This window comes from Cnephaeus nilssonii, assembly GCF_951640355.1.
Source record: "Cnephaeus nilssonii genome assembly, chromosome: 8".
Lineage (NCBI taxonomy): Eukaryota > Metazoa > Chordata > Mammalia > Chiroptera > Vespertilionidae > Cnephaeus > Cnephaeus nilssonii.
Window position 1 is genome coordinate 75,243,448 of NC_137079.1, and position 72,089 is coordinate 75,315,536.

Below are 72,089 nucleotides of genomic sequence, written 5' to 3' on the forward strand. Positions count from 1 at the left end.
AGAACTTCAGCTTTTCTCTATCAATAATAGCTCTGTCTTGTGAATCACTTTTCTGAAATTTCTGTTTCTGTCTTCCTTTTAAAAAGAGTCTTCTGGAGTTGTTGTAAGTGGTTTAGTAATAACATTTTTGAAATTTTATTGCACACCTCTGGGTTTGCTATTGTAAGTAATATATATCCCAAGTTTCTTTATAAAGAAGTATTTCCCTCATCATTCACATTTGAAATATATTTTGAGGAATCTGTGTCTTTATTACAGAATAGGCATAAAGTCCCGAAAGAATCTAGACCAATGAAAATAACCAAGTTAAAGATGTTGTATTCCTAATTTATGATTAAATGCAAAAGCCTCATTAAAAAGCAAATCATTTAAAGTTGTTCAGTGGAATAAAATTCAAAACATTCAATCTGGTTAAATTTAACACACCGAAAAATCTTATTTAGTAATATTTAATGGGCTTAGAGAACTCTTAGATAATCTGCTTCTATCACTATCTTAGTGACTTCATTTACACATGCCATTCTCATTGAAAGAAAATCCTTGCTTATTTTAACCAATCTATTTACATGATTTTCTAAAAAAATTATGATTCAAATTTTACTTTATCCAGGATATCTTTACAGATTAACCTGTCTGCATGATGTCCTAGTATTAACTCATATAAATACTGAAGCACACATTAATGTGTTATGCATTTGAACCTCATAATATCCTCTTTATAGTGGTTCTTATTTCACATGTATATACTTTGCCTTTGAATGACATGTCTCTAAGTTTTGTTATATATTTTATAGAGTATATAGTCATAGATATAAAATGGTCATTATATACATACTGGATTATTTAAAGGGCATATATATATAAATATGTGAAAATAATACATGTTTAACAGAGTATATTCCCTCTCCTACCTTTCTGGGGACTTTCTCAGTATTTTCTGTCTCAGTATTTTTTTTGTAACCATGCCCTTTGTAGTAATTATAACAAAGGAAATAGTGAGGAGGTACAAAAGAAGATAGGGCACCAAATATTGTGTGGCTGCGCAAATAGAGGGTTTCCAGATAATCATACTCTACTTTGTCAGAGAAAACAACCACCGAAACATGAATTTTAGCTTTGGCAATATTAAAGTCATCATTAGTAAGTGCACTTTTACTATAGAGGAAATGAGAGTAACCACAATAGAGTCACTAAGGAGAAAATAACCAGTAGGAAATTTGTACTGCTGGGCTTCAGAGACAAATGCTGAGGGGGGAAATGTGCTGCTCATGCAGTACTCCAAACTTACAGATTATTTTATTCCTTTGAAAATCGGAGTGAACTAAGTGGAGAGAACGGGATCTGCAGGATGGGTTCTGCCATCGCCTGCTACAGTAACTCCCTGCTCTCATTCATTTAATAATTCTCTCCTTTGTGGAGAACTTACTGTGCCCTGCACCTTCCTAGGTATCAGGGTTACTACAATATTTTTCTTCCTTTCTGTCTCTTCAAATTTTAATGAAATGAATACGTATTAGTTTTAGAAAGAGAAGTAAACTGTCCATTGAAAAAGAAACAGGGTTTATAGGAGGATGAAGCTAAGATCCTGGATCACCACTGAAATATTATTGAACTTGATGAGATCATATGTTTTAGGCTATACTGGCTTATTTTTCCAGGAAATTTTTTATATGATCCTCATCACATTTCACAATCAATGTCTTCAAATCATGTTTGGACCTTGTAATTAAAGGGCTCTTTCATCTGAGTTACTTATCCCAAGACCTCACATTAACACATTCTTCTCTATACGGGTTTTGATTCCTACATTTCAACACAATGATGCTTTTTTCTCTACTGTGCCCTGGCCACTGTGTCACCAGCCATCCTGGGGAAAGCCTTTCTTTAAAATGTTTTAAAAGCAGACCATTAAGGGTAGTGCCATTTTACCTTCTTCTTCTTTCTTTTTTTTTTCTTTGCAAATTGATCTGTTGTAATTTAAAAGTTAAAAAAAAAACAACCTTTTAAGCAAAAGTTACATACTTAACAGGTATTTCTTTTTCACTCTTATGGAAACTGAGATTTGTCATGAGTGCTTTTCCTATGTCAAACTCACAATGTGTTTACTTTGCCTGATTGACGGCTTCCTGAATGTTTCCTTTATTCTTCCTGGATGTTTATAGTTGCTCCTTCCAAGCAAACTTGTCCAGTGAAACCTTTTCAAATTCCTCTTTTATGCTCCTTTCTGCTCTTGTTCTGTTCTCCTGCTTACAGGGGAACCACAGTTACAAATGAGAGACCACAAATAGGCACGTGTTTCCATTATCAAACATCCACTCAAAGGACATTTCAGTGGTGACCCAGGGATCGTTTCCATACTGTGCCTTTTAAAGGACATTGACCCAATGGTTCCAATGTGCTAAAGGTATTTTTTTCTCTCTCTGTAGTTCATCTATTGTCCCTATTTGATGATTTGTTACCTTCTGTCTTAAGGAACTGCTGCAATTTAAATTAAAAAGACATTCTAATGACTTCTCTTAGGGGGAAAAATAATGAGCCAGTAATTTAAAAATGTTGGAGTTATATTTTGATCTGTTAAGCAAAAGAAAATTGAATTTATTTAAGGAAAAGGAATAGGGGAGGAGTTATCCAATGGGAAGGGCTGCACAGCACCCAGATAAGGGGATATTGGGTCAATGATGGCAGCACCAAGGGGCTGGAGTTTCACTCTTATATGGAGTTGCTGGCTGGAAGCTCTTGTCCTCAGTGGGTCTGGGGGCTGAGTTAGGGGTCTTGGAATGTGGATGGAGTGCAGGTGTGTGATCAGGTGCCTTCAGGACAGTTTCAATTCCTTGTATGGTCTGACTCCCGGTGTCCAGTGAGTTCTTCCTGGTCTTCTGTGCTCCTGTGGTGGGAAGCTTACAAATGGTCAATAAGATTTATATGTAATCCTACGAGTTATATATATACTAGAGGCCCTGTGCATGAAATTCATGCATCGGTGTGGTCCCTAGCCCTGGCCTGCAATTGAAGTGTGAGCATCTGGTGTGGAAGGGCAGGATCCAGCTGACCTCTGGGCCCTGGGCAGCACCTGGGCCCCTAGGCCCCTGCGTGCCCCCCTCCACTTGAGTCATGGTGCTCGAGAGCCCACGCAGAGATGTGGTGAGCACGCTGGGCGCAGTGGGCCGGGGCACAGTGTGGGCCTCTGGGCCGGCCAGCAGCGCTGCGGGAACGCCAGCCGGGCAGCGCACTCTCTCCTGGCTGGCCTCGCAGACTGGCTCCTGTGCAAACCCACGGGGAGCCAGACTGGCCCCTGCGGTCCCAGAGGCTGTGACCCGGCTCACCTGGAAGAGGCCACCAGAGTGCGGGGCAGGTTCCTGGTAGGTGCCGGGCACCTGATCCTGGGGGATTCCCTGGAGCATGAGCCCTGGTGTGCCGGGGAGGGTAACAGGGGGAGTGAGAGAGAGCTCAGCGGACACCCAGCATTTGCACCACACCTCCATCCAGGTCGCCCGTGCCCCCAGGTAGCGGTGAGAGGTCACAGTGCATCTCCGATCCTCAGCCTTGTTTGGCACCTCCCCCTGGTGGTCAGCGCACGTCATAGCAAGTGGTCAAACTCCTGGTTGAACTCCTCACATGACTGCCCCCGGGGACAATTTGCATATCATGCTTATTATATAGGATCATTTTAATGAAAAAAATAACAGGATGCTTTAAAATATGTTTTCCTTAAGAACATTCCAGCACAGATGTTTTCACATGAGTTTTAAAGGCGGAAATGACAGTGCTCTATGAATAAAAATCAAAAATAAATTTTAGAATCAGGAGGCCTACTTGCTTCAAGCCCTTGTTCCCCAGGACTTGGGATTATACGTTGGGCAAACTAATAGCCTGCTGATTTCAACCTCAGTGAGTGACAGGAGACCCATGGTGACAAAAGATCTAAAAATATATCAGGCTTTGGCCATTAAAAGCCTTATCAGCAAGTAACAAAAATCAACAGAGCTTTAGGATTGCCAGTGCAGGGATTTTAAAAGGCTCCTATAAAGGGAATATTACTAACCATCCTGATAATCTGTTGACATACAACGCAGGCTGCCTCTGTCACCACTTTCTGGCTGAGAGCTTTAGGTGATGAAAGGCGAAGTGGTTGGGGATGGGGCATCAGCTCTAATACTGACAGTCCTGGGTCATGTTGAGGCATGTGGTGAACGGATATGGGCTCCACACCTATCTTAAAGTTTAGCCATCACAGCAGGTGATTACATTTTCATGCTTCTGAAAGAGGACTGTATATTCATATTCTCTATAGCATCTTTAGCTAATCATTGATTTTAAAACTGTGAAAACTAATTAGAACCAAAGCATTTTCCTTAGTACAGTGAGTAAATTCATTCTTTTTGTTATTCCACAAATGCCTCTTGGCACACAGAACTTTAAAGAAGCAAGAGTGCATTAAAATATTAAGTTTCTCTCTGTGGATTCTGTTTCCACTGAAGGGATATAAAAATGGTGTGCCAAGGACGTACTTGGGTAGCACTAGTAATTGTTCAGTGTTTCCTGCTTGCATTTCCTGGTCTCCTGATGGATTCTTTACAGTGACACATCTGAGATCTGTTAATGGGTTGATAAATGACCAAAGTTGGAAATTGTCTTCCTGTCCATAGGGGGAGGTAAAAATCAGAGATGGTTTTCTATTTATTCTGCCAAGGCAGGCACATTCCTAATGTCTTCCCGGATATAAAGTAGAGATGAGAATCAACCTATTTAGCTAAAGAAATAGGAAAAAGAATTTGCCATTTGATGCTTAGATAAGATACTTAGCTGGAAATCTGGAAGGAAGAGAAAGAGAGAGGTAGGGACAGTGGGCAAGACAGATGAGAAGAGAATAAAATGGAGCTGGTGATACTGAGAATATGAAATATAAGCCAAAATGAACAATTAGACATCCATCTATATAGCCACTGCCGGATTCAAGTAATCAGCATATTTCCTCAGTAGTAGAGAACTAGTGGATGATCCAGTTAACATAAGCATTTAAAATACCTTTCTAGGCAAGTCAGTCACCAAGATTTTCTAAAGATAGTCATGAATAACAGTAAGGAAATCCTGATCACACAAAGAGCCATTATTGTAGTTTTTTCTTTAGTTGAAGGTATTTATAATGGCTGCACTAATAATTTTTGTCAAGAATTTGATCAGGAGTCTTCAGTCTGATGTATAGTAATGGCTGAGTGAGGAAGAGGCAATGGAATCAAATTAGGAAGTAAAAACACACAAAACTCACAAAGAACGGATAAAATACAAATGAAGATTTCCTAATGGTTCTAAATGAATTGGTGCCCCAAATAATATGATAGTTTCTCTCTATTTCCACATTAGTGTCTCTTTCTTCTTACCGTCCTCTACCTCATTTGTCACACACTTTTATTTTTTTGCAAAATAGAAAGATCAAAGGCAATCTTAAAGGGGAAAAAGCAGTTACACAAAGGCAAACTTCAGCCTGAACAGGGTGCACAGGGTGAGGGGGAGAGGGAGGATAACTTTCCATTGTACTTGTCAAGGTGACATCAGGGCCACAGATGCGCTTCAAGGTTTCAGCAATTGGAAGCTAGCAGAACTTCTCCTCCCCTCAGTATCATCACTCACCTTTCCATATCTGCCTCAAGTTTGAAATTCATGAATACTAATTCATTAATTTTAAACTACCTAAAGATTATGCTGTGCAGAAGCTTTTTATCTTGATATAGTCTCGTTTGTTTATTTTCTCCTTAGTTTCCTTTGGCCTAGGAGCTGTATCCACACACATATTGCTAAGAGAGATGTTTGAGATTTTGCTGCCTATGGTTTCTTCTAAGATTTTTATGGTTTCACGACTTACATTTACCAGATTGGTCTTGATCCATTTTGAGTTTATTCCTGTGCATGGTATAAGTTGGTGGTCTAGTTTCACTTTTTTTTGTATGTACCTGTCCAGTTTTCCCAACACCATTTATCAAAGAGACTGTCTTGATTCCGTTGTATGCTCTTGCCTCCATTGTCAAATATTAATTGAGCATAACAGCTTATATACATAGACCATGGACACAGACAATAGTGTGGCAAAGGCTTGGGAGGGGCAGGTGCAGGAAGGAGGGGATCAATGGGGGAAAAAGACTCAAATTGGACATCTGTAATACTTTAAACAATAAAGATAAATTTAAAAAAATATGGTGCCACTTTGGTTTCCATACATCAGTGATTGTCTCTTTCTACCTAAAAAGAATTACTTGATATTCAATACTTTCAACATTCAAATAAAATAATTTTCTTTTTTCTTAGCTTTCTATACCTTTGTTTTGTATACTTCTTGCCAAGGCTGGTACTGACCTATCTCAGCTGTGTTCTACAGTAGGAAATTGGATATGTGATTATCTGCAGCAGCTCAGTTAGGGGTCTAACAGAGAAAGGTGCTTTTAGGATAGTGGTGGTGAAATGCAGTCCAAAATTGCTAAACATTATGATAAAAATGTAATCACTTTGATAGCATTTATGTGCTTGCTTCCCATACAGCCCTGTTAAGAAAAACTCATTTCATGGCCACAATTATCCTCAACCATGCTATGTCATGACATGCGGTCAGAGTAGAGAACCTTGAAGATATTTTCTAAATCTAATACCAGGGCCGAATCGTTCAAAAGGAAAATAAGGAGAGTTTAGCCAGAAAAATAACTCTATTCTTTTTAAAACCCTCTTTAGTATTATTCAATATATTATCACCTTTGGGGGAAAAATAAACAAACAAAAAAGAAAACCTTTTCTACTGGTATTAAAATGAAGAGTTAGTACATCCTTCAGAATGCTTTGCCTTATGTTAAGAATGTAACAACAATATTCCTAAGATGAAAGCTGTTTTCTTAAAAAAAAAAAAAAAGCGACTTCAGCATTTACTATATCTGAAACATAGCATATATGTCTATTTAACTATGTTAAATGTCTGTGAATGTAAAAATAACTTTCTTTCAGAGTATTGGATAAAAATGCAAAAAAAAAAAACCACAAAAATTACCCCAAAACCCCACCACTTCAGTTTGACTCTGAATAGTAAATGTATCCAACAATCCTTCAAGACTGTATTCATCAAATACCATTCTGAGCACAGACATGAATGACAAATATTCCTGTGATCTTCTGGTGGTGGCACAGGAGTTTTGTGGATCACTCTCAAGTTGTAACACACCACCAACGTTAACCATTCAGTAGAAAACATTCATGAGCAGTCATTTATGAAGTGTTTGAATCTAAGCCCATATCTATTAAGGGAAAAAAAAACCCACAAAAAAAGCAAACACATATTTGAAAAATAATAAACTAATGCATACCAGGCAGGCATTATTATTAATGAGAGCTTCATATGAGCTCAGCAAAATTTTCCATCTACCACTGTTTTATAAATCTATTTTAGCTTATTTAGTGGAGAAATTAAGTACACTGTTATTTGAAAAAACTAATAATGCTGTCTCTGTCTGGGCTTTCCATCAGGTTGATGAGTAATGCCTAACATTTCCAAATGAGACAAAAGGCAAATTTGAGGCTGGACGAGGGTGATTTTTCAGATAATTAATTTTACAAATAATTTTTGCTCTCAAAAATATTGTTGCAATTTATGCAGGCAGCAGTGAAAAGAATATGTGTAGAGAAAGGTGTTAATTATTAATGGTGTGTCTGAAGAGATTTGTTTTCAGTACACAGGGCATTAGGACGCACTCCCATTCATTTTATGCAGAAGATATCCAAAGACATATGAAGAAATCAAATCTATTTGTATAAAAAGTGCTTCATATTAGCTTGAAAGATAAAGAGAACTGTTACCCCCTTCAGTCCAGTAAATGCATTTTGTATGTATTAAAAGACAAAAACATCACAATTTGTATATTCTGCATTTTGCTCCCTGATGGTTTGCCCCAAAGACTTGAGTGATGATCAGGTTTTGTGAAGGTGTTTTGGGTTCACAAAATGCACATTTGAAAACTGTTGGGTACAGGCTCTTGAGAACACCTCCCAGCATTCTAAAGCCCAGCAACTCTTATTGCTCATCTAAATACCAACAATGAGGACAATTTACAATGAGAACTATCCAGAAATAAAGTCAAGGTTTTCAACTTTCTTAAAGATTGCCTGAGGGCATGAGTGGGGGTTGGGGGGGTAATGGGGGATGAGGAAACATATGTAATACCTTAATCAATAAAGAAATTAAAAAAAAAAGATTGCCTACCTTCTGTTTTGTATATAAGTCTGGATCTAGCTGCTAGAAAAATAGAAAATATACCTTTCAAAGCTTAATATTGGTGGCTCACTAAATGCTGTGCCTGCCCTTTATATGTGACTATTTCAAAAGTATGAAAAGCCAATTTCTTTTTAAAAAATAATTCATCCTAAATTTACCACTTGAGAATATGTTATTTTGAGTCAACTGGCATAATAAGTTCATTTGTATTTTATAACAAAGTTTTAAAATGTAAAATTCATCTTTTTCTGCCTGGCTGGCATGGCTTGTGGTTGAGCGTCGGCCTATGAACCAGGTGACAGTTTGATTCCCAGTCAGGCACATGCCCAGATTATGGGCTCTATCCCTAGTGTGGGGCACGCAGGAGGCAGCCAATCCATGATTCTCTCTCATCATTGATGCTTCTATCTCTCTCTCCCTCTCCCTTCCTCTCTGAAATCAATACATTTAAATAAAAAAAATTAAATTCATTTTCTTAATGACTTTCCTTGTTGGTTGAAAATATGATTATGGAAGACATCTCAAGTGTTTACTTAAAAGAAAAAATATATATATGCATTGTGCCTTATGATATCACAGAAATTCAACCATATTCATGGCTCCAAGAGTAATAGAATCATAATTTCTTACCTTCACAGGTCACTGAGTTTTATCATGACTGCAAAAGCAAGAAAATCTTGTCTTCCTCATAAAAGAGCCTATGTATGAATATGCTGTGTTAGAAATTTCCATATTTTCTGCTGTAGTATCCTTCTCATTAGAAGAGCAATAAAGTAATCTCCTTGTCATATATATATATATATATATATATATATATATATATCCATGAATTAAATGACACCTTGACATTTCATATTTCATACTTTTTATGTGTGAAATGAATTTGTGTTGTGTTATTGTGAATGCATAAAACATTAAATATGTATGAAAATATCCATATGCAATTTTTTCTTTTGCAAATCTAAACAGCCTGTTGCTTTTCAATTTTCCTGTTTTATAGTAGAAAATGATTGCAGGCTTTCTTAAAATTACTTGGCCTGTTTCTTCTTTTATGAAATTTTTTTCCTGCAAAGCTATTACGGCTTGAGCCATTAAAAGTTAATTTTTTGATAAATATTTATTTTCCTTGATCTTCTCTGCAACCTGCCAAGTAGTCACTATGATAAAAATGGACATTAATCCAGAATTTTCAACCATCTATTACCTGTTGTCTCTGACTACATATCCATTTATTTATCATCTTTCTAGCCAGATTTTTTGTTTTATAGAGAAAGATGTAGAAGTATTTTGAAGCTAAGTATTTACTCTAAATCTACCTATATATGTGTGTGCAACTTAGAGTCTTGTTAATAACTATATTTTACATATACTTTGAAAGGTGTTTGATGAAATGCAGTTACTTTTTCAGAAAAACATAATGACCACCGTTATTATGGGGCACTTGTAATACAATAAATTGATAGTTTTGGGTAATGAAAGGTTGGGAAAATTTTGATGATTGCTTGTAGCTTTTGGTTTACTCTTACAGTGCAGAATCATTTTCTTCCAGTTCTTTCCCACTAACCAAAATATGGGTTTACACTGGAGTATAAAGGATTTTTGTTGTGTATGAAGAAAAACGGTCAGCTTTCTCAACATTGTATACATAATAATAACAGAAAATGCTTAAATAGCACTATATGCCAGACACTAAATTTTTACTTAAATAAACTTGTTTAGTCCTGACAATAACTCTATGAGGTAAGTAGTATTATTATCCTCATTTCACAGATGTAGAAACTGAGGTAGAGAGAGATTAAGTAAATAGCTTTATGCTTACAGCCTGTAAGCATAGAACATGGATAAGAATTAAGGCAACTGGAGGAGTGTTGGGGAGATGGGTTAAAAAGGTAAAGGTATGTAGAAATGCAAATTGGTAGTTTAGTTACAAAATAGTCAGAGGGATGTAAAGTATAGCATAGGGATTATCTATATCTATAGCCATATATATATATATATATATGTGTATATATATATATATATATATATATATATATATATATATATATACAGCAAATATGCAAAGTGTCCCCTTGGCAGTTCGACCGTGAGACCTGGAATTCCATCACTTGCTATGATGTGTGCTGACCACCAGGAGGTGGCGCGGAACATGGCGGGCAGGGCATTGAGGGAGCAAGGGAAGGAGGAGGTGGGGGAGATGGGGAGGAGAGGAACCTGATCAGCCCTGATCGCTGGCCAGGCCTGAGGACCCTACCCATGCAGAATTTTGTGCACCGGGACTCTAGTAGTCAATAATACTGTAATAACTATATATGGTGTAAAATGGGTATTAGATTTAGCAGGGTGATCACTTCATAAGTTATATAAATGTCTAACCATGAGATTATACACCTAAAACTAATAAACTGAATGAAAACTGTATATGAGGCAGATCAATCCAGAGTCTTATGATTAATCAGTTTTCTAACAGTTAATAAAGTGTTTTGACTTTGATTGTTGTTGCAGCTCTCTTAAGCAAGTACACATATCTTATTTCTTCAGTATGTAGATGAATGTAGACGAGGACTTGGGGGTTCTGAAATATATAATGATGTATTCATCATTACTTACTCAGACTAAGGAATACTGAGTTCCCTAATATACATTGTCAAAAGCAGAGTGTCAGTTGGTTTGGGGGTGTAACATAAAAACACTTTTGCTAAAGAAGGTTTAGTTAATCCCCCCTGCTCCCTTGCGACAGAATAAATAATGTACTCCCTGCCCCTTCATGTGCTTTGAAGAGCTTAAAATTTTAATTTTAGAGATGATAAGCACTATCTTTTCTATGAATCTAAATACTAACTTCACTTAAGGTTAGAGTTGGGAGACTAAGTGATGGCCTGGATGACTATTGAAACCTAGCCTTGTCTTTTTTTAATACTGGGATTCTTTCAACCAATTAGTACATTTTTCCCTTTTCCCTTTTTTCAGCAATGTGAATACAAAGGTGACTTCCTGTTTCTTACATTCTTTCATTTTATTTATATACTAGAGGCCCAGTGCACAAAATTCGTGCACGAGATGGGGTCCCCTCAACCCAGCCTGCACCATCTCCAATCCGGGACCTCTCAGGGGATGTCCGACTGCTGGTTTAGGCCCGATCCCAGGGATCGGGCCTAAACCTGCAGTCAGGCATCCTTCTCACAATCTGGGACTACTGGCTCCTAACTGCTCACCTGCCTGCCTGCTTGATCACCCCAAACTGGCCCCCCTGCCAGCCTGATCACCTCTTACTGAACCCCCTGCCTGTCTGGTCACCCCCCCACTGTCCCCCTGCCTGTCTGGTCACCCCCAACTGCCCCCCTGCCAACCTGGTCACCCCACACAGCCTGTTGTTCAGTTGTTTGGTCGTCCCTGCCAGCCTTGCTGCCCCTCGCAGCCTGCTGTTTGATCATTACTGTGAGGGCGTCCTGACCAATTTGCATATTACCCTTTTATTAGTATAGATTTTAGGATGAAATATTCACTTTAATCTTATAAGTACACTATGAATTCATGACTCTTAAATTCATGAATCCTTAATTACAAAGGATTTTGTTTGTTTGTTTGTTTTTTGCCTGAATTGTACTTGACTTGTCCTTGACAACATGAGTTACAGAGTTAACAGAATACCCTAAGCTGGCCACCTACTGTAATCTTTCAGTGGATTTGTCTTTACTTCTAGACTTACCACTTATCTTTTAAACTCTAATATAAATCTCAGAAATTAAGAATAACTCAAGATAAATATATCAAAAGGTTTATAGATAGAAATCATAGCAAGTAAGGCATTTATTTTTCTACATGAAAATCATTAGTCCCATACAATTTATACTTGCCATCAATTCCATGCTTTGTCACCTGCAAAGTCACCCAAGGAAGTATAACATACTAATCTTTGGGCTGAAGTGAATAAAAGCATCAATGCAGGTTTCACAGTAGCTCTTTCTTCATAGACTATTTCCTTTACAGATGATACAGTGTAATTTATTGTACCTTTAAAATGTAGGGAGAAAAAATAATTAATGAAGAGAGGGTTTTTGTTATTGTTACATTATTTAATCTATCTATCTATCTATCTATCTATCTATCTATCTATCTATCTATCTATCTATGTGTGTGTGTGTGTGTGTATATGCCTAAGGAACCATTATGAGCAGATGACTGGCCAACTGGCCGGTAGCTCTGATGTGCACTGAGCACCAGGGGGTAGACACTCAATGCAGGAGCTACCCCTTGGTGGTCAGTGCACTCCTGCAGCCAACCTCCTGCAGTCCCTCCCCCCACCCGGCCGGCCCTGATCAGCCCCAATCAGGACTGGGTGAGAAGGCCCCGATCACCGGCCAGGCCCAGGGTCCCCACCTGTGCACGATTTCATGCACCGGGCCTCTAGTCCTACCTAATAATAGACAAATATGCAAATTGACCGCACCTTTGCTATGCCCAACCCACGCCCACCAGCCAAGCCATGCCCACCAACCAATCAGGACAAGTATGCAAATTACCCCCAACAAATATGGTGGCTAATTTGCATATCAAGACAGCGTAGAAAGAAGCCAAGAGCCGCAGAAGGGAGCAAAGCTGCAGAGAAGCAAGCAAGCCGGGGGGGAGGAGAAGGGAGGAGCGGAGGCGGGGCCGGGGGCAAGGGAAGGAGAGCGGGGTGGGCTGGCGGAAAAGGGAGAAAAGCAGGCAGGCTGGCGGAGAAGGCGGGGCGGGGGAGAAGGGAGGAGCAGAGGCGAGGCCAGGGGAGAAGGGAAAAGCAAGCTGGCTGGCGGAGAAGGCGGGGCGGGGGAGAAGGGGGGAGCGCAGTTGGGCCCAGGGAGAAGGAAGAAGAGCGGGCGGGCTGGCAGAAAAGGGAGAAAAGCAGGGGGGCTGGCTGAGAAGGCAGGGCGGGGGACAAGGGAGGAGAGCAGGCAGGGCGGGGTAGAGTACAGCAGGAAACCCTATTGCAGGATTTTTCCTGCAATGGGAACGCTAGTATTAGTTATATTTAATTGAATACTTACTTACACAGAGCCAGGTTCTTAGAAGCCATATCAAGAGATCTTATTTGCAACAATATAAATTGACCTTGGAGGAATTATGCTAAGTGAAATAAGTCAAACTGATAAAGACAAATACTGTATGATCTTGCCTATATGTGGAATCTAAAAATAAATAAATAAATAACTCATAGATACAGAGAACAGGTTGGTGGTTTTCCAAGTGCCAGAAGCATGGGTATGGGTATGTGCAAAATGGGTGAAGATGGTCAAAAGGTAAAAACTTCCAGTTATATTAGGGATATAATGCACAGCATGTTGACTATAGTTAACAATACTGTATTGTATATGTGAAACTTTCTGAGACTTAAATAAACTTCACAATATATACATATATCAAATAATTATTTTGTATACATAAAACTAATACAGTGTTATATGTCAAATATAACTCAATGCAATAAAGTAGAAGAAAAGAGCTAAACTCGTAGAAGCCGAGAGTATAATGGTACTTGCCATGGGTGCAGGGGAAAGGTAAGCGAGGAACCACTGGTTAAAGGGATATAACTTTCAGTTAAGCACCACAAATGAGTTCTGGAGACCTAGTGTACAGCATTGTGATGAGAGTTAACTATACTGTACTGTATACTTGAAATTTGCTAAGGATATAGATCTTAAATACATAAAATGAATTTAAAATTTTTCTTTTCCTCCACTTATTACTGGACAAGATAATAACCAATCTGGCTTTTAACTATCTTACAAAGTGTACACTTTTTCAGGTGTAATGATTTTATCTTTTGAATATAAAGAGGCTCTATAAAGATTCTTAAAAATCATTTTAAAAGAACCCATTAGGATGCTTATATTTACTAACCAGCAATCAAAAATGCTAATGTGCCCAAGGGAAGGCAGCTTTAATTCATAAAATCTAGTGTATTAAAGGAAATGATGGTTTGCTGATGGATTTTTAAGATCTAGCCTGTTCTCAAAAGTTTTGATTATTTAAGAGTAAATTTGCTTCCTATTAAAATTCATATTTCTACAGAAATATTTTTCAGGTTTTTTCTCCATGAAGAGAAACTGGGCAAATTTAACAAACATTTAAATGCAAGACAGATTTTGTTATTCCAACATTGCCAGAAATCTTCCACCCAATAGAATGCTCCACATGCGTTATAGATCCATATAGCCAAGGCAGGTCATCAAGCAAAGGGAAGAGGATAAGACTCACTCAGAAATGGGAGAATAGTATTAATGCTTTTGAATCTGATCTAAAGTATTGCATTAATGGATTTTAACATTTGCATTGCATTCACTGAGCAACTAAGTGTATAGCTAGCTGCATATAAACTAATAATGGCTGCATCAACCACACTACTATCTTGTCATTGTGTGCATAGTGTCATAGACTTAGGTTTCTCAAGAAACATTAAAAAAGTGATATTAATGCCAATCAAAATAAGTTTCCCATTTCACCTCTTACGTAATAATATTTATATTAATTCAGAGTCTCTATTTCACAATACTAGTCTTTACTAGTGATAGTTACATGTGTTTGAGTAGGAACTCACACATAAAATATTCTAGAGACTGAGGCTTACAATAATAAACCCTGCATCTAATATTACCACTGGGTAAATAACCATGAGTACTTTTGTTTTGGGAGTGATATGCCTGTGGTTGTTTCTGAAATCACAAATTGACCACAGGGTATTCACAACTTCATTCATGCCTGGTGGCACCTGCAGTTAGTTGTACAGTGGAATGGGACATTGGTTTGTGCTTTTGCTCTGGCCTTTCGGTGCAATGGGATGATTCAATATTATGCAAGAATTATCAAAGCTGTTCAGTAATGGGTAAGAAATGTGCTTACTGCTTGAACTGACAAGTGGTAATTGTTGCCACAATGAGTGGTTGCAGTGGGGAATGCCAGAGAAAGCATTGTAGTGTATCTGGACTTCCTGACTCTTGCTATGTGGACTGCAAACAGCTTAAAAAATACCCAAACAAAACAGGTTTTGCTTTACACACAATGAAGCATTCTTTGGATGTAATATGATAAAAGAATTTTGGGAGTTAGAGGTGGGAGGAAGTCCTGTAAGCACTTAAAATTTCAATATAAAGTATAAAGAGTGGGCAGGATGTTGAGATGTAATATTTTCTTACGTCTGCCCCTTCTTTGTCTTTGTTCATCTTTATTCCCTTTTCAAATATAGGAAATTACAGTTCAGGTGCTGCAAAGTCTAAATCATCTAAAGCAAATCAGGCCACTCATGGGTTTATAACAAAAGCCCAATAAAGTGTGCTTGCTTTTTACCACTGAATCATCAGTATGACAGTGAAGTCTAAAGATTCTATTAGCACTACAGAAGCTCTCAGGAAGCAATCTACCTCTTCTCTCAAAAAATTTCACTCCAGTAATACAGAGCCTTGATTATTAATTGAGATTGGTGTAGCTGAAGCTGAGTATGATGATTTCCTTCCTTTTTTGTTTTCTATTTTCTTCGAGGAGCTTTAGCAATAGTTACTCTACTTACAGTTACTCTATCTCCATATTTTTAAAATTGGAATTTTATTTGACTATTCAAGAAATATTTATGCAATCCCTACTATGTGTCAAACATTGGGGTGCAGAGTACAGAGCAGATATGAAAATACATGCCTTTTCAGAGCAAGCATTCATTTTCAATGTCTACTCTAATTAGGCTAAGCACAACTACTTGAAAACACTTCTTTGAGTGCCCAATGTGTGCCTCCACAGTGCAAGGTGGTTTCTAAGTTATTAATGGGCTATGTGAAACTGCCCAACCCTGGAAAATATATACCTCTTTTTTTCTTATAACTATACTGTTCAAAAGTAAGTTGTCTGATGCCCGGACCAGTGTGGTTCAGTTGCTTGGGTATTGTCCAGTGCATGGAAAGGTTGCCAGTTTGATTCCTGGTGGGGGCTCTAGCCCTGGTTGGAGGGGGTGGGCAGGAGGTCAGCCGATCCATGTTTTGCTCTCACGTTGATGTTTCTCTCTCTCTCTCTCTAAAAAATAGTAAGTTGTTTAGAATTTTGATATTTAATAAATAAAATAACTATAAATTTAAAATTTTATAAAGAGTAGTTAGTTATGCAGGATACATTTTATATAATTTAAGTGACATAGTTTATGTTTGCACTAAAATATAGTATAGATCAGTACTGTCTTTTCAGTTCTGGATAGAGTTTCAGTTCCATAATCCTTCTGACCCCCAGAAGTTTAAAGAGGGGCGGCAAGCAAGGCTGACAGCCCGAGAGCCATTGACATTGAATTGTGCATGACTGATAACTCTCTTTGTGTTAATATAATGAGAGAAGGAAGCCAGCAACAAAGAAATGAGGGAAGGAGTGAAAAAAATTGGTTTATTGACTTTGTGAAGGAAAGAAGGTGACAGTAAAAAGGTTTGAAATTTCATATTGTCTTGATCATATTAATGTCCCTGACCCTTTTCCCCACACTTTTGATGAGCTGTCATTTGTACATTTCCTTGGGATGTGCCAGAGGTTTGGAGAATGAATGTAAAGAAAAAGAGTTACCTCAAGGTTCTTTGATGCTAAATCAGATGGATCCCTATTTGCTTTGAAAATATAGCTCCAAGGCAGGATAGTGGAACAGTAGAGGGGACGACAGGATTGAAGTTACCAAGGATTTATTTTCAAAAGCTAATACTATTACTAAGAGCCAGGACACCGTGAGGATTTTCTCCAGCTTCTTAATCTGGTGGGCGTGAGAGACTAGGACGCTATGGATTATTTTCCCTGTGGATGTGCATGCACACTTGCATCCACAAACACAACCTGCAGGCACATCCACAGGGAAAATAATGTCCTTTCTTCCAATCGGATTATTTATGTGGTAAGGCTCTGTGGGGTATAGCTGTTAATTCTTCCATTCCAGAGTCCATTCCTCCTTCTATAATCAGAACCTGCCTTCCTGTTGGGGTGACCCCCCTACTTCAGTGGTGCTGACCTTTATCTTCTCTTTCTGCCGGACCTGCTGTGGGAAAATGCTCCAGGCTGGGCCAATCAGCACTTTCTATCCCCACTAGACATATTAGTGATAAACACATGCCCCAAACCTGCCTAATAGGACTCAGTTCTGGGGTTTACTTTTGAGCTCAAAATAGATACTTTTCCTAATAGAATTCTTAAGATGCTACAAACAGGGAACTACTAGGTATCCCAAATGTAGACAGAGGTGGCATGAGAATCAGGCTTGCCAGAGAGATGTAGAACAGAGAAAAGGGAGGATATCTAAACCTTGATGATATTATTGGAGACCCTGGATCAAGAAATTTCTGAAGCCTGTGCCCCTGGAACTTTTGGTCATGTGAGCCAATAAATCACTCATTTTTGCCCCCTATTAGAATGAGTTGGATTTCATTCTTCCCATAGAAATGGTTCTGAGTCATATATACTGAACACTTATTAGAAGATTCCTCTTTCAGATGTTTTTCCTCCCTTATTTCCCAGGTGCTATTTGGAAAGCAACACATAGTTCTTTAACTAGTTTCTTACTTACATCCAAAAAGATCCTTCTCCAAAATGACTTTTATCTCTCAGGGAAATAAAGTATCACAAAGCAAAGGCAAAGGTTACAAGACAAGGAGGCTAAGTATGCAAAAATATATGCTTACTTTTCAATTAAATAAAGACAACATTACATTTTATCTTACCTTAGATTATGTATAAAGTAGGAAAACCTATTTGGGGGTATGAAAGGTACATCTAAATATGCTTGTATCTTATAGTAGCATTTGCCTTTTTTCTGTCTTTTGTCATGTATCCATTACCTTCTAAATAAATGAAAATGATCATAAGACATTCCTGCTGCAACTTTAGTATGCCCATATCGAAACCCATTGTCTTCCCTCAAAATATAATGCTCCTCATCTTTTCTCTAGTTCAATTTGTGCCTTTGTTATTCAGCCCATCACATGAGCTAGATATGGGGGAGTTGAGCTTGACCACTTATAGTCTTACTCTCTGTCTTAATCAGTTCTGACTGCTACAACAAAATACCAAGAACTAGGTGGCTTAAACCAGACATTTATTAAGTTCTGAAGACTGAGAAGTCCAAGATCAAGGTGGATTCAATTCCTGGTGATACTCCTCTTCCTGGCTTGAAGATGGCTACCTTCTTGCTGTGTCCTCTCATTATGAAGGGAGAGAGAGCTCTGTTCTTTCTTCCTCTTTGGATATGGATAACAATCCCATCATAAGGGTACCACTCTCATGAACTTATCTAAACCTAATTACCTCTTAAAGTCTGCATCTGTAAATGCCATTACATTAGAGGTTAAGATTTCAATATAGAAATTTGGGGGTGAAGCCCAATAATTCAGTCCATAACACCTTCCCCATAGATATATCAAATGAAATCTTCCATCTTCTATTTTTCATTTCTAATGCTACATAAATTGACCTGCTTTTCTCCATCTTTATTACCACCACTCTTAGTCAAGTCCTCATCATCTCTCACCTCAATGATCACGATACAGTGCAATTTGGTTTCATCACCAGTTAGGTTTCATGGAAACATGTTCTCCAGATTAAAACCATCATAATAGATTTAAAATGCAAGTCTAATCATGTTAGCCCTTTGAGTAGAATTATTCAGTGGATTTCACAGGTATCCTGGCACCATTTAGTAGGCTGACATGGCTTTATCTGTATCTGCCTGTGCCACCTCTTGTGATGCCATTTTATATTTTACTAGAGGCCCAGTGGATAGATTTGTGCACATTGAAAGGAAATTAATTAGAAGAAATATTTTGGAGGCTGGGGAGGGACTGCGGGAGATTGGCCGGCCAGGGAGGGATGGCGGGAGGGCTCCAGGGCATGTCCGGCCAGTCTCACTCAGTCCCCAGAGCTGGACCCCATCAGCAAGCTACCCTAACACTTTGAGCATCTGCCCCCTGGTGGTCAGTGTGTGTGTCATAGTGATTTGTTGAATGCAGACACTTAGCATATTAGGCTTTTATTATATAGGACTAGAGGCCCGGTGCACGGAATTCGTGCACAAGGGGGTGTGTCCCTCAGCCCAGCCTGCACCCTCTCCAATCTGGGACCCCTCGAGGGATGTCCGACTGCCTGTTTAGGCCCGATCTTAGTAGGATCGGGCCTAAACAGGCAGTCAGACTTCCTTCTCACAATCCAGGACTGCTGGCTCCCAACTGCTCGCCTGCCTGCCTTCCTGATTGCCCCTAACCGCTGCTGCCTGCCAGCCTGATCACCCCCTACCCACTCCCCTGCCAGCCTGATAAATGGCTAACTGCTCCCCTGTCAGCCTGTTTGCCCCTAACCTCCCTCCGCTCCAGGCCTGGTCCCACCCAACTGCTCTCCCCTGCAGGCCTGGTCACCCCTAACTGCCCTCCCCTGCAAGCCTGGTCACCCTTAAATGCCCTCCCCTGAAGGCTTGATCACCCCCAACTGCCCTCCCTTACAGGCCTGGTCCCTCCCAACTGCCCTTCCCTGCTGGCCTGACCACCCACAACTGCCCTCCCTTGCAGCCCTGGTCCCTCCCAACTTCCCTCCCCTGCTGGCCATCTTGTGGCGGCCATCTTGTGTCCACATGGTGGCAGGATCTTTGATCACATGGGGGCAGCCATCTTGTGTGTTGGAGTGATGGTCAATTTGCATATTACTCTTTTATTAGATAGGATAGAGGCCTGGTCCACAGGTGGGGGCCAGATAGTTTGCCCTGAAAGGTGTACCGGAACTGGGTGGGGATTCCCTTGGGGTGTGGGGTGGCCTGGTTGAGGGACCTGTGGTGGTTTGCAGGCCGACCATGCCCCCCAGCAACCCAAGTGGAGGCCCTGGTATCTGGGATTTATTTATCTTCTATAATTGAAACTTTGTAGCCTTGAATGGAGCCAAGCCTCCTGCTTGCTCCATGGCCACAGCCATTTCTGTTGGGATTTATTTATCGTCTATAATTGAAACTTTGTAGCCTTGAGTGGAGGCCTGGGCCAGCCAGGGTATGCGGAAAGCTTGGCTTCCTCCATTGCCAGGGAAACCCAAGCCTCCTGCTCACTCTATGCCTGCAGCCATCTTGGTTGGGTTAATTTGCATACTCGCTCCTGATTGGCTGGTGGGCATGGCTTGTGAGTGTAGTGGAGGTATGGTCAATTTGCATATCACTCTTTTATTAGATAGGATAATTTATGCCCTGACAATCCTGAGATACTATACAGACATGTAATCATGCATCACATTCACACACCCTGTTGTTTCTCACATCTGTGATTAGTGAATGCTTTTCTTGTTCTGGAAGCCCATTTTTCATGACCTTCTTCATTTATCTAACTTGTTAATCTTCCAAATATCAGATAGAGATTCCTTACTTTCTGGGATCTTCTAACTCTCTCTGCATATACCATTGTTCTACTTATCATCCTCTCTATTAGAATTCTGTTATGTGACTTTTCTCACTAGACTCCTTATTTCTTTTTTTTTTATATATATATTTTATTGATTTTTTACAGAGAGGAAGAGAGAGGGATAGAGAGCCAGAAACATCGATGAAAGAGAAACATCGATCAGCTGCCTCTTGCACACCCCCCACTGGGGATGTGCCCGCAACCAAGGTACATGGCCCTGACCGGAATTGAACCCAGGACCTTTGAGTCCACAGGCCGATGCTCTATCCACTGAGCCAAACTGGTTTCGGCTAGACTCCTTATTTCTTGATGTTAGAATCCTTATATATGTTTTTAACCTTTTGCACTCGGATGTCGAGTGTGACTCGACACGGTTAGCATCTAGCAGCTCAATGAAAAAAGCAAGCGAGTACAAAGGGTTAGTCCTCACCCAATGATATTTTTCCATTGAATTTTAGAGAGAATGGAAGGGAAGGGAAGGGAAGATACAGAGAGAGAGAAACATCATTGTGAGAGAAACACATAGATTGGTTGTCTCCCATCTGCACCTTCAACCTGGGCTGGGGATTGAGCATGCAACTGAGGCATGTGCCCTAGACCAGAATTAAACCTGCAACCCTTCAGTCCAAGGCCAACGCTCTATCCACTAAGCCAAACCAGCTAAGCCATAGAATCCATATTTTACTTAATTCCTACTGCAAGTGTCTGGTATATTCTACAACAATGTAAGAGTTTACTGAAGTGAATTGAATCCCTAAATCTCTTTAAAACCCATAATCTATCATGTAAATTAATTACATGTGTAATCCATTATTTAGTTTCTCTTTTAAATTGCTGAGCTTGATTAACTGTAAGTGAATCTTGTGGAAATGACAATTATTATGCAGAAATGTGAGAGAAGACTAACTTTGACCTTCAACTAAAACATTAATCAGCCATTTATAAATCTGAATTATAAACAAAATACCTAAATTGTAAGGTAAAACATAATTAAAGGAAAAGGATGAATGAAGCAGATACCAACCAGCTAAGAGAAGTGAAGGTAAAAATCTTATTAAAAAGAGTTAGTACATCCCAAAGAACCATACATCAGTAAAAATAAGAACTTTTGAGTTCTTTTGGGCTTCTTTACAGTTTGGATCTAAGACAATTTCACAAATTTGTTAAATTGTCACCATGCTTTTCCTTCAAATAATATTTTGTAAAGCAAGAACATAATTTGAACAAATAATTTTTATATAACTCTTGTTTTTGTAGCCCTTTTCCTCAAATCTAAGGTTGTTTTTATGGAAGTGTGTAATTATATTGAGACAGAATAACACAATGGGTATAAGCATGGATTCTTCAACCAGTCCTGAGTCTTGCCAGTGGTATCAATTTCAGCAAATTTTTAATTTAGCAGAGCTTCAATTTTATCATCCACAAACTTGGGTAATAATAGTACATATCTCCTGGAGTTGTTATATTGAGTAAATGAAATAATGTAGGCAAAATGCCTAATGTGGTTCATTGTGCATGAGACATTTTTTTCTTAATAAATTACATGATAAAAGTCAAGTTGAATTTTTAAGAAGGGGAATGGGTTATGTAATATTTTTCATAGTGTGTGAAAATGGTTCCATTTTACTGTAGAACATATGGAACTATCATTTCATGCAACTCACTTAAGTAGTTCTGCTTTAGGTGAATATTAAGGGTGAAAGCAAGAAATAATGGATAGTTACTTGCTTAGAGCAAATAGATTTATTAATAAGCTTTTATATTATTCTAAAATGCTTACTGTCTTTAGCTAGCTAAAGTATTGATATTTCTAAGGATCGTCGCAAAATTGTATTACATTTATAAATAGTCTCTGCAGAACTTATAAGTAGACAATAATTCCAATGTCAAAATTGGTAATTTTCTATAGGGGCAATAGGCTTTTGATTTTAAATGAAATTTAATGCAATGAAATTCTTAATTTTTTGATATATTTGTTTAATTTACCTCTAGTAGTTTAATAATGTTAAAATTTGTACATAACTTAATTGTTTAGGCTATGTTCATGCCCAAAGTAAAAGAATGGTTGTCCTTAATCTATATTAACATGACATGGGAACCATTTTGCCATAATAAAATGTTGACTCAAAAGCATATGCCAATGAGCTACTTTTATTTGTTGGCTCTATGATTTTCATAATGCTCAACTCACTGTTTTATTTTATCTCATCCATACACTTTATAAAGCTTTAATCAAAGGGCAAGAGTGAAACACAGGATATTTGCTACTGAGTTGCAATTTAACAATTGCATAACAAAGAAATGATGGAATTATAAAATACTCATTTTTTATGACCCACATTATCTAAGCTCAAATTATATTATGAGAGTTTTTGAAACTAGAATTACATAAAAATTTTAATATTTGCTATAGCTACTTCTTCCCTCCCTTTACTATTAAAATTAGATAAGCAAGGGCTATTCAATTGCACTATTTACCAAATGTTTTTGGAGAACAAATTGAGGGCAAAGTACAATTTTAGGGGTTGTGAGTGATGCATAGATGAGTAAGATTCAGAAAAATAAAAAATAACCATGTTAAAAAATACAAATTGTGGTAGAACTTAAGAATGGTATTTATATGGTATTCCATAAAAGAAAATATTACTTTACTCAGATGAATCAGAGAACAGGTATTCAATGGATATTTGAAAAATTCAAAAGATACTGAAAGATGGAGGCTATAAGCATGTTCTAACTTGTTCACTTTATGGATAAATTGCATCTCCCTACAGGGAGAGAAAGATAGTCTTGTCAATATTACTTTTTTTCCACTTAGATTTTAATAAAATGATATTTTAAGAAATGCCCCAAAATAATAAAGTTGTGTTTTATGTTATAAAAAGCCAGCAGTGGTAGCACCAGAGGATGGCTTGTGGGGTTCATGATCCTCATGATCTGTGTCACTTCTCCCAAACCCATGCCAATAAGACATTATTTAAAAATTAGTGTTTGCTATGCAAATATAGCTTTCAGATAAATATTCTAGGTCAATTTCTCAACCTCATTTCTAGCTCTTTCTATGCAGGAATTTTGAAGTCATTGCTAAGCACCAGCTTACTTTCTAACAGTAAAACCCATGTGATATAAAAAATAATGATGAGATTAACCATCTGTAGAAATTTTCAATTTAAATAATATAAAAACCACAAATAAAAAGAATGCAGCTATGAGCTATGAATCCTTTGTAGGAATCCCTGGCAGCTGTTTAGAAATTCAGGTGAATCCAGTGCCAACCTCCTCTGTGTTCCCACAGTGCCTGGTTAGCACATATCAAGCCATGTTGAAATGATTTGGCATTTCATTTAATTTGAGAATAATAAACTCAAATTTAAAAAGCTGGGACTGTCTTATTTGTCTTCATACTTGCTTAAAGCAGAGCAATTGGTCTGTAAATGCCTTGTTGGCAGAAGGGAGTTTATATGTGTGTGAAATAATAATATGATTTACTAATGTTTTATTATGCTATATATGAAGAGCCTACTGTGGTGTTTTTCATTTCTTATCTCATTTAATCTTCAAGAACCTAATAATGTAACTACTTGTGTTACTGCCAGTGAGGAAGTTCACAATCCCAGTGGTAGAATTGGAATCCAAACTCAAGACTGTAATGCCAGAACTCTGGTTCAGAAATCTCTTCTCTATGCTCCTTCCCAGATGATCAGATTCTGAATACTTCCAGGGATGGGGGAGCTCTCCCCTCTAGGAAACATTCTTACATACTTTAGCAGAAATAGGTTTCCACATGACTAATTCCTAATGACTACCATTCACCCCTTTTGAAAAAAGGGAATAGATCTATTCCACAACACAAACATTCCATATTTTTTTGCAAGTTTTCTTTTCTTCAGAATAAGAATTTACAATTTCTTCAGTCATTCTGTACATTTAAAGTTTTAGTGTTACTGGAATTTTTGCATGATGTCATACACTTGCTCAGGAACATATAGTTGGTTTCATACATCTTATCAGATGCAAATCTATCAGTCTAAAATATTAGTTCCATTACTTCTTACTATATCTAAACTTATAGCAATTTACAAAGTAATTTATTTAAAATGGATCTAATAAACCTTGGTTTAAAGAATTGTTTTGAAAATATGAAATGGATTAATTGCAGATTGCCAGTTATAAAAATAGTCACAGGGATAGGGAATATAGTCAATAGTGTTGTGATAACTATGTATGGTGTCAGGTGGGTTCTAGATTTACTAGTATTGGGGTGATCACTTCAAAAGGTATATAAATGTCTAATCACTAATATAATAGTGTATGTCAATAGTAATTGGAAAATGAATTAATTAAAAAAAGAATTGCTGTAAAGAACAAATGTCATAAATAACTATAACATTTTGAAAATATAGTACATTATATTAAATTGCCACATTATTAATATTTCCTCAAATTTCATTTATAAGAACGTTTTAAATTTGTTTATGAAAGCTTCTTTGACTTATTCTTCAGGCTGTTTGGTTTCTTAGATTTTCCATTACAATTTTTCATTTTTTGATGAGTATTTTTTATTCTAAGACTATTTCTATTGTTTCCTTCAAATAATGGATTAATCCATTGAGGGCATGATGGGAGCAATATTCCTTTTACCTATTTAGATGGCTTAATTATTAAAAAAACACACAAAAACCTTAGAAAATAACCTAAGGGGCCAAGTGTATATAAAAGGAAAAAATAGGTTGAGGCCTTAAAATATGTTGCAAAGTAGGGCCAAATAGACAAACATTTTACCCCAAAAAAAGAGTTCTGTATCTGAAATTTTAAAGCATTAATTTGTAGTGGTAGAGCTCAACTATTCCATAATTCAATCTCTAGTTAAGCTCATAAAGATAATAACTTTTATAAAAGTGTCTTTAATATTATAGTATACATCAGATCTCTCTCTCTCTCTTAAACACAGAGTATTTAGTTAAGATGCAAGATGCATTTGCTATTGTATGGCAATTGGAATGAATAGAGAACTTATGAGTACATACCTTATGACAAATATATGGCCAGATTTGTCTTCTGTATTCAAGTCTATTGTATGCTCTACTAATAAAATATTACTGTTAACAGAGGTATGCATCATGGTATAAATCTAATATGGTCCATTGGCTTAGCAGCATTTGACAATCCTTGATATTTCTCTGAAAGATTCTTCATGACACTGAATTAAGACAGATGGAATTTCTTAGAAATAGCAAATTTTACTGTCTCATGCTTTATTTCTAATGGAATTAAAGATAAATCAAACAATTTGAAAATCAAAAAGCATGTTCAGCTCTGAAGGAAATTTTCATGTTAAGTGTTGACATCTCTATCAACATTAGCAAGCATATTTTTCTCAGATCTCTTCCTGTTATTAAAGTACAGAGGAAAAAAACATTTTAAATAATGGCAGGTTTCAACCCCTTTTACATATTTATTCATGCCTAGAGTGGTTTTCATTATGGATCACTAGAAACAGATTGCTCCAAAGAAAAAATTTAGAACAATCAATGATGATCTATTACAACTTTCCAGGTAACTATAAAACTGTTTTTATAATGTACTAATTCCTGTAGGATACTATTCATTCTCAGACTAAAAATTGCATTTTTTATTAAAACTAGAGGCCTGGTGCACAAAATTTGTGCATGGGGGGTGTGTCCCTCAGCCCAGCCTGCACCCGCTCCAATCTGGGAACCCTCAAGGGATGTCCGACTGCCCATTTAGGGCAGTAGAGAGCCTAAACGGGCAGTCGGACATCCCTCTCACAATCTAGGACTGCTGGCTCCCAACTGCTCACCTGCCTGCCTGCCTGATTGCCCCTAACTGCTTCTGCCTGCCAGCCTGATCACCCCCTAACCACTCCCCTGCCAGCCTGATCAATGGCTAACTGCTCCCCTGCCAGCCCAGTCACCCCTTACTGCCCTCCCCTGCAGGCCTGATTGCCCCCAACTGCCCTCCCTTGCAGGCCTGGTCCCTCCCAACTGCCCTCCCCTGCCAGCCATCTTGTGGTGGCCATCTTGTGTCCACATGAGGGTGGTCATCTTTGACCACACGGGGCAGCCATCTTGTGTTGGAGTGACAGTCAATTTGCATATTACTTCTTTATTAGGTAGGATATTTTCAAATATGCCCCTTTTTATCTTTACAATTCTCAAAAAGAAAACTGTTCTCAACTGTGGTAATTATATTTTGGAATTCATCACATGTAATGGGCAATAATATAAATGTTGCCTCCAAGATATTCTGCCATGAAAGTGATTTTTCAAAAACCTTATCAAAGGAAAGGCACAGCAAACCAAGCCTTCTAGCCTATATGGAAATAGCAATTGCTGACAAGCTTGTTAATAATTTAGAAACATTTTTAGTGAATTATGTCTATTCCTAAGTTTTAGTTTTTTAGAAATGTTCAAATATATTACCTCCAGTTCTTTGAAATTTTATTTTATTTTGTATTTTGTATTCCCTCTTATCATATAATAGACTGCTTTTGAAACTCATAGCAAACAAGTATACTGACGCACCTTATCATTTTTTACTTCATTCTGGATGGGTGTTTTTGATTGTTTATGGCATCCAAGAAACACTCATCTCAGCTAGAATGAGGTAAAGCTATGGCTAAAAAAAAGGATAGATTTTTAATATTTTTCCTTTGAGATTGATAAAGATTAACTGGAACTTTAAGCAAACAATCAGTTGGGAGGGTCTATGGGCTTATGGAAGTGCTCTCACTCTGCATAACCACTAGACCCCTACAGGAAGAACTCTATATCTTATATAATAAGAGAGGAATATGCTAATTATCCATTATGTTGTGAGGCGTAACGACCAACCATGTAACGACCGGATCATGGATCAGCAGGAGGGTGGGGCAGTGAGCTACAAGTGGGCGGCGGAGAGCTATAGGAGTGGCAGGGCAGCAAGCTATGAGGGAGGAGAGGGGGAGGGGAGCTACAGGAGGGTGGGAAAGCAGGCAGAGAGCTACAGGAGGGCGGCAGCGAGCTACTGGCTACAAGCCAGTGGTGGAGAGCTACACGAGGGAGAAGGGCAGCAAGCTATGAGGGGGGACGGGGGAGCTGCAGGAGGGCGGGGCAGCGGGCGTAGAACAACAGGAGGGCGGCAGTGAGCTACTGGTGCACGGATTCGTGTGCAGGGCTACGAGTTTATAATAAAGCTCTATGGCTCAAATTCTCCTTCCCTTAACTTGCTTTCCTTCCTATAAATACCCCTCCATCTTGGCACCAAGGCCCGAGTGTGTATATGGCCTGCTATGTCTGCATGCACTGGATTGCAACCCTGTCTTTATCCCAAATAAATCCTTTTTTAGTGATGAAACACCTAGTAGATATTATTTTTCAGTTGACAAGATAAGAATGTCCATGTAGTTTAATTCATAACTGACAATGATTTTTGTCTGTAATTTTGATCAAATTATTTAACATCTTTATCTTAATGTTCCTCTTTTTATTTCAGAGTGAAGCTTAGGTAAAAAACATAGGCAGAAAACTTAGAATATTGTTCAGCAAAACAAATATAGTAATAATTAATTGTGAGTATTATAGCATTTCAGGTTGGAGCTTACTCATGCAAATTATAAAACCAGCAGTTTCCACATGTATAAGATGGAAGTTAGTAATATATTCACAGTTTCATGAGTAGTAACTGAATATGAATAGTAAAGTGAGTCACATAGAGTAGATCCTCAATTTGTTTCCCTTTAAGTTTTCTGAATTTTACCACTCTACATTGTGTTTCCAAGTAGAGTTGTTATTCTAAACTCAAAGATGATGAATTAAAGGTTAAGGCTATTCTTCTTATTTCTACCCAGTAAATCCTATATTTCAGGAAAATCATTTTTATATGTGTTTTCAAGGCAAAACTATTAATTAAAAGAGCATGGTATTTCTTTTTTTCCACTTAAAGTAGGGCTGAAAAATTTGTCTAAAGAACATAGGAAATGCTTTTTATCAGAAACTATTAAAATGCCTTTTAATAAAGCAATAGCCCTAGAAATGTGAGGCAGCAGAAGAGGAAGGATGTCAACACTCAGGTTCAAAGAAATACTAGGAATTTAATTGCATTATTTTAAAATATAAAATACTTCAGAGAATTTGATAAGTTCACTCAAAATGTTATTTATCTTTGATTTCATGTATCTTAAATTATGCTATTTTGTTCTTTTCAGTTTCCTTGCGGAAGCAATGTTAAAAATTGATCACTTAAGAGATAAAGGAGTATATATTGACATCAACCAACCACAAGAGGGAAGTCTTGGCTATATTAGAAATACTGTACATATAGGGAGGGGGGCCATTTATTGCAGAAAAAAATTTAGGAAGGAGAAAAAATGAATTTTACTTTTTGTGTGGTATATTATGATACTATACCTACTAGAGAAAATCATTCATAGATTTAATACACTCAGACTTTATAAGTGTAGAATATTACTTTTGTCACATAATACATACATTTTCCTTAAAACATTAATCATTTGTTCTCTGTGAAATTAAACATAAATATAATTTAAATATATACATTGTTACCCATACATCTATATTTTATACACACAATACAATTCATAAAGGCAATTACCACCTAGGTCTGAGCTATACACAGTGTGGTATCCATTAATTCTCTATTTAATAGTAACATCTTTGAGTTGCATTTTGACTATATTTTATTTTCCTTAAGAATCATACTTGTGTAATTATGAAATTTAAAATCTCAGATATACATTGGCTAAAAAATAAATGAAAATAATTAAGCATTTGTTAATAAGATAAACTATTAAGCTAGTTGGAAATTCATAGTGAAGAAAACCCTTATTAGATATTGGGCTCTGTGGTGAAGTATTTTAATTGAATGGGTATTCAGTTGGAAGTTTTTGTTGGAATCAGTTTGAGATTCATTTTGTTTGAATTCATGATCACTCACCAAATAATCAGCCTTTACACAGTATACTAGTAATTAGATAATGCAGTCATCATATTAGCTACTGGATTGAATGTTGTAGTGATCTGTGGCAAAACATGGAATACAGGACTCTTAAATTCCAACTTTGGTTATTATTTGTGACATATGCAATAAGTACTAAATATTTTTCATATATCCATCATACTAAAAAGTATGTAATTTTGTCCTTCAGCTTTTAAAAAATATATTTTTATTGATTTTAGAGAGGAAGGAAGAGTGAGAGAGAGACAGAAACATCCACGATGAGAGAGAATCATGGATAGGCTGCCTCCTGCAAGTCCCCATTGGGGATCGAGCCTGCAACCCAGGCATGTGCCCTTGACCGGAATCAAACCTGGGACCTTTCAGTTCGCAGGCCGATGCTCTATCCACTGAGCCAAACCAGCTAGGGCTGTCCTTTAGCTTTATCTTTGAAAAAGGTGGTAACATTCTGTGAAACCTGAAGTACTTCTATTCCTACAGATACGAAGAGTATTACAAAAGCATTAATACATACAGAACACATTAATTATGCTGTTTCTCTCTCTATCTATTACTATACCCAGTTAAATTTATGTGCTTTGAAGTTGTAGATACTTTGAATTTATAAAAAAAATCTGTAAGTTATTTTTTAAAATGATTTAGGGAAATTTTGTTTAGTCTAACTTATCTAATAACTGGTTCATGTTGATTAGTGATCTGGTGGTACCCAAAGTAATAAATAGTATGCTTTTGGTTAGATTTAACTTCATACCTAATTATAGCTCTATACCTTTAATTAAAAATAATAAAATTGTTTTATTTAAATATTGTGTAAATGATATCTTTTGCAGCATAATAATATATGAGATATTGAACACAGCATAATAATACCACATGTCTAAGTAAGGTCTGTCTTGGCTAACATTTAATATTGACAGTGTTTTGTTTTGTGTTTTGTTTTTTTTTTGTTCATGTGAACAGTTTAATAAACTGTGAAGTGTGTCTACTTTATTGGCATGCAACTCATCAATTTCCAGTTTGAATAGAGTCTGTTCTACTCTCAGACATTTTTTTTAGCATACAATTAGCAATCACTCATGTTCTGAAGGACTTTTAATGGCAGGATAGATAGACTCTTTTATGTTTTCCTTCTATTAGGATGGATCACTTACAAATAGTCCCTCTGTGATTAGGCATTTATTTTACAGTGAAAAATCTATATGTGGATCTTTTTTAACACGTCTCTGAAGTTCATTTTTATCATCAATCAAGAAATATCGAGGTAAAGAAAGAACATTTAGAGAGGACACAGAATGTTTAAGCATAGTTTTAATGGGCCTGCCAGAGAAAAATGCTTGTGTGAAAGATGTGTTTTGTCTTAAACAGTATGTGGGGCCTGGTATAAGTCCTCATATGGAAATTTTATTTTTGCTTTAGACCTTCAGAATTACAGTTAGGTCATATTTAGTGGTAGGACAAAATTTAGCATTAACAAAAGATATATTACCTTCAAACATCAATCTAGACATTAAGGTAAGCAGAATTTTAGCTTTTAAGCTCTGGCTACATAAAGAATTAGGGAGCAGGATAAAAGCTGTTCAATTCTTAAATTGCTATTCCAATTTATAGGGATTAATACATTCTTATTTTCTCCTGTTCTCTGAGTATACTGCATGAATATGCACTTGTTGAGACCTCGTTAAATGATTATTCTGAGAGAGATGTGTGTTTCATTATCAAACAGAAATCGAAGCTTCTTTCTTGAGTGTTACATGATGTGTATTTAATACTGTATACTAGTATTTTAAACATTTTCATTATAAGGCAAATAATTATGAGTTTCTTTCTACTAACACATTTGGTGTAGCACAGAACACGTTTTATTTTATCACTATCTATGAATTGAGCTTTGTTTCCTCTCAGCTATTATTGAGGATCTCTGATCCATTTTCCAAACTTTGATAGGAAATGAAATATTTTCATCATCTTCAACCAAGAGGTCATAATTTGTGAGAATACTATTTGCATTTAAAAATCAAACTGCAGCTTCACACTCACACAAGTATTGCTGAACTCTCAAACCATAGCATTCTTCCCATTTTGCAAAGTTACTACATATGCCTAGTAAAGCAATGTACTAGCAATAACATTAGGGCAATCTTCATATATTAGGAAAGTGAGTTTTTAATGGAGAAATTAATATAACATTTCCAGAAATATTTACTATTAGTTTATTTTAGGGCTTTATAGATCTGAATGAGCTATCAAAAAATTTAGGGCATCTAATCATTTATGAAACGTAGTGCCCTGATGAGACTTATAAAAAAGTCGTTTCTAGGCAACACTATGAAGTAGGAGAAGTTTATTGTTCTGGGGCCCTGTCTTCCATCTAACTAATGTCTCTTTATGTCCTTACGAGACGCATATTGCCACATCAAATTATAATTCAACACATCAAAGGTTAGCCAGAAGAAAAATAAGTTTTGATTAATTTTTTAGCTCTCAGTCTTTGAACCCTTTTTCTGGTTTGGTTAGTTTAACCACAACTCTTGTTTGAAGGCGGCACTTCTGAAAGCTACCTTCTTGCTCTCCATGATCTCTGGCAACGGCAGTTTGAATACGGAGCCTTAGGTCCACCAAGCAGATGCTCCTGCCAAATCTTTACATTAGCCAGAGTTGTTCCTCTTGTCTGAAACTGTGCATCTTGGCTGGGAATAGATTTAGAGATTGAATAATTTATCATCATCTAACCCAGACTGAGCGTGAATGGTGGCGTTATTAATGATGATGCCATGACAAAGGGTTTAAACCGGGACTGCCTTGGATACATTGCAACATGTGGTCACTCTTCTTAAATGGTTACCTAAACTCTTAGCTGACACCAATTTAAAATACTAGCCTCCAGGCAGCATTTGTTTTTTTTACCTTGTGAGTCAATTTGAAAGACATCCAAAATCTGAGAAAATGAATTTATAATGGTAATGGGGCAATCCCCCCAGTTGATATTTTAGAGCGAAAGGCTTCCTACAAGCTCCTTCAAATTACACGTAAGACACCACTTACCCAAATGATTCATAAGCCTCTCTCTGGGGGTAGGACATTCCAAAGAGAGTCTTTTTCTTCTTCAGAAAGAATAAAGCTTTGCTTAGCCCACTTCTCTATTAGTTGCCATGTTTCTAGGGTGACACAACAGTGTTTCCTGAGGATTCCTTCTTCACTCCACTGCAAAGCTGATCATCTGGTGAACAGGTAATTATGGGCTGAACTAGGAACCATGCCGGGATGTGAATGTCTAGCAACCACATAGCATTTGCATTGTAACTAATGAATACTCCCTTGTCTAATATAACCCAACCTAATTACCCATAAACCTTCGGGTAATTTTCACTTGACCCTAAACTTTGTACATTTAGTTGCTTCTCTACCCAATACTGAATGATAACTCAACAAGACAGTAGTGAGCGTGGAGGGGAAAGGTTGCTCCCTCTGCAATATGTCATTGTGCCGCCTGGTATTTTAATCAGAGAAAGTCAGTTGTTTCAGTAAGGTCTCATTTACTTACCTAATTATCAGTTGTCATTTGGAGAAGAGCCAGCCCATGAAAGAATACTTCAGATATTTTTGCCATTTGTCGCTTTTGCTTGTGTTCATTAATTTCCTTGTATGCATTGTGTCAGCATACAAGATGAATAGTGAGGTCACTCTAGTCAATGAAAGAAGCAAACAAATGGGTCTTGCTGGATTTTGAGTTCCAGGACAATGTCTCACTCATCTCTGTATCTCCAGCACGAGATGCCATGCCTGCAGTATAGGACAGGGGTAAAAAAAAAGTATTGAATTTGTGCTCTACTCTTGTGTTTTGAAATTATTCCAGATTGATACAAAGGATGATTCTTAGGGATCGGGGGAAAACATTTTGTTAATCATTCATAATTAAAACATGCTATAAAGGTTATTTTTCAACTTTTAATTTCCTGAGAGAAACTTTCGATATTTTAGACAGCCTGATTATGAGAGTGATTTTGATAAGTAATAATGGAAAATTTCCAATAGAACAGCAGTTTACAGATTGTGTTCTCTAACATCCAGGATAAATGAAACTTTTACAGTGTCTTCAGCCACAATCTGAGCAGGCACAATGGAAATCATCTCCAAATCGAAACCAAGATGGGAAAAAAAAAAAAAGATGTATATTAACACCCTGATCATTAGGCACATGTTCATCACTAGTGAACACCTTATTTACAAAAGTGATGGAATTAGTAAGAGGACCAATGAGAGCTAAAGAGAGAGGTCTCTGAGATGAGAAAAAATCCTTTGAATATACTTGGGTTTTGGTGAAGGTAAACATATCATTGATATTCTTCTGGAGAAATTTGAGGTTAGCACCTTCTTTGAGGCCATCATTGAAGTCCTAGGTCCTAAGTTCTTTGTTAAAAATACGGCTACAAGTTCAGCTCAGTGATCTATCTTGATTATTGCTGGATTGATGGTGAATGTGAAACTTGTATCTAAAATTGTGGTCAGAACTATATCTTTTAAAATGCCCTTCCTTTCACACCCAGTGTTGGTGTTTTCTTCTCCCTCTTTTTTTTTTCTTTCTTTTTTTAATATTGCACTGATTCTCTCCATATGCCCAAAGGAGATATGAAAAATGAACGAGGATGTCAGTAACTATATTTAAGTAATGGTCTACAACTGAAAGTCAGACATATTTGTGCCAGTTTTTGGTTGGAATATTGACAAGATGCTGGGATCCAAGCACTAAAATGCTTGGAACATGAATATAAAATTACCCACAATGTTTCTGGAACTATATTTCTAGATTCTATCCTGTCACCAACTCATCCAATTTTGTTCCAGGATGACTATGAAATTGGCGGTATTGGTACAGTAATGGGAGTCAGATAAAGACTCACTTTCTAAGATTAGGCAGGGTGGGGCATCTATATTCTATTCAAAGTTAGAATTGAAGAACAGTTTGCCAACATGGATTTTGATCCTCAAAATGAGGTTCTGAATAATAATAATAAGGTAGCTTCCCATGTGATGAACTGTCATTCAAAACTGTCTGCTGCAGCTATGTGACTGGTAGCGTAATAACAACCCACCATAAGAGGTTCTGGCTTTACTGGTCATCAGCCTGAACCACTCAGGCCAAACTCTTGACTGGTCATGTACCTGTTCTGAATTGTCACCTCTCTCCCACTGGTGGAAAGTTTGTTGGACGTAACATAAAAGATCAATCCCACTTCTGATAACAATGGCCTCAAAGTCTTTAAATCTGATGATGATGTCATCCTCATCAGGTGACTGGTAATCTTCTGTGAATGGAGCTCATCTCCAATTAGTCTTCCTAAGATATTTGCTAAATATGTTATGAACCTAACTATAGCTTTAGGGTTTTTGTGTGATATTTGACAAAAAGGCCCTGGGAGCTTTCCCAGAACATTCTGAAGAATGGCTAATAATACCAATGCAATGGAAATTGCTTTGGGAAGAAAGGAATACTTTATAGAGCACCATATTTTATGTTTATGGCAGCTTTATATTACTCATTCTTAAAATCAGAACATTTTCAGTGGAAAATATTACCAACATTCTGACACTGAAATTTTAGGTCATTAAAACAAGCTTGAAATAATTGTAGGAACACAGATTTTGACACTGATGACAACAACAAAAGAGGTTGAAGATGTTCTGATTCCATGCTTACTCAGTAACATTTGTGTAATATGTTGAACACTTTTATCTGCTTTATAGGAAACAAAGTATAATATTACATAAGAAGTATTATCACAAGTGGTGGAGTGGTACTGCCACTTCTGCTGAGAACATGTGCTAAGGAGTCAGTGATTGAATAGCCCGGAGACTGAATTACTCTCCTGCATCTGAAGTTGCTCTCTGAGGTCAGGTCTGTGGTCTCTGGATAATATAAGAAACAGGGGAAGAAGAAGAAAAGCCACATACGACTGTTTGTGTTATAAATGTTCTGATGGCAAACAGGAAACATTTGTCTCTAAGGACTTGCAATCTGACACCTGTCAAAAACACTAAATTCCTTTTTAAGAATAAAATTGGGTTAAATTGACCTCTTGTCTTAGAGATTCCTGAAAGGAAGAAGAGAATAAAAACATGGCAAATTCATTTTGCTGTATCTTGCTGAGTATGGAATCCTAGAGGCTGTTGTATCACTTTTTTTTTTTTATGAAATGAGATGATCCCTTGAGGTTAATAGCAGTAAAAATCCTTTAAAGAATTTTGTTTTTTTATATGTAGAGTTTTTATAGAGTCTTTAAATAATATTTATACTAAACATTTTTCACTTGTGCTACTGCCTGGTTTAAAAAAAAAGTTGAAAGCATAATAGCAAAAAGCAAATAGTGACTAAAGGATCAAAAAATGAAAAATTTCAACTCTCATAATGGCTACAAAGGTATGGTAACTGAATCTTGAATATCATATACAAGGGAAAGGTTGACCTGATCTGAAAGGACAAGGAAGAGTGGAGAATAAAATATGATATAAAAGTTATGATAGACACATGACAATTTGGGGGAAGATAACTGAAGGCAATACATACAATAAGACAGTTAACACTACAGATGAGTTTTTAGAACCTAAAGTTATGTCAAGCAGGAAAAATTGATTGAGAACCAAAATTTTTGTTCACAAAATCATTTTAGTGTTTTATACATTTCTGTTAATGCTGGAGCTGACAAGAGTTCATGTGAAAATTGAAGGTAATATTTAGTAAAGACTCAAATGCATGTGGTCCTGATCTGGGTTTTGCATGAACTTATGGATGTGGTTGGACAAAGGGATGAAAAGCAAACAGATGAATAAAGTTCTTTATCTTTGGGATTTTAAAATATAAACTATTCAATGTAATTGATGTAAGAAAATGTATGTGAGATATTTCCATCAAAAAGAATACAGAATTATAACTAATTTAAAAAGACAACTAAGTTTAGAAGAAAAAAACATGGGGGGGGGGTAAATTACTGGCTTTGACACTGGTTTTAAAAGTAGTGACACATATGTAATACTTTAAATAATAAAGAAAAAACATTATAAAAAAGTAGTTTAAGAAGTCTAACTATGAAAATGCAAGGATGAAAATAAAAATAAAAACTGACAACTCTGAGGGAAATTGAGATAGAAATCTTACTTCCTTCTGTATTACTTTCACATAATGGTACATCCCAATATACACTGAGCTGTGCAAGTAAAAAAATTTGGCATTATCCTTCACTCTTAATTCTCATTCTATTGGTCATGAAATCCTGTCAGTTCTACTTTCTTAATAGCTCTAAATTTCATCAAAATATCTCAATTATCAATTCCACTCTTTTAGTTTTTGCATCATTTCTTACTCGTGTGCCTGTAATGAGTCTTTCACTTCATTTGTTCTCCTTTAAATTTATTTTTCACATTGTGACTAGTGTACTCCTTCTAAAATGATATTCTAATACTTTAACTCTCTGCTTGCATCTTTCAGGAGGTCCTTGGCTAGTTTTTATTTTATTTTATGAGGCATTTGTGGCCTATCATAACTTAAACCTGTGTACTTCTTCAAATATATAGCTATACTATCTAGAACACATAGTTCCTAAGATTGCTGGAGAAAGGGAAGAGTGAATGTGGAGAATGAGCACCTATTTTATATGCCCAGAACCATTGGTGACATATCACTTCCCCTCATATTTCATAGATAGAAAATTGATCACAAAACCCTTCTAGATGCAATATTGTGATCAACAAACATTTCATTTTACTAGGCCCACAGTTATACTACATTTCCCAAATGACAACATCACCAGTAATATGAAACAGTTTGGTGACAACTTTTATATTTTCTATAGCCCAATGCCAAAATTTTAATTTACAATGAGAAATTACTTTCCAGGAATGGGAACATATATATTTGCATGATTAACATATTTTCTCCTTATAACTAATATGTAATAAAACATTAATAATTATTTAGAAAATTCCATTGTGATTGAGGAAATAAGGAAGGGAAATTTGATTAATTTCTAGCGGGACTAAAATAACTTCATAACGCAGATGGGGGTAATTTTTCCAGTAGGACCAGAGAAATTTAAAGGCTGTTGAAAAAGAATCTTTCTTTACTGGACAGAGCTTCAAGGTATCACAGACTGTATGGACCTTTGTGAACCTTCTTTATCTTTGTTTCCTTTATAGACCAATACCACCCTATCTTCATCCACAGTGCTGTGATTTAACCTTTTTTGAAATATGATAATACATTTAATAATTTTATAGTAAAATATTGCTGACCTGGGATCAACTCTTTTGAAGATAATTGTGTACAAGTATGACCTTATGCTCACTTTAGGGGCCAAGTCTCTAAAGATTATCTCTTATTTCTAGTTACAAGGTTTTAGAGATTCTACTTGATGGACCCCATAGACTGAAAAGCTAAAAAAATGTTTTAGTGACAGAATAAGGTCTCTAGCTATGGTGTACAAATCTGTTGAGAGAATTTTTGGAGTATCAGAGGCTCACTTGAACCTCCAAATCATTTTATCTATATTGCTCTACTCTAGACAATTATGTCAAGAATTCTTAGTCAACGATGGAAATAGGAAACAAAAAATAAAACAATTCAATTAGAGGTGGAAGAGTTTTATGCCACAAACACAAAAAGGAATAAAAAGGAAAACAAAGAGGTTAAATATATTAGCAGGCAAATATTATTCATGGATATTAAGGAAAGCAAACAAGGGAGAAATATAATTTCTGGATATAGTAAACATAAAATATAGTATTAATTATAACTGAGATGGTCTGTGTGTTATCAGAAGAGAGAGCAATGATCAATAGAAACCAACATAGCTTCACTAAAACTAAATAATGTCAAATTAATTTCATTTTCTACTTGGGTATGTTTCCTAGGAAGACTGATCAAATGAAATTACAAAAAAATAATCTAGCTTTATTATCATTTTAGAGAGCCTCTCAGATTATCTTTGTGGACAAAATAAAAAAAATGTATGTTAGGGATAATATGTTATATGGATTTGAAAATTGGCATAGTCAATTAAACATTTATGCTAGAAGGATGATAGAGAGGTTTCTACTTTCTCTGTCTCCAGTTCTATTCTAATCAATGTTTTAATTAATTATTGGAATGAAGATATGAGAAGCATTCAGTTTACTAATTGAGCATACCTATAATTCAATGACTCAAATATTTATTAGGTACCTATTGTGTTTCTGGCATTGTGCAGGGGGGGAAAAGCCAGTAGATTGACTGCATGTGAAGGTTATCAAGGAATTTTAAGTTATTACAAAATCAATATGAGTATCTGAGTGGTTGTTAAAACAAGAAAATACAACCTGACCTACCTAAGTAGAAGGCAAGAGAACATAGGAACACGAAAAGTAGACTGGAGTCAGACTACTTGAGGTTTTACATGGTCTCTTACTTCTTCTTTGCTGTGTAACTATATAAATTAATTTCATAAGCTTCAGTTTTCCTATCTCTAAAATGGGCTAATATCTACTTCATATACCCTTGTGAGAATTAAATGAAATGAACCATGTAAAGTATTAAGTATCATGCATAGAACAAGTTATCACTCAGTAAATATTTGTAATTAATCTTGGCTTCCTATATATATCAAGAGATAGATGTACTGTACTAAGAGTCCTGAGGCTTGTCTCCCAATCTTGGCTTTTCCTGTTACTGTTACTGACTGTGACACTTTTAATCTATCACTAGGTAATTATTGTTAGTTCTGGGTATTTTATTTTATTAAGAGTATTAAAAAATGCAATCCATCTAGAGAAGGGAAACTGAGATGGTAATAGATCTAGAAACTATGCCATAAAAGAAGTATTTTGAAATATGCAAATTAATTAATTAATGCCTTGCTTTGTTCCAAAAAGTAACTTTAAATTACTGACAAAAATGCATACAGTGTAATAAGATAAAAATAGCTAAAGTGGTTGAGGCAAAAGAGAAAGAATAAAAGGGAACAGGAATTAATAAATGAACACAGTTGCATTAAAAGATGAAGCAGGGAAGATTTAAGACCAGGATAACACATAGTCATCATTGGAAATTGCTTCCTTTACTTTGACCTTTACCTCCTAACTTTCCAATTCACTTGCAAAAATACCCCCATAGCCATAATCCTTTGACCCCTTGAAACATGCCATTCTTTTATCCCACAACTTGCAACCTATCAGCCTCTTTATTTCCCTATTTTATAGCTTAGGTTGTGTGGTTTTTATTACAATTATTCACTTTATCTGTCGGTCATACTCCAAAGCCAAACCAAAACCCTGGATAGACCACAGTATTTGTCTTTCCTTATCCTGCAAAGACAATTTCCCAACCACATAGGCCAGCCACACTTGAAATCAATGATTATTGAGTCTATACTATACTTCATTAGCTTGATATTTCCACTTAACTATTTCATACCTACTCATCTATTATTAAAACTCTCTCATCCTCTTTCTACTCTTAGCTTGCTCATATTTCACTTAGGGAATCCCAAATTCCTTATCTTCCTACCACCTGATCTGTAATGACACCTTTTCCTAAAACTGTCTTTTTTCTTCGTGTAAAGATGAAGGAATGGATTGGCCTCTGTCAGGAACTCAGTTCCTTTATCCTGCTCCACTAAGCCAACTGTTGCATCCAAGCTCCTTTGCCAGTGGCTGGACCTCTTTAAATGCTAGGTGGTAGACAGAGAAGCCATGAGAAGTTGTAGGTATATAAGAGAGTCTTTATTAAAGAAGCCAGTGGCCACGTAGCCATTGCAAACAAGGAGTCATTAGACAAAAACAGTTCTTCAAAGTAAAGTCCCATACAGTAGCCACACCGGCTAGGTAACAATACATATTTCCCATACAGCAGCAGCCTTCTAGTAAATAACACATCTTCCCCATGATATAGCCCCACATAACACAGCCTGCTTACATAAGGGCAGCCTCACCAAGCAGCCACATACTGCTGGAGGTCAGTAATAACTTTATACTACTTAGACAAAAGAGGCTTCCTGCCAAATAGTGACCTCAGTCTTTTGGGTTATAGAAGGGCAAGCTCACAGAGTGTACATACAGATTACTGTGGCCTTGCTCTTGTACCTGTGTATAGTCCTTGGACACCCTTATTAAGATTCCCATGCTCAGAGTGGCCTTGAACATCTGGTGTACTCTGAATAGGGCCTTTATACTCTAATTGACCTTGAGCATCTTGCGTACTCTGACTAGGGTCCCCACAGTCTTCTATTAAAATTCAATTTCTTCATGTGTGCTCTGGGTTCCAATTCTTTCCCATCATCTCATGCCTATGGCTATAATTTATCTCCAGTACATAAAAATCTCTCTTTTCCATGCCAAACCCATGTGGCTCAGTGGTTGAGCATTGACCTATGAACCAGAAAGTCACAGTTTGATTTCCAGTCAGGGCACATGCCCAGGTTGTGGACTTGATCCCAGTAGGAATTGTACAGGAGGCAGCTGATGAATGATTCTCTCTCATCACTGATGTTTCAATCTCTCTCTCTCCCTCTCTCTGAAATCAGTAAATATACATAAAATCTCTCTTCCTATAGAATATTTCCATCAACGTGAAATGAGTTTTAGTGCCTCGCATTCATAAAAAAAATCCTCCACAGATGAATAACCCTTTTCAGATATTCTTCTACTTCTAGAATCATTCTCAATAGTCTACTTCACTAACACATGCTTCTTTGACCGTACCTTATGTGTTACCCCTCTTGGCTCAGATTCTACCATCTGCACTCTTTTAAAATCACCAAGAGCCTCTATGTTACAAATTCAATAAACACTTATTTTTCTGCAGTCTTACTGGGTATCTCAACAACATTTGGCAGACTTGACCACAAATTTTGGAAATAGTAATTTTTATGTTATACCATTTTTTCACATTCTCCCTTTCTCATGTTGATCATTCTTAGTCTCCTTCATTGGCTCTGCTCCTAACTTGACTCCTGTATTTCAATGTTGTCTAAGGCTCAATGTTAAGTTCTCACTTGCATTTTTCTATATGCTTTCACTAAGATATTATATATTCATATTCATGTTTTTAAATGTCATTTATTTTATGATGATTCACAAATTTATATCTCCAGCACAGATATTACCCTTGAACTTAAGTCATATGTACCTGGTTGTCTACTTGACATTTCCATTAGGACATCCAATTGCAAAAAAAACTTAATTGGTCTATATTTTAATTTCCCATCTCCACTCACCATACCAACCTTTTAAAACCTGTGTTAGTGCCAATCACTTATGGGTCACTCTTTATTCTGCTCTTTATTTAATATTCTACTCTATTCCAGCAGCAATTCCAACTCAAATTAAATACTTAATCTGGACACATACACACACACACACACACACACACACACACACACACACACACACAATGAGGCTTCCAGATAAGTATACAAACTCCTGTCTGGAGATCCTTGAGTTGTAGCAAGGCAATGGGAGAGCACAAGACATCATCCACAGCCTCCGCCCCTGCAAGCACTCCATAGCCTCTAGATGTGGGCCAAACCTACAGCCTGTCCCTCAGGCAGATGCTCCAAGACAAGCATGTAGGCCCCTTTCCGGAAAGACTGGGGGTATGTTTCAATCTATTGTCTGTGCAGTACCGTGGGAATGGGGACCTGACATGAACTGTCTCTCCATGGGACCCAGGAATATAAGCCTCCAGCCACAGAGCCAGATCAAAGGACATCTCCTGGGCAGCTGCTGCAAAGACCAGAGCACCAAAAGTAAAACCTAGGGCACTAAATGTGTGTAAAAGCTCCTATCTGAGAGATACTTGCACTTTCAAGTGAGGCTGAGGGAGAGTGTAGTGATGATAGTCCTCCCCTCTCCCTCAATAAAAATAAATAAATAAATAAATAAATAAATAAATAAATAAGGTGCCCACCAGCTGGAGAAAGGCAGAAAAAAGCAGAAAGATGGAGCCTGCCAGTCTTCATTTTTGGGGAGCACCCAGTAGGCCCCAAAATGTGTATCGGATGAGATGCCTGACCCTCAGGCAGATGCTCCAAGACAAGCAGATGAGGTTCTACCACATCTACAAAATCTGGGCGCCCCTCCACTGGCTCCTTCCCTGCAGGCCCCTAGGGCAGGTGAGTCTGAGGGTGTTAGCCCTTAAAGAGTGTATTTTAGGTTGCTATAGACTGTGGGTCTCATGGACGGGAGCCCTGTTGGTTTTCAAAGCTAGCTCTTTGGGGACTTGTCTGTTAGATGCAGACCTTAAAAGTTGGGAGTGCATGATGTAGGTTCAAACCCTTTGCTCCTCAAGGAGAAGCTCTAGGCCTTGAGTTTCCTCCCGACTTTGAGTAGCTTCCCTGGGATTGGAGTTTATGACGAGATTGTGTCTGAGCCATTCCTACCTGCTTCAGTGGGGGCCTTCTCTCATATCCTGACTCAGGGAAGTATCTCATTAGGTGTGTTTGTGGGAAGAGGTTAGTTAGGATCCTCATGTCACGATATTGAACTAGAACCTAATCCTTCTCATAAAGAAGTTGGGCAGAAGGACTGACTAGTGATCCTCTCCCAACATTTAGATTGACTTCCTGCCACAATTACCCTCAGGTGATAGTGCTCTTGGGATAGTTATATTTACATTAGAGGCCCGGTACACAAAATTCATGCACTCGGGGGATGGGGGGTCCTTCAGCCCAGCCTGTGCCCTCTTACAGTCCGGAAGCCACTCAGCTCCCTGAGTGGGCCTAAGCCAGCAGTCAGACTTCCTTAGTGCTGCTATGGAGGTGGGAGAAGCTCTCGCCACCACCACTGCGCTCGCCATGAGCCCGGCTTCTGGCTGAGCGGTGCTCCCCTATGTGAGTACACTGAACACCAGGGGGCAGCTCTTGCATTGAGCGTCTGCCCCTTGGTGGTGAGTGCACGTCATAGTGACTGATCAGTCCACCACAGGGCCAAAACTGGCTTCTTGACATCCTCCAAAGGGCTCCGGATTGCAAGAGGGTGCAGGCCAGGCCGAGGGACCCCACTGGTGCACAATTGGAGCCGGGGAGGGATGCAGGAGGTTGACCAACTAGGAGGGACCACAAAAGGGCTCCAGGGTATGTCCTGCCCATCTCACTCAGTCCCAATCAGCTGGACCCCAGCAGCAAACTAACCTACCAGTTGGAGCGTCTGCCCCCTGGTGGTCAGTGCATGTCATAGTGAGCAGTTGAGTTGCCTTAGCATATCATTAGCATATTATGTTTTAATTGGTTGAACAGACAACTGGATAAATGGACACTTAGCATATTAGGCTTTTAATTATATAGGTTGCAAAAACAAAAAGATTCTATCTGAGTAATTGAAAATGGCTTTTAGAAAGTATTCTACCAATCTAATGTCAAGAGAAAATTATGACTTTGGATGGTTTTGAAAGAAATAGAAATATTTTAATAGATTTGCTGAAACTTTTGATAGAAGATATGCATTTGAATATGTATTTTAAAATCCAAGAGAAAATCACAGACAAGGACAACAGGATATATAAATTTCAAATTAGAGATAAGAAAAAAAACTAAAAAGAGTAACACTAATAAAACTAGATTGCACTGTAAAAAATAGACTCACCAAAGAAAATAGGTTAATAAATCTATAATTTCTTTACTATATCTGTATCTAAAATAAAAGATACAAAATGGTTGAAAATAAGAGATTGTCAAAGATATATGTATCAAAGTTCAAACAAATTGACCTAAGAGAGTGAATTTTAAATCAGGCAAAACAAAATAATAAGGCAAAACACTGTTAAATGAAAAAAAATACACTTCTGTGTTTATATGTATTTTTAATAGATATATTTTTATTGACTTCAGAGAGGAAGGAAGAGGGAGAGAGAGATAGAAACATCAATGATTGGCTGCCTCCTGCACGCCCCACAATGGGGATTGAGCCCGCAACCTCAAACTGTGACATCCTAGTTCATGGTCGATGCTCAACCACTGAGCCATGCCAGCTGGGGTACTTTTGAGTATATTTAGAGAGAGAGAGAGAGAAGTCTCCCTTGTATGCAGGGGATACATTCTAAGACCACCAGTAAATGCCTAAGAGTCAGAGAGACAGAGATAGAAACTAAAAGGAAAGAGACAGAGACAGACAGATAGATAAATGTAACAAATAACATTGCTGATTCTGCCCAATTTTTCATCAATGCATATATTCCTAAAATGAGCCTGAGACTTAGTTAGTTTTAGTTGTCCATTCCTTCTGAATGTGTATATCGCTAGGATAAATATTTTTCTATCATTTATTTGTTTATTTATTTTAATTTATTTATTGTTAAGAGTATTACAGATATCCCCCAATTTTACCTTCTTTGCCCTCTTCCACCCATCTCGCCCCATCCCAGGCTTTCACCTCTCTATTGCCTGTGTCCATGTGCTATGACTAATTTGTATTTTTAAATACACATTTTAAAATAGAAAATAGAAGATGGCTTCTAAATGCAAACCTATGACTTCATTTTGTGCTGATCAAAAGATCCATTGATCTGTTCCAGTATTGTTCTGTAGGTGGCCAAACTGGAACATTTTATCATTTTTATTTTTTAAATAAATCTTTATTGTTCAGATTATTACAGTTGTTTATCTTCCCGCCCTCCATAGCTCCCCGCAACCTGGTTCCCACTCCACCCCATGTCCTAGTCCATAGGTGTACGATTTTTGTCCAGTCTCTTCCCACACGCCCCACATCCCCTTCACCCTGAGAATTGTCAGTCCACTCCCTTTCTATGCCCCTGATTCTATTATATTCACCAGTTTATTCTGTTCGTCAGATTTTTTATTCATTTGATTTTTAGATTCACTTGTTGATAGATATGTATTTGTTGTCACTTTGTTGATCATAATTTTTATCTTTACCTTTTTCTTCTTCTTCCTCTTCTTAAAGGCTACCCTTCAGCATTTCATATAATACTGGTTTGGTGGTGATGAACTCCTTTAGCTTTTTCTTATCTGTGAAGCTCTTTATCTGACCTTCAATTCTAAATGATAGCTTTGCTGGGTAGAGTAATCTTGGTTGTAGGTTCTTGCTATTCATCATTTTGAATATTTCTTGCCACTTCCGTCAGGCCTGCAAAGTTTCTTTTGAGAAATCAGCTGACAGTCAGATGGGTACTCCCTTGTAAGTAACTAACTGTTTTTCTCTTGCTGCTTTTAAAATTCTCTCTTTGTCTTTTACCCTTGGCATTTTAATTATGATGTGTCTTCCTGGACTTGTAAGTCTATTTCTTTCACCAGGTGGGGAAAGTTTTCTGTCATTATTTCTTCAAATAGGTTTTCAATATCTCGCTCTCTCTCTTCTTCTGACACCCCTATAATTTGGATGTTGGTACGCTTGAAGTTGTCCCAGAGGCTCCTTGTACTATCTTCATATTTTTGGATTCTTTTTTCTTTTTGCTTTTCCGGTTGGGTGTTTTTTGCTTCTTTGTATTTCAAATCTTTGACTTGATTCTTGGGATCCTCTAGTCTGCTATTGGATCTCTGTATATTATTCTTTATTTCAGTCAGTGTATGCTTAATTTCTAATTGGTTCTTTTTCATATCCTTGAGGGTCTCACGACATTTCTTGGAGGTTTCTAGAAGATTCTTGAATAACCTTATAACCGTGGTTTTGAACTCTATATCCAGTAATTTGTTTTCCTCCTTTTCTGTCATTTGTGACCTGTTTCTTTGTCTCCACATTTTGGCTGCTTCCCTGTGTTGATAGAGTGGCTTTGTGTGCTAGGTGTCCTATAGGGCCCAGTGGCTTAGCCTCCCTAATGATCTGAGATGGACACTCTTGGTGTATCCCTTTGTGGGCTGTGTGCACAGTCTTGTTGTAGTTAAGCCTTGATTGCCATTGGTATCACTCAGAGAAATTGACCTCCAGGCCAATTGGCTGTGAGGATCAGTTCTGTCTACAATGGGAGAACTTCTGTGCTGGAGACACCCTTATGGGGCAGGACTTGCTTCAGTGGGGCTTTGGTGCTCACTGAGTCTGCCCCCTGAGAGTGTCTCTTGTGGATGTGAAGAGTTGTAATTTGGATGGTCTCACACTGACCTCTGGGTACACTGGCTCTTGGATCTCCAAGGAGGTGCAAAGTCAGCCACTGCCTGAAGCCACCCAGCAGGAGCTACAGAGAGATCTGCAGATTCCTCCTCTTTATTTGGGGTTTAGAGGTGCCCAGATGAGGCCCAGCTGTGAAGCAATACAAGCTGCTGTGGAGCCTTGGGCCTTCTTTTGGAAGTTCTGGGGCTCTCTGACCCAGCTGCAGTTTGACAGGTTTTTAGGCAGAAAAAGGCCAGGCCATTCATATGCAAAAGCCTCTGTGCACAGCTTGGGTGGGGTTGTAAATTGGGTGGAGCGGGGTCTCAGGGAATCACTAGGGTGGAGCAAACAGAAATGGCTGCCTGTCAGCCCTGCCCTGAATAGGCCCCTGGGTCTCTGTGTCCTGTAGCACTGTGCAGGCACAATGATTGCTGCAAGCACCTCTGATAGAAAGCCGCCCTTGTATTCTGGCCTGATGCCAGACAGTCTAGTTTCTCTCTGTATGAGTCTGTGTCCCCAGAGTCTCACCTGGAACTGGAGTTCAAAACAATCAGGAGCTTGTATCTCCCTCCTTATTGAAAAAGACAACAGCGTACCCAGTTGCTAGCCCCTTTCCTTGCGCGTGCCTCTGTACCTCCGCACTTCACTTCCACACCTCCGCATCTCCTACCGGACTCAATGTACTTTTCTCTTTCCTTCTAGTTGTAGAATTTCCACTCAGCCAGCCTTGCTGTGGTTCTGGATGATATTCGTTTTGTCTTTTAGTTGTAGTTTTGATATGGTTGTGCTCGGCAGCAAGTTCAGGTGTTTACCTATGCCACCATCAAACTGGAACATTTTAAAAGAATTTTCAAATACTGACTCTTATTAATTTTTATGTTCCACAATACCAATAGATTCTAAGTACTGTAAAAGATACTGTATTATTATATGTGTTTATGTGCACTTTTGAACCCTCACTTAGAACACACATTTCTCAAATACTCTGAAACATTTTAAAAAAGTGATCATAAAAATATGATCCTAAAGAAAAACTGGCTAACTGCAAATATAATTTTCTGATAAGGATGGAATCCATAAATAATAATTTAATTAATTAATTAAATTACTTAGTAATATAAGGTAAAAAGCTACCTAGACTCTGGAAATATGCACATGAGAGTTTAATGCCCTCTAAGAAAGAAAGTGAAAGAGAAAATGCAGACATTGTAGGTTATAAAAAATGAATTGTAATGTATAAATTTTAAAATGTATAGTTGATATTTACAGCAAAATATATTATTTAAAGACATTTACTAAATAACAGAAAAGATTGAAAATAAATAAAATAAGTTTTAAATTTTTGAAAACAAAGACAAACCAGCAAGTAAAAATTTGATGGCAAAACCTCTTCTGGTGGAGGAAATAGCAAAAGGCAAAGGGTGGCTGTGATTTACTAGTAAAATGTGCTTGTTATGTTCTAAGCATAGAAGCAAAAAGCAAGTGTGCCTATGAAATCAAGGAGGAAAGAAAGGAATAAGACATGAGATTGAGGACCAATTACATACAGGATCTTTTAGGCTAAGATACTGGGTTTGAATTTGTTCTAAGGTTGCTGGAAGACATTGGAGGGTTTTAGGCAGTAAAATACTGTAATTTTATTTACTCCTATGTAGAGATTAGGTAATGTGAAGCAAGAACATCAGTTAGGAGGCAATTGCAGTAGTTGAGAATAGAACTACTGTAGTTGAAAAAAGTAAAGAAGTGCCTAGATTGAAAACATATTTTGGAGATAGAGTCAAGAATAATTTATGATGAATCAGATGAGGGATAAGGGGTGAGAAAAGGAGAAATCAAGTATTACTGAGATGGGGCCCTGGCCATTGTTGCTTGCTTAGTGTTTAGAGCATTGGCCTGTGCACGGAAGGGTTTTGGGTTTGATTCCGGTCAAGGACGTGTACCTGGATTGCAAATTCGATCCCAGCCAGGTCCGAGTGTGTGTGGGAGGCAACCATTTGATGTGTATGACTGAGATGGAAAAGGTTTTTGGAAGAACAGATCCTTTTGGTATTGATATGTTTATGATATCTAACAGATACAGAAATTGCTATGTTAAGTAGATTTTGAAAATATGAATATGCAGTATACTGGAGAGATATGGATTGGAATATATAAAACCATAGCAGGTATTTAATACATGCTTATAAATGAACAGATTTGTGGATACCTTTCTTCATGATGATCACAGATCAACCAGCTCACCCTTTATCCATGTTTTCATTTTCTATGGATTTAGGTGCCCATGGTGAACTGTAGTCCATAAATGTTAAATAAAACAAATCCAAAGATAAAAAATTTATAAATGTTAAATTGTGTGCTGTTCTGAGTAGCAGTGATGAAATCTGCCATCTCTCTTCATCCACCCAGGACCTGAATCACCCTTTTGGTCAGCCTATCTACACTGTGTGTACCCCATGCTCATTAGTTACTTAGTAGTTGTCTGGGTTACCAGATAGGCTGCACTGGTATTACAATGTTTGTGTTCAAGTAGCTCTTATTTTACTTAACAATAGCCCCAAGTGTGAGAGCTGGCAATTTGGATATGCCAAAGAGAAGCCATAAGTGCTTCCTTTAAGTGAACAGGTGAATATGTATAGGAAAAATCATGGTATAGGTAAGGTTTGGTACTACCTCTGGTTTCAGGCATCCACTGGTGGTCTTAGAACGTATCCCCTGCATACAAGGGGAGACTTCTGTACCTTGTAACTGCTAGAAAACAATTGAAGTGTTTTTATATCTGTTAACAAATATCAAAAATATCTGTCTGATATTTGTTAGTCTGTTATTAACTTGGTCTGTTGTGCGATAACCTGTTTTCAATTATTTTGACATTCAGGACTCCTCTATGCTTGGGTTCTATCTGAGAGAAATACACTTTCTAGAAGCCTAGGAAAAGAAGTGCTGCTATATCAATAGCTGGGCAAATCCTTCACAAGTTTTGAGTTAGAGCTGTGATAATAGCTTAATTGGAGAACACTTCTGAAGGCATGAGAACCAAACGCGACTTCTTGTTTGTGTCCTTTCCTTGAATCTACGAGTAAAATGGGTGGCATTGTGTCCCAGACCTCTTCGGTTACTTATAAAAAAAGATGGGGAGAGGAGGTTGGTCAGAAGAGAAGGGTTGTAGGGTTGTTCTGGGTAGAAAATCTTCCTAGATATAACCTGAAAACTGCATGTGGCTCATGACTTCCAAGGCATTAGTAGTAAAACACCCCCCGCCCCCAAGTAGCACCTCAGGCATTGGCCCCTCATGTTAGTAATAATTCCTGCCTTGGAGAGGAACCAATACAGGCCATGAGCAGAAGTTTGGAAATGAGGGGAAAGGGACCCGATGAGACTCCCTCTCTTGCAGGTAGAATATTTTTAAAAGGTATTTTTCTGGTTCCATAATAAACGAGTAGCAGGAGAATCAAAGGAATTAAAGCTCAACCAGTTTCAAATAAAAACGCTAGGAAATACTTTTTAAAGCAATGTATAATTAACCTGTCAAATGCTATACCTCACACATTATTCAAGCAAACAGCTTAGAAATATTCCATCGACAATGGAATGTAAACTGTTTTCTTGAGAGGGACTGCTTATAACCATTCTTCTAATGTTCTACCTGTATTATGTATTTTTTGTTGTGACAAATCCTCGATCTATAAGAAATATGAATAGCATTTGTAGTTACATTAGCATAGATGAGATTAAAAGGATTATCAATCCCTATTTCTTAAGACATATGTTTGTTATCATCTTTTATAATGATAAAAGTGATAAAGATAATTCTATAGAACACTCATTCAGTATGGAGAGGAGTGGCAAAGGGTGAGCAATATGAAATATTTTTCTTTCCAACCAGAGATTCTCTTGACATTTGTGGTTCTCATTTTTAAGAATGTTGGAAGATGCTTCAAAATGAAATCCAAAGCACAAATGAACTGATATAAATCTTTTCAGGGCAAAAAGACAGGTATTGAACAGAATCTTACATATTCAAACACCCTCACACAAATAATTCCCTTAATATGATGCATATGCCTCTTTATGATCTTCCTGTTTCATTTTGGTCTTATTTCATGTTGCAGCCAAAGTATATTACTCACAGACTTTCCCAATCCAGCCACTCTTTGTCCCATATTCTTTGAATATGTCCCCTAAAAATGCCTTGTATAGGCCTAGAATACCATCCTTGCCCCCCTCACTGTCTATACATTCCATTGTATTTGGCTAAGTCCTGATTTTTTATGAAGATTCCAAAGCTCCGATATCAGACCCACCTCTTGATTTTTTCCAGAGTGAAGAGCTCTCCAGCATATGCCTTTGTATGCTGTATTTCTTCAGTTATCCCAAATACACTCTATAGAGCTACATTGACTTAACATGTCTGTCTCTATTCAGTTGAGATTGTATTTTCTAGGATATTTTCTTTTTCTTCTTTTTTTTAATCTTCACCCAAGGATATTTTTTTCCATTGATTTTCACACAAAGTGCAAGGGAGGAAGGAGGAGAAACATCCAGGTGAGAGAAAAACATCGATTGATTGCCTTCCACTTGTACCCTTGCAGGGACTGAGGTGTGCCCTTGACCAGGAATCGACCCTGGGACCCTTCGGTCAGTGGGCCAATTCTCTAATCTGTGAGCCAAACCAGCCAGGGCTAGAATATGCTCTCAATATTCCTGGAATCTCACACAAAGTTGGTCACATGGTAGGCACTCAAGAAATGTTGAATGAATGAATGCATGTACATACCATGTTATTTTTAGAAATGTGTCTTAAGGAAAAAAAAAACACAACCCTTTTTTGAGGGGTGTGAAGTACAGCATAAAGAATATAGTAAATAGCTCCACCAGTGTGGCTTAGTGGTTGAGTGTCGACCCATGAACCAGGAGGTCACAGTTAGATTTCTTGTCAGGGCACATGCCCAGGTTTCAGGCTCCATCCCCAGTAGGGGCTTGCTGATTGATTATTTTCTCTCATCCTTGATGTTTCTATCTCTCTCTTCCTCTTCTTTCATCTCTCTGAAAACAATAAAAACATAGAAAAATATTTTAAAAGAGTACAATAAATAATATTTAATAACTATGTAGGGTGCCAGGTGGGTACTGGAAATATCAGGGGGAACACTTTGTAAAGTATATGATTGTCCAACCACTATGCTGTACACCTGAAACTAATACAAAATAATGCCAAATGTAAATTGTAATTGAAAAAATAATAATAAAATAATAAAAAAGAAAAAAAACATATTTTTTAAACTGTTAATATTAGAAAGGTGATGTGTAGAAATTTGGTTGTAATAAAAGGCATTATGATGAAGGACATAAGAAATAGTATCTATCTTTACTAATAAAAAGGTAATATGCTAATTAGACATGGTGACCATACATCTTCCAGACGTCCGACTTCCTTCCAGACAGTTAGGGGGCGACCAGGCCAGCAGGGGGACAATTGGGGGTCAACCAGGCTGGCCAGCAGGAGGGCAGTTGCGGGGTGACCAGGCCAGCAGGCAGGCGAGCGGTTAGGAGCCAGGGCTTCCGGATTGCAAGAGGAATGTCTGACTGCCAGCAGTTGGATATCCCCCAAGGGGTCCCTGATTGGAGAAGGTGAAGGCCGGGCTGAGGGACACCTCCCGTGCACAAATTTCATGCACCGGGCCTCTAGTCTTTACATATAATAAAATGCTTATAAACTATTCATTTATGTGATTTCACATATTTATATAAATTGTTATATTTTGGTAATATTTATATAGAAGGTGAGTATACAAAATATCAGTTTATTTTTTACTTTGGTGTGAATTTTTCTTCATATTACTTGTTTTTTCTTAAATCATATCAGGAAAAAATCAAAACATTCACTAAAAAATGTCCCTTATTATCGCCTAGATGAAATTGTCTTTTCATAGAACAGATGCAATTATCAAACAGGATTATAGTCATTATTTTGTGCCAATTACTATTCAACTTATAAAGCAACTCCTTTGCTGTTAAATTTATTGTCCTGATGGTTTGTTTTCCTTCTCTTGACTCTCAGAACAAGACCAAAATGATTACTCTAGTTGCTATTCTATCTCTCTTCTGCACACATATACACAGAGAATTACAGTAAAATGTGTACATTCTATTTACATTTCTTTATCTCCACTCTATACTATTTTCTCTATACTTATACCTTGCCTATTGGCCACATATGTACAGTTAATGAAATTGTTCTATACTAGGTGTGAAAATATCTGTAGATAGTACCATTTCTGTCACCATCTGGCCCTTTAAATATGAGGGAAAATTTATTGCTCTATCTAGCACAACTGTGTTTAGTTCAAAACATGAGATTTGAGGCTACCTACCTATTTTCTTTCTTCACTTGGAATAAAATTGATTAAAGAAAATGACATCTGAAATGAATGCCAATAGCCTTTATTTCCTAAATGATTATGATTATTCTATTTTCTCACATAAATACATATAAAATTAGTTAAAACAATGTAACATTTATTTTTTACTTTGGCCAATTAAAAATACCACACTTAGGAAAGAATGATAGGTAAGTTAATGTTTTATTGTTGTTGTTTGGTATGCATTGAGCACACTAGAAAAAAGCGTTGGGCATATATGTTTTGGCAAAGATGAAATGTTTAATGACCCACTTATCCAGATAATTATAATAAATCTCCAATTCACTTTTTAGGGGTAAATGGAATCTCAGGTAAATGTGTATGAAACAAACATTCCTAAGTTGCTCTGGGATGCTTTGTTTTGTGGTGTTTGAGTCTGAATTCATTGTCTCCCAAAAATGAGTAATGGATTCGCGGACAAAAGCAGTTAGCAGAAGCAAAGTTTATTGAGAGAAGCTAGTCCTGGGAAAGGTGCAGCTGGGTTCCAAAAGCAGGCCAATATCCAGAGCTCCCATTACATGTTGTAGTCAGGTGTAGTTCAGCATCCAAGTGCATAAATGTCTATTAGTCCATGTGTGGATCCCACATGGCCATAAGCCACGTGAGCACAGGGAAGTGCATTCCCTTGGAACCCAGCTCACATGAGAAAGAAGGAGCGCCAAGAGGAAGCATATGCTTTCTGTAGAGGGGGTAGATACAGACTTGCTAGCTCCTGGTTGATCCTTTCAAAGAATTCTGCCTCAGCAACATTCTTGGTATTGGTTTATACACCTCACTGCCTTGTGATTTTTTTTTTTTTTTCAAGCTGCCTGTCTTAGCAACATCCACACATTTTAAAGCTCACCTTTCATAGCTTGTCCTTCTTTCCCCAACAAGTTAGGTTGTCTTAGTAAGTCTGCCTAGCTAGGTTCCCTGGTTTTACTTCTGCCCCCCCCCCCACACACACACACACAGACCCCCAACACACACACAGCCCCCATGGTCCCATCCATGGCTACCTAGCTTCCCTCTTCTTCTATCTCCTCGGTTTCATTTTAGTTTTTTTCTTATATTTTTCTATCTGGTAAAATTGAAATTGAAAATATTTATGGCAGTAACATAAAGATTCAAAGTTTAATGTCCATAGCACTTACAAAAGGAAGCACACACTTGTAACCTGTGAGTGTATCAAGTAATCCTAAATCTGCTAAAGGTCATTGGTCTGAAGTGGAAGCTTCTATTTCTATGCTATCTGAACCCGTGATTTCTTGGGAGACTTTTTGAAAGTGACTCTAAAGTGATTAAATTGCACTTTCAGGAATCTCTAAATGCAGTTTGGATATTGATCCTTTCAAAATAAGCACCATTCGGTCCGGCCTGAGAGTTTGGCTTCTTTTTCTACATAGGCCCAATGCTAATCAATAAATTATCTGGACTTTAACTACCTTCTCATTATATGAATATAGAATATTTGAGTGAAATTAGTTCTGTTCACTATCTTTTTTTTTTATCGATAGTGTCAGGAAAATTTCTAATGAGTATTTTCCAGTCACACAAATAGTAGCACGCAGATCAGTAAGCATCATGCAATTTGAATATTGCATTCACCCTTTGAAATGGCCTCGGAAAGTTAGCTCATTGATGTGGGAAAGCTTTAATTGCAGTTGCCATTAGATGAACACAAAATCCAAATGTCAAAAGCTCCTTTGCAATGGGGAGAGCAATGAAGTTAAAATAGCCATGGTCATCAAAGTGCTGAGTTCAGACAATTCCAGGAAGTCATGAGTCCTTAGAAAAGCCAAGAGCAGTTGGGTCAACATTAGCATACATCGTGTGAATAAAGGTCCACTTTTATTCACTGTTATGTTCCCTTTTTTAAAAAAATGTAAAGATATATTTCAATTAAAGTGCCAAGATGATAATGCCTAAGAACATTTAAATGGCTTTTCTAATATGCAAGATTAAAATCAGTTAACAGAGCTAAGTAGGCAGTTTGAGTCTGGATTTGAGGCTAGGATGTCAAGGGTGAGGCTATCAAATACATACATAAATCATGAACTTCTGTGTCTGCAGGTTTCATGGCACCGGAGAGCTTAAATCTGTGATAAAAAATGAGCGAATGAATAATGGCATAATTTAAATTGCTGAGGAGTGTAATTTTGCATTCAGGTGGTTAGACTGGAGTTGTGAAGATGGCGGAGGGGTAAGAATTGGGTGATAAAATTTCAACCTAAACTGTTAAAATTGATTGTCACTCTGAAGATACATAAACTACTTTTTATTATAATCACTTTTCACATGGTGGAAGTTCAATCAATAATAGTGATATTATTTACAACAATGATGTAGGGAGAGGAAAAAAAAAAAACCTACCATTGGTGTTAACCTACCATTCTAGTTTCTTGGCTGAAAACCTTTTACAAGAGCTAGATTAACAAAAGAAAAACAAACAGAAATTCATTAGTATGTTTCTCGTATGTACATGAGAGAAACTCAGGGATGAGTAAACTCAAAGAGTTGGCTAGAACTTGAGCATAAATTGCATTTTCACCTGAAACAAAGGAAGAAGAGTGTGAAGTAGGAGTAATGGAAAGGTTACAAGAAGTAGTTAGCTGAATGAGGGTAAGGTTTGTTATGCAGTTTCAAGTCTGTGCCTTCTCCGTTGATAAGAGTTGCTTATGATTTAGTCACTCTCCTGACGCAGAGAGGGAACGCCCTTACAAATGGAGAATTCCTTTTGTGGTACCACATACTTAACCTCACAAGCGAGGGGGAGGCCAGTATGGCAGGCCCTACAAACTCAGAGACCAAAATAACCACAGAGGATGGTCTGAATATAAAAATTTCTAATGAAAAGTATATCATGGTAGGTAGTCACAACCTAGGCCTGTAGCTTCCTTGACAAGGATCGTTACCTTAAAGTAAGCCTGTCTCTGGTCTTTTTGCATCTAAGATAACATACCTTTGGAATGTTGGTATAATCTCCATTTTTCTGCACCAGAGCAGGAGACCACAGAACCTCTCATTATTATCTTGTTTCCCGAATACCATCTCTATTTGCTATAAATGTCAATTATTAACTATCCTATACCCACCAATGTAACAGAACTATGTGTCTCTCCATTTTACTTTTTTAAAAAAATATATATTTACTAGAGGCCCAGTGCATGACATTCTTGCACTGGTAGGGTCCCTAGCGGCTGCTGGCTGCTGGCCCAGTACTCCCTCCCTTCCCCCGGCTACCTGCCAGCTCCGGGGCCTCCCTCCCTTCCCCCAGCCAGTCTGCCCCCTGGTCAAACTCCTGGAAGAACTTTGGTCAAGGGGACAATTTGCATGCTATGCTTTTATTATATAGGATTGATTTCAGAGAGGAAGGGAGAGGGAGAGAAAGGCAGAAACTTCAATTATGAGAGAGAATCATTGATCGGCCACCTCCTGCACACCACACTCTGGGGATCCAATCGCAACCAGGGCATGTGCCCCAGCCAGGAATCAAACCCTGACCTCCTGATTCATAGGTCAACGCTCAACCACTGAGTCATGCCAGCTGGGCTCTCCATTTTACTTTATCCAATTTCAGAGATTTCCCTGCTTTGCTTTCTTATGCTTCCATAATCTACCACCAATGAATTTCATGTTACCCCTTTAAGTCTCCTCCTTTGATTGTACTAGTAATGTATAAAATAAGATGTAAAACTCACATTCTCCAGAGTATTTTCTCAATTCCTTGAGATTTTGTGACCCAGCAATTGTCATCAGTTTGGCTCAAATATACTCATACAAATTCTCTACAGGTTTGGATGTTTCTTACATTGACACTTTATAAATGTAAATTTCCCTTACAAAAGGGTAACATACTTTTTCAGAGCTCCTGTCTGCTATTTTTGGAAAAAAAAATCAGATCAAAATAATCTTTATGCTATAGAGCAGTGATGGCGAACCTATGACACGTGTGTCAGCACTGACACGTGTAGCCATTTTTGATGACACGCGGCCACTGAGGCGGCCGCATGCCGAGGATGAAACATTTGCTGCTCCTGAGGATGAAACATTTGCGAAATAATGTTTTTTCCTCAAAATGACACACTACCCGAGTTATGTTCAGTTTTTTGGCAAAGTTTGACACACCAAGCTCAAAAGGTTGCCCATCACTGCAGTATAGAGACATATTTTTCTGGTGGCATGTTCTGGTCTCCCACAGTGATACAATCACAATAACTGATACTACTAATATTTATTTAATACTAGAGACCCAGTGCATGGAATTCATGCACTGGAGGGGGTCTGTGCCCTCTCATAGTCTGGGAAGCCATGGGGGATGTCCACCTGCCGGCAGTTGGACATCCCTCTAGCAATCCTCCCTAGCTCATTACTGCCTGCCTGCTTGCTCCTTACCACTCGACTTGCTGTTCCTTAGTGGCAGGCTCCTTACTGCTTGGCTCCCTACTCCTTAGCGCTGCCACAGAGGTGGGAGAGGCTCCCGCCACCACCGCTGTACTCACAGGCCATGAGTCCAGCTTCTGGCTGAGCGGCACTCCCCCTGTGGGAGTGCACTGACCACCAGCGGGCAGCTCCTGCATTGAGCATCTACCTCCTGGTGGTCAGTGCGCATCATAGTGACCAGTTGTTCTGGTCATTCCACCGTAATGATCACTTAGGCTTTTATTATATAAACTAGGTGCCCAGTGCACGAATTCATACACCTTGAAAGGAACTGTGGGCCTCAAGGCTGTGGTGGGCACAGGGGAGGATCTCAGCCCATCCTCTGCACCCCACCTGGCCCCTCCCGCCATGGCTCCTGGTCCCCTGTCTGCTGGCAGCCCTGGTCCTGCTGCCGCCGCTCCCACACACTGAGGATGCCAGCCTTGCTCGCACCCGCTGATGGTGCAGAGTGATTGGGGTCAGCATCAGCAGTGGGTGTGAGCTGCTGCCCTGATCACCCCTCAGGAGCAGGGGGAGGTGGAGAAGCCCTGAAGGGTGATTGGGGCCAGCAGCTGCTGCTCACACCCACTGACAGTGCCGAGCGATCGAGACTGGCACTGGACACTGGAAGCGGGTGCGAGCGGCGGCTCTGGCGCCAGCTGTGGGTGCAAGCGGGGCTGGCACCATCAGCAGGTGTGAGTGGCAGCTGCTGCCCCGATAGCCCCTCAGGAGCAGGGGGAGGTTGAGAAGCCCTGAGGGATCATCGGGCCAGTAGCTGCCACTCGCACCCCCTGATGGCGTCAAGCGATTGGGGCCGGCGCCAACAGCGGGTATAAGCAGCAGCTCTAGTGTCAGCAGTGGGTGCAATCAGGGCCAGTGCCAGCAGCAGGTGTGAGCACCAGGTGGGACCCTAGCATGTGGGAGCAAAGAATTTTCAGTAACCACCAGAGGCTCGCCCTGATGATAGCGACTGGTGCCCCTGCTCACCTGCTCCACCATCCCACCGCAGCTGATGCCCTCCATGTTCCGCACTCTGCCGCCTGCTGCCAACACCTGCCATGTTCTGCGTGCGCTCCCTGGTGGTCAGCGGATGTCATAGTGACTGGTTGTTTGTTTGTTCTGCTGTTAGGTCTATTTGCATATTAGTTTTATATTTTACTAGATGCCCGATGCATGAAGATTCATGCAAGAACGGGCCTTCCTTCTTCTGGCTGCCGGCACCGCCTTCACTCCTGCCCGGAGCCACCTTTCCACCTTCCCACACTGCCCAGAGGCCTGGAGAGGCTGGGGTGGTCCCACCCCTGGCCTCTTGGTGCCTACGTATGCAAATTAACCCATCATTTTTGTTGGGTTAATTTGCATACTCACGCCTGATTGGCTGGTGGGCGTCGCGAAGGTAAGCTCAATTTGCATCTTACTCTTTTATTAGTGTAGATAATGTCTGAGGCTTTGTTCTAAACACTTCTTACATGCCAATTCATGTAATCTTCACAAATCTATATAAAGTAGATTTATTACTGTCAACATTTTAGAGATAAAGAATTAGTGAATTTAAGTTACAAAGCTATAAAGTGATGGGCATTTGTATAATTCTATAACTCATCTTCTTAGCCATTATTCTCTTAGATCATCCTGTAAAATTGAAAGTAGTGTTGTTTATCTATTATTTTATATTCACTACTCTAAATTCCTAACTTCAGATTTGAATTCAGATTTTAACAACTGAGCACATTTTTGTTTTTTATTAACATCTTTAAGTCCAAGAGTTTTAACATCACTCAATCTCTATAGTTGTCAGCTATAATTGGGTAGCTTTCTTTATTTTACCACATTAATTACTCCTTAATCATAAAAATCTTCTGGACACTTTAAGGACAACTTCACTTTCCCTTTTATAAATCTGATTGGTAAACTCAAAGAAGAATTTTATTTGCTGCTTCTTTCATGTACAGCAGGAAAGAAGAAACAGAGACGGACCTTTGTCCTCAATAATAAAGCAGCACAAGTACAAACTATATATGCAAAGTAAACAAAACAGAGACAGATCACATTCAAGTAGGAGCTAATTGAACTGCATTTGCCATGAAAGAAAGTGTGGTCAATTTATCTAGTGATTAAAAAGTTGCTATGTCAAAAGGCTGATGATCTTATATATTTGGTCAGGGTAATAAATAGTAATTAATACTTGGGTTCCTTATACTGAGTCTTACTGTATTTGCTGTGATAGCGATGAATTCAGCTAATTCTTAAGAATAAGAAAGGAGCAAAGGGAAGGCCAGACATCATAGGCCGATCCCTGCAAAACACTGGGGGGAGGGGATTGGACAAAGGGAAGACAGACACATCCCAGTAAAGTTGGGATGACTAGGGAAGGTGCTCGCTTCCAGTCACCCTGGGAACAGAGGTCATTGAACCGAATGGGCAAGGCCCTTGCAGACACACAGACATTTGGAATATATCATTCCTTGAACGAAGAAGTTTGCTCTCTTGGTTCTTCTTGGCACACTTGGCTTATGGCTCATGCTTGGCTTCCTGGCATTCTCCCATGTGGCCCACGGCCATGCAGAACCTCCCCCTCACAATGGACTAATGGACTGCAACTAGCCTGATGATGTACTGGACCTGTCATCGCATGGAAAGGAAGCTCTGGACACTGGCTTTGCTTCTAGCTTTACTGAACGCCCCCCCCCCCCCACCCCCAGCTGCACTTCTATGCTGGACTAACGGGAATGGGACTTTGGAAACTCAGGAATTTAATTCCACAGAAATAAAAATCACTCTTTCCTTGAGGGTCTCCGAAAATGATTTTTCTTGGGAATAAGAAATACACTCCCAAGCAGCTCCTGATGGGGAAGAGGACCCCCACTTCATCCTATATCAGTTATACATCAACATGTTACCAGCACCTAAAGCAGCAACGGTTGGGGGAGTGTATTTACCTTCTGATGTGGTTACAGTTTATACTCAACATTAATTGTTAATATTTGTTATTTCACAGCTTATTGATTCGTTGTTTTTTTGTTGGCTTATTAAGATATGAGTTGCCAAGTGTTTGCCAATACACTCAGTTTTTAAAAGTTAAAAAGAAATTCCCTCTGGAAATTGCATAAAATGTGACTCACAATTATAAAACTGGGTCTCATTATCTAAAAAGTGGGTCTCTGATTTCTAATGACTTTACTCGCCTGTGTTATGTTGTTTTTGTTAGGGGTTTTATGAAGTGGCTTGTAATTATATGTGAATTCAATAACTAACATAACCTTTCTGTTATATTTCATTCCAAGTTTTTCTTCACTATTTAATCTGGCTATTTCCTGGTGTTCCTAATTCAATGTTGTTGCCTTCAGTAAGCATTTATTACGGTCCATTGTGTATGTGTGCCAGGCTCTCTATTGCTCTAATTATTTTTTACCAGACTTGCAGCTCTAGGTATTGGTCAGTCCTAAATTCTTCAAACAATATTATCAGTACTACTTATTTCTCCATTTATTTCTTTAGCTAATCGATCAAATTTAAATTTAAAAAAGCACCTATTAGTTTCCCTTTCTATAAGAAATTCTTCTTTTCGCAATATGCTTTGAGTTCTGAATCATACGGTGATAAGAAAGCCCATAACCTTAAAAGTTCTTACCTCTCCACTATTAGCCATCTAAATGATAAAAGGATAGTTGCAAGATGCAAATTATACTTAGACTTGAGTATGTTCCTTCCAATAAAAGACCTCCTCTGTTAATCTTGGTATACAGTACCTCTCTGTTTTCTTCAGTCAACACAAGAAATCCAAGTCTTCTAGATCATTCCACATCGCCATATTTATATCCCCATTTTCTTCTGAGCATCCTCTAATCCAGCCAGTGGTCCTTGAGGTCCAAAAGGTTGGCAACCGCTGCAGGGCTAATTTGATTCAGAATCTGACCACTCTCCATCTCAACTCATCAAATTCTTTCACCATGCATTCTAGAACTCTAACAAAGTAAAATCCCCTATTGTATAGTTTTCTAGGACAATGACAACAAAGTATCACAAACTAGGTGCCTTTAACAACATTAATTTGTGGGGTTGCTTTGCAATTCTGGAGCTAGGAGTTTGAGATCAAAATGTTAACAATGGCCCTAACTGGTTTGGCTCAGTGGATAGAGCGTCGGCCTGTGGACTCAAGGGTCCCAGGTTCGATTCAGATCAAGGGCATGTACCTTGGTTGCGGGCACAACCCAGAAGGGAGTGTGCAGGAGGCAGCTGATCGATGTTTCTCTCTCATTGATGTTTCTCTCTCATCGATGTTTCTAACTCTCTCTCCCTCTCCCTTCCTCTGTAAAAAATCAATAAAATATATTTTTTAAAAAAGATGTTAACAATGTTGGTTCTTTATGAAGCCTCTCTCCTTGGCTTACAGATGGCAATCTTTTCTTTATATCTTCACATTATCTTTCACTTGTAATTATGTCTCCAAATTTCTGTTTCTTATCAGGACACCAATCATATTGGATTAGGGACCACCTTGATGACATCATTTTAATGTAATTATCCCTTTCATATTGGATTAGGGACCACCTTGATGACATCATTTTAATGTAATTATCCCTTTAAAGACCCTATCTCTATAATGAACAACATAGACTGATGAACAAGAACAGACCCAGAAACAAGGAGGCATGGATCAGACTGTCGGGCCTCAGGGGGAGGGTAGGGAAGGGTGGGGGTAAAGGGGAGAGATCAACCAAAGGACTTGTGTGCAAGCATATGAGCCTAACCAGTGGTTAAGGACAACAGGGGGTGGGGGCATGTGTGGGGAGGGGTGTGGGATGGGAATGGGGGGATGAGGACAAATATGTGATACCTTAATCAATAAAGAAATTTAAAAAAAAAGACCCTATCTCTAAATATGATTACATTTGGAGGTTCTGGACATTGGAACTTCAGCATATGAATTATTGGGGGATTCCACTCAGCCCATAACACCTTTATACACAATTTCTTCCCTAAGCATTCTATTGATCTCTTTTTATAGTTCAAATCTACCTTTCTCCTAAGTCACTGTTTTTCCACAGGTAATTCTTTGTTGTTGTTTTTTGTTTGTTTGTTTGTTTGTTTGTAATTGTGGCTTTGATACATAGCTGTATACCTCATATACCACAGAGTCTACAGTGGAATTGTTTCCCTTCTTCCCATGGCTATAGCCGAAATTTTATGATTACTAAAACTTAACACCTTTAGTACTGTAATTTTTCATAATACACTCTTTGAGGGCCACTCTAGAACCCACATTTCAACATCCTTTCACCAATGATGATAACCAATTGACCCTCTCATTTTCCCATTGCCTATACTCTCCATCTTATTTCTTTCATTTTTAACCATTTCCTTCTGCTAACTTTGCTAATTTTCAATATTATTAAACCAAACTCTTTTCTGACTATTCACCAGCATTGAGAAGATTAATAGGGCTAAAGGCATATCCACTGTGGTAACATTGCTATTTAAATGGAAGATCTTAATTTCAGATGACCCTTTAATAACAAGCATTCTTAGTTTATTTGCTTAGTAAATTCTCTTCTCACTCTTTGAGTTAACATTTTTATACTTTCTCTTCTCTCCTTAAAAGTTCTATAATCTCTCCCCTATTCTAATTTTCAGCTGATTCTCTTATTTATTTATTTTTAATTAAAGAAACAGAAGCTATCAGAAGAAAAGTGTAGTAGATTGAATAATGTGCCTTTGCCCTCTCTCAAATATGTCCCTATGTTAATATCTGAAATCTGTGAATATTTTCTTATATGGCAAAAGGGACATTGCAGATATGATCAAACTAAGGATCATGAGGTGGGGCATTATTCTAGATGGCCCATGCGGGCCCAATGTGTTCACAGGGGTCTTACAAGAGGGCTACAATAGGAATCAGAGTCGGATTGTAGGAGATGTGTCAATGGAAGCATGGGGTTGGAGTACTGTGAGGAAGGGCAATGATGCCTGGAATACAAGTGACCTCTGGAAATTGGAAAGTGAAGAAACTAATTCTCTCTTGAAGTCTCTGTCAAGTGAGGAGCCCTGCTAATACCTTGACTTGAAACATCTGACCTCCAGAACTGAAAGAGAATAAATTTGTGTTATTTAAAGACACCAATTTTGTGGTGACTTATTACAGCAGCAATTAGGAAACTAATACAAAATCTAGTTTAGCTTTTGATTCTCAGGACTGTTTAACACCACACATCAGGTCCCAGATCCTTCTTCTTTTCTGTCACGTTAATCCCTTCCTTCTACGTCCATTCATTTCTGTGGCATAGGATTTGATCACCTATCCCCTATTTGTAAGTTTTTATTTCTATGGTTTATTCTTATATTTTCTAATGTAGTAACTTTTCTCTAAAATTGTTTATATGAGAATACAAATATACAAAAATATTACCGATTTTAAAACAAAATTTCATTATTTTATTTTTCTCATATTTCTTAAAGCAAAACTCATCAAGAGTTGTTTATAACCACTGCTTTTATGCTCCTGCCTCTTGCCTCTTATAACCCCACTCTAATAGTTCTTCCTTTTTATCCACTGTTTCAATCAGCTCTTTTCAAAATCACCAATGACTTCCAGGTATATATGTTACTGGGAGAGATAATACCTTGGTTCTTGTCTTCTTGAAGGAAATATTTTAATCAAGAGACAACGTGTAGCAAAGTAAGAATTTATTGGCCACAGCAAAAATATAGTTAGGACAGTGAAACAAGGAAGGGCATAGAAGAAGCAACAGGAGAGCCTAGGCTGGGCTGCTTTGGCTCACTGGGAAGTCAGAGAAAAGGGGGCCTTGGAGACAGGTTCAGGGGTGTTAGCCTGGGATGAGCTCCTGCTGTCCATTGATCCTCTGTTTGCAAGTCTGGTGGAGTTTCTTAGAGGGAAGAAGGGGGAAGGGAATGGTACAGGTGTGCTCCCCTGGAGGAGAGCACATGTTGGGACCTTTATCCTATCGTATTTCTCTCTCTCTTGCATGTGGAAATCTTAGGGGAGGTATTAGGGGAGTGTTTCAGTAGAATATTCATCAGCTTTCCAGGTGTGCTCTTTCAAGGTTGTGGTCTCCACTGATTGGTCTGAGCTAGGGTAGGGGGGTCATTAGTCAATGCAGCTGATCCTGTGCCTGATTTTGATGCTTTGCTGCTCCTGGAGCTGAAATACAACTATGGCATAGCTATCATCTTTAAGGAGGAAGATGTCAGGGGAGTCCAAATAGCATGACCAGTAATACGCAAGAGGAGGAAAGGTTACCCTGGCACTGAGGTTCTTATTTTCTCATTTTTCCCCTTGCTACACATCCAAGGCTCTATGCCCTGGTGAGTTTCTCTGTACCTGGCACATCATCCTTGCTCTGCTCATATCTGTCTAACTGCCTATAACATCCACTGTGAATTCTAAATTTGCATTAGTCATATCTCCAGGGCTCATTCCATTGTCCGCCTCTCCTCTTTCCTCCCTTCCTCATTGTCCCTCTTTTTGTTCTTTCCTCTTCTCTCCCTTTCCTCCTCACCTTCTCTTTCCCTCACTCATCTCTCTACATTCTATCATTAGGTTAGTAATTTTCAGAAGAAATGATTCTAGCATCTAAGTGCGGGGAGGGCATTTGGAAAGTTGTGTATTGGAGTAAGAAAAGAGATGGCATTCCCAATGATTGAAAATGATGCTAGTGACTTTCAATAGGTAGGATTAGAGATACCAGGTTTCCCAGAATGACAAGACAAAGAATTTCCATGCATCCAAAAGGTTTTAGAATCCCATTTAATATTCACACTGGTTGAAAGCCTGTTTAGAATTACCTGAGCCTAGAACATGGCTTCATTTTTAAAATATTTATTGTTGAAAGTATTACATATGTCCCCTTTTCCCCCCTCTCCCAGCCTGCACCATGACCCCCATCCCAGGCCTTCACCACCCTATTGTGTGTGTTCCTGGGTTATGAATATATACATACAAGTTCATTGGTTGATCTCTTCCCACCTGCCCACACTCCTCTGCCTTCCCTCTAAGGTTTGACATCTTTTTGGTGCTTCTTTGTCTTTGGATCTATTTTTATTCATCAGTTTATTTTGTTCATTAGATCCCACATATGAGTGAGATTATGTGATACTTATCTTCCTCTGACTGGCATATTTCACTTAGCATATTGCTCTCCGGGTCCATCCATGCTGTTGCATATGGTAAGAGTTCTTCCTTTTTTATAGCTGCATAGTATGCCATTGTGTAGATGTACCACAGTTTTTTAATCCACTCATCTGCTGATGGGCACTTAGGCTGTTTCCAAATCTTAGCTATTGTAAATTGTGCTGCTATGAACATAGGGGTGCATGTATTCTTTTTGATTGCTGTTTCTGATTTCTTAGGATATATTTCTAGAAGTGGGATCACTGAGTCAAATGGGAGTTCCATTTTTAATTTTTTGAGGAAACTCCCTTCTGTTCTCCACAGTGGTTGCACCAGTCTGCATTCCCACCAGCAGTGCACGAGGGTTCCTTTTTCTCCACATCCTCACCAAACTTTGTTGATTTGTTGATGATAGCCATTCTGACAGGTGTGAGGTGGTACCTCGTTGTCATTTTGATTTGTATCTCTCAGATGATTAGTGACTTTTAGCATTTTCTCATATGCCTCTTGGCTTTCTGTATGTCCACTTTTGAGAACTGTTTATTTAGATCCTTTGCCTATTTTTTAATTGGATTATTTATCTTCCTTTTGTTAAGTTATATGAGTTCCCTATAAATGTTGGAGATTAACCCATTATCAGATGTAACATTAACAAATATATTCTCCCATGCAGTGGACTCTCTTGTTATTTTGTTGATGGTTTCCTTTCTTGCGCAGAAGCTTTTTATTTTGATGTAGTCCAATTTGTTTATTTTCTCCTTAGTTTCCACTGTCTTAAAACACAATTCTGTTAAGGAGTTTAGTATATATTAGCAGTCTCTATCATGTGTATAAAGGGAAAATAATACAGTATATTCTCATTTGTTTTTAATTTTTATGAAGAGAGAATCATGGTATAGATTATAATATTTTTCTGAGAAGTTAAGAGAGCAATAAGGCACTCATGAATTTCTATGTATTCCTACATTTCAATTTTAAGTGTTATGATAGGATTCTAGATGGCTTTAAAAAGGAAAAAAATACCATTTACATTTTTAGAAATCATCTAGCCTCTGTTTGTGGAACAAACTATAGAAAAACACAAATGATTATAGGGAGACCAATTAGAAGACAATGATGGCAGTTCCATGAGAGAAGAAGATAGTTTTGTTCTAATGTGGTAACATTTAAGTGGCAAAATAAGGAAGCTTTGTGGATTGACAAGATTATAGGGGAAGAGGAAATGAGAGAGGGAGTCCATGGAGTTTGAGAGATGAATGTGCTCCCTGAGATCTCTGCTGTCAGTTGTCTTATATCCATGGCCACCCATACAAGAACAAAATTCTCTTGCATTTTGAGAATCAGGAGCAGGGACAGATTCAATGTGAAAGAATATAGCAGGTATTCCTGAATATACCCAGAGTAACTTTTATTTGAATTATAATAGTTCAAGTCCAAAATAGATACTTTTTAATGGATTCTTCTGGATTCCATGTAAGAAAATTCTTTTTGGTAACGGGCTATATCGTCTGATGTTAAAGACCTGTGGGTTGCCTTTGTAGAGCATTTGTCTGGATTGTTGAAATGCCAAAGAGCGGGACCCTGGTCACTCTAATATTTTAGTCATGATATGAATGATACATGTTCCTTTATGAGACATGTCAGACCTCTGGAAATGTGATTAAAATAAGTGAACTCATCAAATCCTATTCCAACTTTCATGGGGATAAAGCACTGTTTAGATAAATTCCTCATACCCAGACTCCGGTTAATGCACATCATCAAATAGAAGTCAGGGGCAAAGGTGGTCAGTCTCCAGTTAGTCCCAGTTGTCAGATTCCTGAGGGGGGAAACGTGCTTTGTAATTAAATCTATACAGCTTTGACTTATCTAATTTCCAGTCATTGCAAAAAAGGAGGAGAAGATTGACTGGGGGGTTATACACTAGGAATCAAAGGGTTTTACCCCATTAATGTGATATAAATGATAAAAAAATGAGAACAGATGAGCCTAGCTGCAAGACCTCAGGCATTTTAGAGAATATTTAAGGAAAATCACTCTGTCAAAGGTCAGTGATTTAGGGACCAGACAAAATACCTTACATTATTTTGGACTCTCAAGTTTATTTCCAGTCAGGGAGATATCCAAGAAATCTGGGAAGGTTATTCTATATTTGGGATATCAGTCATTAAACACACAGCGAGAATCCAGAGGTCCTTGTGGTCTGCTAGGGTGATAGCAGGTTTTAGTACTGGCTTTTAAGAGTATTACTAGATACCTATTTTTAAGAAAGATAAACAGGCAGCCTTTATTTGTCATAGGTTACAATTATTATTATTATTTTAGTTTGAAAGTACTTTTTTGAGCATTTTCATAAACCTTGCCACCTTTCAGAGATGTTGATACAAAAGCAGTTAGGATTAAGGACTGTTGGAAGGTGTGGTGTGGTTTATATAAGCATTTTTTAAAGAAATTTATAAGTATATGAGAAATGATTTTTTAAAGTTTTAAACCACCATTGAAAAAGTAATGCTGAGATAATTGCTAGGTGTTGATTAAAATGTAATTCTAAATATATGGGCCTCTGGAATAATTTATCTGGCAGGAATTGGATAGGACATTCACTGAGCAGACTTTCTGTATTCTGAAACAACCAGAAAGTGTTTCTGAATATAATTTGTTAACTCCAACAAACAATAATTCAAATTTGGAAGGACTAGAGGCGGAATGATACCAGGAGAGTGTGGGATAACAGTGACTCAAAATTTGCAATAGTCACAGACAATTTGTCAGATAGCTTGAGATTCACCATTCATTACACTAGTGCTGAACTGGGCTATCTCAGGCATATTTAAGGATTCTGTGGAAAGAATACCATTTTGAGTGTCTACTAAGATGATTGCCTTACTTAAGCACCCATTTCAATGTCAGATTGGACATAATACTGGGTAGTATATCTTGGTGACACTAATCAGTATTTATTATTCCTGAGGAATAAACAAAGGGAATATACATGCTACTGACCCTACTCTGAATCAATGAACACCTTTCCAGTGAGACACTGAGCATCTATAATAATAAAAGCCTGGACATCCTTCTGGACAAAGCCAGGGCTACGAGGGAAGCCCGGGTCCTGGGTGCCAAGAGGGAAGCCGGTGCTGGCAGCCAGGGGAAGGAAGACCTACTCTTGCATGGATTTTGTGCACTGGGCCTCTAGTTACTTATAAAGGCCAAGAGGTTGATAGCCTAAAACATGACAGCAAAGCCTGGTTAATGTCACCAAAGACCCACACTGGTATTCCTTTTTATTTGCCAGTTGTAGCTTGGCAGAGTTTAGAGTCAGTATGGAGGTATAGAAGATAGTGGATGGTAAAAAGCATGTCCTTCAGGTAAGGATATGAATGTCTTGAGATGTGGGAGAGTAGCTCTGCCTAGGGAATTGCAGGTATTATCCCATGTTAATGAGATTATGTGTAAAACAGTGGTCCTCAATCTCGAGCAATTTTGCCCCCTTCCCCAAAGGGGACGTTTGGCAGTGCCTAGAGGCATTTTTATTGTCACACCTTGAGTGTGGATGCTTCTGGCCTCTGGTAGGGGGAGGCCAGTGCTGCTATTAAATGTCCTGCAATGCTTAGAGCAGCGTCTCAGACTCCTGAGCATGTCCAGTGGTACCAAGGTTGAGAAACTGGTTATAAATATTAGTGTTCTATAAATTTGCAGTTGGTTCCACCCCAAAATATATTCCCATAATAATATTCCCATTGTAAAAGCTGTGATGATGGGAAAATAGAAGGAAACACATTCTAGATCTCTTTAAAATATCTTTCTTTTGCATTAAATGAAATTAGTATTTCTATCTACCATTGCAGAGAGCAGAAAGCACTACCTAATAAACAGTCATACTTAGACTGGCTGGTGTTGCTCAGTGGTTGAGCATCGACCCATGAACCAAGCGGCTCCTAGTTCAATTCCTGGTCAGGGCACATGCCCGGGTTTCAGGCTCAATCCTCCGTAGGAGGCATGCAGGAAGCAGTCGATCAATGACTCTCATTGATGTTACTATCTCTCTAAAATCAATAAAAACATATTTTTAGAAAGTCATAATTAGAGGCAAGGAAAAGTAGATAATGTGTAGAAATATTGTTTTAGAACTTTACAGCTTATATGTGTGCAACATCCTAGTAGCTATGGATCATTTAACTCATTATTCTATGCATATTTCTCTGTTAAGTATTTGACAAAATAATGAATAACTCCTTTCTCTAGGGTGGGCCCAAGTTTTAGTTATTTTAAATAAGCCATGAAGCAGATATTTAGGACAACAGAAAGCTAGCAAACAGTGGGTAACTGTAGTCTGGACATTGTTATTATTCTTCCTTAGATCCAATGACTAACAACATTAAGAGCAAGCAGTTATTACTCCATTAGATAATTTGAGGCAGTTTCAAAGGCTCTTGTTTTTTAATGGCAAGGTTAGGTAAAATCTGTCACACATTTGGCCAAAAAATTCTCATATAAACTTTTAAATTTTATGTGTTATACTTAATTTAATTGTATGATATTCATTTTTTTTTCTGAGAAAGCTATACACAGATTTTCTGGGAGCTCATTTGAGAACTAGAGGTTATAACCTTATAATGCGATAATTCATCCTTTTCCCAAGATAGAGGAAAAAATTATTAAATATATGATGTGGTTTAAAAAAACATTGTCTTTCAAAATTTTAGCCAAGGATTTCTTAGACCACCCATCTTGAATGAAAAAGCCTCAATTTTAGAATTCATTATGATGATGAAAGTTTTTGTGGGTTGATGCCATTGAGGAGGAACAGGGGAAAGAGGGAGAACAATTTCGTTTGGGAGATAACTGAGTATGCTAAGTGTTCATGAGTTATAACCAGTAGAGATGGTATACTGAAGACACAAAAGAGAGTAAATATTCAGTGAGAAGTTGGATAAAGGGTAGAAGTGCAGTAAATCAGGTTACTATACTTAGTAAAATATAAAGACAAAAAGCCAAGAAGTACAGAAAACATTGGATTTTAGATAACCAATAACTTTTAGTATAAGTTTGTTCCAAATATTGCCCGAGACTACACTTATAAAAATTAAAATTTAACTGGGAATTCTGTATTTTATCTAGCAACCTAAGAGATCCCAATAATAAGTGAGATTAACTACATTAAGAGACATATTTTCCATTGACGAGATATGAATTAATTTTAGGTTTTATAATAGGAAGTTATTACAGATTTCCTTCTAGTCACTTCTATTTCCTCTGTGAAGTGATAAACAGGCTATTGGCTAGGAGAGAGGCACAGTGGCAGTATCATAGAGTTGGGGAAATGTAGAAGGTTTAAAATAACTGCTGTGGAGAATAGGAGAAGAAATTGATTAGGAAAACAGAATTATTTCCAAGCACATTGAGAGCTTAATTGACATCAGAGACCTTGAATTGACAGAGGTACCAATCCATGCGGGTGAGTGCTACTAATCCGCTGTGGAGGGTCAACTGGCCAATGGAGTCACCAATACTGAAAAGAGGGCAGTGGAAGTGCTGGAGCGTGTTATCTAAGCTAAAATGTGAGGACAGTTAGGTGAGGGAAGGGAGGAAGTAGAGGAGTTGAGGGAAAGAATATGGTATGAAGGCGAAAAGAAAGCTAAGTAAGAGTAACGGAATAAGTGAGCTAAGTGGAGGCTGTGATATGAGAATGGCGTATTTGAATTTAATACGTCAGAGCTATAGATGTTCTGGGCAATAATAAATTCCAGATGTGACCACGAAAGAAAAAAAACAGAAGAGGCGTGGAGGTGAAGTTTACTTGAGATGAACAGGAAAAAACCTAAAAGGCATTTGGGGATTCTTAAAAAATGATGCAAAAGGTGCCTCTTAGTCCTCGGGGACTACGGTGTGACTAAATGGACAATGTATTCATTAGGGCACTCCTGGAAGCTGAAAAGCATCCATAATTACATGGCTTAAACTAAAAATTACTTATTGTATGCTCATGCAACAATCCCAGTCACTAGCTCCCCTGACAGGCTTTCCTCCAAGAAGTGATATAGAGACCTGGGTTCCTCTCACTTACCATCCCATCAGATAGTTCCCAAGGCTTCCCTGGACAAATCTCCATTATTGCTAGAAGGAAAGAGAACAGTTCTTTGGAAGATTGCACATGGGATGTTTTTAATGGTCCAGAACTGGATGCAATATATATTCACACCAATTGCAAAGGCTGTGTGTGGCCAAGAAGAAGAAGAAAAAAAAGTTTGTGATGAACAAGTAAATAGCCTCTTCCACAGACAGCTTCCAATTGTGTTTCAGGGATCTTAGTGTTTTTAGGGAAATGACATTTTTAGCTAAGAAAAGGTGTTAAGTAAAATTTTCAGTGAAACCAAAGGTCTGAGTGGAAAGGTCAGGGAAGGAGAAGCAATGTGAGACAAGGTTAGGAGATAGGAAACTATGATCGG